General features: G+C 38.9%; 3 protein-coding genes across 8 annotated transcripts in view; all 3 read left to right on the top strand.

The window, feature by feature from the left end:
• The first annotated feature begins 23,073 nt into the window (after positions 1-23,073).
• snx4 (sorting nexin 4) lies at positions 23,074-30,899 on the top strand. 2 transcript variants are annotated; one of them, XM_085434237.1, is made up of 14 exons: positions 23,074-23,145; positions 23,882-24,006; positions 24,359-24,494; positions 24,663-24,812; positions 25,103-25,150; positions 25,833-25,888; positions 26,241-26,313; positions 26,696-26,757; positions 27,165-27,230; positions 27,328-27,417; positions 28,171-28,270; positions 28,449-28,594; positions 29,087-29,201; positions 29,363-30,899. In XM_085434237.1, the coding sequence occupies exons 1-14, from the start codon at positions 23,134-23,136 to the stop codon at positions 29,408-29,410; spliced, it is 1,227 nt and encodes a 408-aa protein (XP_085290363.1). In that variant the 5' UTR covers positions 23,074-23,133; the 3' UTR covers positions 29,411-30,899. The 2 variants fall into 2 exon arrangements, with proteins under 2 accessions (XP_085290363.1, XP_085290362.1); XM_085434236.1 differs by having other exon boundaries at positions 23,083-23,223.
• Positions 30,900-33,075: 2,176 nt separating this feature from the next.
• LOC146690987 (uncharacterized) lies at positions 33,076-56,919 on the top strand. 3 transcript variants are annotated; one of them, XM_085434233.1, is made up of 14 exons: positions 33,076-33,349; positions 38,898-39,004; positions 39,125-39,308; positions 39,795-39,895; positions 40,042-40,168; positions 42,065-42,115; positions 42,498-42,551; positions 43,069-43,125; positions 44,038-44,073; positions 44,927-44,956; positions 45,341-45,358; positions 48,033-48,149; positions 53,567-53,626; positions 53,754-56,919. In XM_085434233.1, the coding sequence occupies exons 1-14, from the start codon at positions 33,286-33,288 to the stop codon at positions 53,780-53,782; spliced, it is 1,035 nt and encodes a 344-aa protein (XP_085290359.1). In that variant the 5' UTR covers positions 33,076-33,285; the 3' UTR covers positions 53,783-56,919. The 3 variants fall into 3 exon arrangements, with proteins under 3 accessions (XP_085290359.1, XP_085290360.1, XP_085290361.1); XM_085434234.1 differs by lacking the exon at positions 43,069-43,125; XM_085434235.1 differs by lacking the exons at positions 43,069-43,125; positions 44,038-44,073.
• Positions 56,920-58,716: 1,797 nt separating this feature from the next.
• The window catches only part of arsh (arylsulfatase H), a 12,470-nt gene continuing 8,480 nt past the window's right edge, over positions 58,717-62,706 (top strand). Inside the window, exons 1-5 of one of the 3 annotated variants that reach the window (XM_085434232.1) lie at positions 58,717-58,773; positions 60,161-60,313; positions 62,062-62,183; positions 62,294-62,416; positions 62,694-62,706. The exon at positions 62,694-62,706 is cut by the window's right edge and continues 190 nt beyond it. In XM_085434232.1, the coding sequence (XP_085290358.1) occupies positions 60,255-60,313; positions 62,062-62,183; positions 62,294-62,416; positions 62,694-62,706 (317 nt within the window). In that variant the 5' untranslated portion in view covers positions 58,717-58,773; positions 60,161-60,254. Of the gene's footprint in view, positions 58,774-59,428; positions 59,506-60,134; positions 60,314-62,061; positions 62,184-62,293; positions 62,417-62,693 lie in introns of those variants that run through there. The other 2 variants (XM_085434231.1, XM_085434229.1) reach the window with 2 other exon arrangements.

The following is a 62,706-nucleotide window of genomic DNA, read 5'->3' as shown; positions in this document are numbered from 1 at the left end:
GTGTAAATTCATTAAACTTTTCCTGGTATGGAGCATGCAGACTAGTTCAAATAAATCAAAATTTGTCAGATAGAGGTGTCAGTGTTTTGCCAAATTTGGTTCTAGCTTCGCAAAGTGGAATAGCTCCCATAATGCAGTTTAATCTTATCGGGAACTTTTGCTACTCCAGGAATAAAAAGCTTTTTTGGGGCATGATCAGTGACTTTTCAAAGATATCACTGTTAAGAGTTTCTTTTAATGACTGTTCCTTAAATCGTAGCAGTGTTAACAAATAAAAGAAAGGTTTCACTATTTGGGCAGTAAACTTATTTACTTCCTCACAGCTAAGAAGATCATGAATGTATGGATGGTGTCTGTGAAATTATGATTGAATTAATATAAATGTGCAGTTCTTATATCTCTAGTTCATCCTCTGGATTGCTTACCCTATTAACAAAACATGAAGATGGCTTTCTAAGTGTTTGACATTTCCCCACTCTTCACGTAAAACAGCGTATTTCTTTCACCAGTTTAGCAACCTCATGAAGTCTTCACCAGTCAACTGCTGCCACATGCTGCTACCAGTCAACTTCACAGCCAAAAATCTGTGTCTACATGTGCATACCGCATGATCCAGTGTCATAATTATCAGAGATAATTCAGATAATTCAGGGATAGCCAAGCTAACTGTGCCTCACTGCTTTAAATATCACATTATTGGGAGTTTTTAGTTCCTTTGCTCTCCTAAGCAGCAAAAGACTGAACCCCGAAAATGCTATCATTCACCAAGTTAGCATCTTGCACATTTTTGTTCTTGCACCAGTTGCAGATGCTGATGCAGGTACTGAGATTTTTCAGTCACATGTCAGCTAACCATGCGAGGTTAACTTCTCTGCCATTTTGGATGTGTGGCGATGTAACATCCCAATCACACAGGCCTAGAATCTGAGCTGGCAACCACCATTAACCAGTAAAAATGTGTAGTCTATTCCCTGACTGGTTCTTGAGTGGTTGCTGAAGGTTGATGGAGGTCTCTGTGAAATTGGTTGCTAAAGCTGCAATCACATAGGCAGTCAGTGACCTCCCCTTCCTCCCAACCAACATTTACAAAGGAAAAACTTTCTTGATTTCTTGTGTATGTTGTAGGGTGTATTTCTTGACCTCCTTGGAATTTATTTGGTTTCACTGCTATCAGACTGTCACTGTGCTCTGTAGTTAGTGAATGTCTGTGCTTGCAAACACTCACCAACTCTCCAAGAAACTATAAAATATTTGCTTGAAAGTAAAAGTTGCACCTTTGAAATGTGTTTACTGCAGCGCTAAGGCACAACTTTTACACTGAAGGTGAACTTTCTCCATTTCCAGATTGGGGACTTTTTTATTCTTACTTATAATACACATTACACATTACAATACACATTTTCCCCAGTGGTTGTTTCATATATAATGTGGCGGACAACTTCACGTGTGAAACCTCTATAGGCATTGTAAAGACCTTTGCACCATTCTGACCATAAAGGTGCCATTTATAGCTAAACAGCAATGCACATTTCACTAAAACTGACCTGCTGTGACCACTTACATACACATTATCAGCGGTGGTACTTGTGCTGGCGCCATGTATGTAAGAATTGCTTTTCTTTGTTTATTATGTGTGAGAAGAAATCTATATGCAAATTTGCATGTGCCACACTTGCACAAGCATGTGTTTTCCTGTAACTATCAATAATTTGTGGATGTGCGTGAGCGTGTGTGTGTCATCCTTCCTTTGAAGATCATAAATACAGGCGTGGTTCCAGGCAGGCCCGCTGCCTATTCAGCGTGGCTGTCGACAATGCCTCAGAAGTGGTCACATTCTCCCATCCATCCATCCCTCCCTTCATCCATCCATCTCTCAGTTCTTCTTGGCCTCAAAAGACGACACTATGGCGTTTCAAGAAGACAACATTCTGATCAGATCAAACCAAAGTGGAGCCTGACACACCCCCACCCAAAATCTTGTCTCGCTGTTACTATTCATCAACCTGTCAGTTTCTCTGCTGTACACTATTCCTGTAAACTATTCCTGTCAGGCTCTTTCAGCAGAACTAAAATGGTTCACATAAAGTAAGGTATGAGCTCAAACACACAACCGTAAACGCAAAGACACACATATCTAGGCATGTGTACACAGTATACACACATATGCCAGGCCAGCCGACAAACCAACCAAGCATCAGGCCCTCATTCATTGATGTTTGTTAAAGTTATTAATTTTCTCTGCGAAATAAGAGACCATGGTGGCAGGACAGAAGGAGATGGGTGCCAGCCCCAGAATCTCCCTCTGCTTTCATCTGCTGACACTGAGGCTCAATGAGTCCACAGCCTTTGCATGGGCATCGGGGTTACCCACGCATACCCGGGGCCCTAACCAACAAAGGCTCTGAATCGGGCAAAAGGAGGAAGACACAGATGAAAGAAAATTCCAAAAGGAAGTGAAAAGAAAGGGATGGAAAAGATGTTAGAAATGATTATACAGAAAAACTTAATCATAATGAAAGACAGTGAGAAAATTTAACAAAGCGACTGTGACTATGTCAGGAAATTTGGATAGACAAATGAGAGAGCAAGATGTAAATTAAGAAGTTGATTTAAAAAAACAGAGTTTTTGAATGAGTGTTTGAATGAGTAAGAGACAGCAAATGGCTTGGCACATTAGCTAGTAAACAAGTGAGTTTGGGTTGTTTTTCAGTCAGTTGAAGCTAGCGTGTTTGTGGCTTGTGGTGGCTTGCTGTAATGGGGGTTAAAGGACGTTATGCTCAAGGTAACAACAGCTGGTGGCTAAAACCACCATCCCTCTTCCTCCTCCTCCTCCTCCTTCTTCTTCTGTCCCTCCACACACTCCAGCATCAAACCCCAGACCGCAATAAACACCTAAAACTATGCCTATATGTAGTCGGCTTCTAAGCAGCATAGTGGGAATATATGAAATCTTCTAAGCCTTAATCTTCCAAAACAAGGAGATAAAACAAAGTGGGCATGCTGAGCTTATCTGTAGCCTTTATATATTTTACCATACATTTTTTTTGGCAGTGAGTGCCACTTAGCCAGTGCCAGCAGTTAAGATGGTAAGTTGGAGCTAACATGTCAGCCAGTGAAAACCACACTGACCAAACCTGTCTGTCAATGGTTGAGAATGGCACCAATACTAGTCTTGCTAAAGTCCAGTTCAGTGCAGAGTGTTTGGTTTAAGAGCAGACAGAAGGAAAATAAAAGCAGGATGATATAAAAGTGGAGCCCAGGCTAAATGTGTCTTGGAGTTAGCGGGCTAGGCTAGCCACCGCATGGCTAAAGCAAACAAAGAGCTACCCAGGGGACTGAAGTAGGCTGTGCTGTGCTCTGACATTAAACACATAGCCACTGAGAGATGGAAACACACATGCATGGACTCAAATACATGCATACAGAAGTACCCAACTGCAGGTATAGACACAGCCAAAAGTTGTTAAATAGAGAGATCACATGCACGCACGCATGCATGTACATGAACACGTGCAACATTTAGATAAGCATTAATGCTTTTCTACAAGGTTGCACTTAGTAAAGTAAATATAGATATTGCATATTAAAATGCCAATAAAATCCACTCCATTGGGGGGGGGGGGGGGGTTGTATATGGTTATAGAACACGTGTTTTTTCATGTTACAGTGAAATGTTATATTAAAAATGGCCTGCTCCAAATTTGCCATTTCATTCATCGATCCATCCAGTTATCCAGCTGAGGGTTATGGGAGGTGGACTGCATTCCAACTGTCATAAGGTGATAGGTAAAGTATACCCTGGACAGGTTGGCAGTTTTGCTCCATTTGTGGTTTTTTTTTAATTTACTTATTTATTTATTGAAACTCTTTCCATCCATATTTTCAAACTCTTTGACATGTATGTGATGTCAGACAGAGGTGATATCATCTCAGGAACACTGCTCTGGCTAGCTAGCACAGAAGCCTCACCCCCTTGTTATACAAACCATTTGTTTTCAAGGTGCAGCAAATCAGAAGAAAGTTGGTGTAAAAGGAGCATGGCCCTTAAGAAAGAGGTGCAAAAATACTTTGTTTTATATAGTCAGTAATCTGAGAAGATGAACAATAAAAAAAGATTCTTCCTAACTATGAATCATACATAGCTACTCCGTTCCACTCCCAGAATAAAAATATGGGTCTGGAAATGAGTATTATTAAGTGTCCTAATAACACGTCTAGTACTTTGGTAATGTCAACAATAATGCAGCCTAATGCTGCTGCTGTATTCTCAATGTCAAATGAGGGATTTGTCCCTCCTCCCTCTCTACATCCCTCACTCTCTCTCCTGAGTATGTGCCACATCTGTGGGCTCTGTGGTGATGTTTCTCTGCTCAGAATGGATTCACCAGCTCAAAAACGTCCTTATTATATTTATATTTTACTACACCACTAGAAAACCATGCCAGCTGGCCTCCAGAACTTTGGGCAGAAAAAGGGAAAGAAAGTGAAGGGGGAGGAGAGCAAGTGAGAAAGAGAGGGAGGAACGAAAGATGGAGAAAAATGGTAAGACGCAAACAAGCACAAAGACAAAGAGAACAGAAAGATAAAACATAAAAAGTAAACATGTAAGGTGGAAAAGAGAACGAGAGAAATCCAGTGAGAGAGAAAGACAGAGAAAGAGAGGGCACCCTTAAATCAGCTGTGACAACATGATTACCATGCTTGCTCAAAGATAAACACAGAATGAATGCATGAGACAGACATGAAAACAGTAGTTCCATAGAAGTCAACTTTTCAAATAAGTGAAGTTACTGTCACACATAGGTTTTTGTACAGTCACTTGCCCTAATCAGGGATGTAGTGACCTCTGATGACTGGAGCTGGAAGAAGGACATAGAAACTTGGCTTTGAGAGAACACAGGGAAGAGTTGTGTGGCAAGGAGGATGGGAGAATCACAGAGGAACACAGAGAAAGTGAAGGGAAGGGAAGTGGGATGACCGAAAGATCTGTTTAAAAACAGGAAGAGAAAATGCAAACGGAAACACAAAAACAAGCAGCTGAAAACAATCCCTTAGGCTATTTTCACTTCATAGCATTACACTAATTTGTAAGATACCACATTTTTCTTCCCATTAATTTTATAGAAAGTGCATTCAGCTAGAACAAGATCTATAGGTTTTTCAACATGCTAGTGCATCATTCCAGAGACTGTAAGGGTCACTCACAGTTCTGCTCTAGGTCCAGCCTGGCAGTTTCAAATGATATGAAGCCCATTAGCCATTATCTCAGGCTGTGGATCTGTGTGTCAGTACAAGTGACGCACAAATGAAACCATGCAGACTCAAGAAATCAAGGCTGGGCTCTGAAGAGGAGATCTCGATCTTGTTCCTGATGTTGGTGATGCTCACCAGTGCCACAGCTGCAGTTTTGCCAGAGAAAACAAAGAAAACAGAGTCACACCAAGGTAGCTTGTGCTGTTGATTGAATCTTGAAAGCACACAGAGTAATTATGGACAGGTGTAGACATGCTAATCCCTTAAAAACCAAAATCTTATGCAAGCTGAGCTGGGTCCATTCACACAAACACAAAATGTCAAGGAGTGATCCAGACCTCAACCTGACAGTCATATGCAAGATTGCTGTCAATAACCCTAGTGAGATCACCAAAGCAGCAGAAACAAAGCCCTGTTATGGAAATGAAGGAAAGGAAGTGAAAGTATCAAGTGATGAGAAACTCATCATTTCACCTGCAGGAGTGATCCATCACAAAATGCACAATAGAGACCCGGAATATGCAGGGCTGTTTAAAGTGTCCAATGGATAACAGCCCCAGAGAAGTTTTAGGGCAAAATATCTCGACATCTGTTGCCATCAACAACTTATTCTGGGGAGAAGATTCATTTGCTGTGGGTTTCTTTGAAGTGAGATTAACATTTGTTCTGGATAATGTTTTGAATATATTCCAAAGCTTGTATAAAAGTTAATACATATGTGTAAATCCAATAGTAAATATAATTTTGGTTTGACACAGCCCAACTCATTTGGTCAAACATCAGAAAAAAAGGGATAATATTCTATCCAATTTTTGAAATTTTTACCAACACAACATAAGGATGTGTCACGAGTAACACAGATGATGTTGGAAAATACTGCCAAAGTTACTTCCACAACTATCATCTAGAGCTAAGCTCCACTTCTGGACAAAAGTCAAAAATGAATCTTATATAGGATTAGGATCAGCGCCTGTCTAATGGTGCAGTCACTTCTTTTGTTAAAAAAAACTGAACATTGGAAGTCCAGCTCTTCCAGAACACTTGTTGCACAGGGGGTATTTATAGAAATATACACTCAGATACTTTCCCATGAGGCTAATACTTACGAGAGTGGAACAGCTACTACGAAGGAAGGAAATTGGGACTCTGGAACAATTTTATTGAGCACAGTAGGACAAATCATGATTGTTATCAAAAGGAAGTGATACTGGCTACTCCCATTAGAACTGAAAGTACAATAGCCACTGTGAACACTAAAAGAAACTATTTTTTTTTTCATATTTTTAGAACGATGAAAAAAATGACACATTGTAACTAACACTTTTACTCCATCTGGTGGGAATCAAAGCATTTAAATCATAAGATTTTCCACCTAACAGGCTTTATGTATACATTTGCAGACATAAGATTCAAAACTAAGAAAGAATATAACAAACTGTTAACGGACATCTATAGACAGTACAGATGCCAACAATTTTAGGACAGTTGTTTCTAGATTTTTAGTAAGCAACAACTCCACTAAAAGATATTTACATTCATAACCAGAAACATACTCGAAGAGTTTTGTTACTATTTTTTGTGTAAATAAAAGTTTTTGAGGCAAGAATGGCCAGAATAAAAGGATAAAAAATTAAAGTTGAATCATGAAAAACAAGAAAGAAAGAATAAAAGGGATCATAAAGAGAAGAGAGCAAAGAAAGAGGGCAAGGAAAGAGCAAAAGAGAAAGATGGATGGCTATGAAGACTGGTACTGATCAGTAGCTCTTTTTGTGATGCGGCTTCCAGCTTCCAGCCCACCGATTGGTCAGCTGCCTAACTCGGAACATGCGTCCCCACAATCCCTCAGCACCACTTCAATCCCACCACACTGGTTTACCACTCTGCGGCTCAAAACAGTGCCTGCTGGCATGGGCAACATATCAATAAATTCATTACACATTTATACTTAAATATTTATACTGCAGCAGTGTGTTTTGCACAGAGATGGTATTTATAGTATATGTGTATGTGTTTGTGTGCGTCTGTGTGCACTCGTATTTATAGCACGGTGTCACACCGTGGCTCTGCGCTGCGGTGAGACAGATGTCTGGGTTGGGGGTGGGGGCTTCTGGGTAAGGTTGGGGGGTGTATAGTAACAGAGAACAAGTGGAAAGACTGGAGTCTTTAACATAGATATATAATAGAGGCAGAAAGGAAATCCAGCTATGACAAAAATACAAATGTTCAGCGAACACAAGGAAGTGGTGCACAGTAAGTAAAAGTAAATGTAACAACTGGCCAGTTTCAAATAAATAAAAAGCTGATAACCATTCAGTACTACTGCAACCACAAAACAACAGAAAAAAAGGGAATGAAAAAAGGGTCAAGCTGATCAAATTTAAAGAAATTAAATATTCTTGTATGGCCTCTGCCAGTCCCACCCATAGACTCATTTGTGCAAAGACAGAAATATTTATTCCGTGAACAAAAAGAAACTGGGGAAATTACATGGCGTTTTATTGTTCTTCTGTTTATTGAATGAAGACATTCACATTCAGAGGCCCTTTTGGATACTTCACTATTGTTTGTATGGTTACAATGGTTTTCATAAAGTCCATTGAAAACTCCAGTGTACCACTACGTGACATCCAGAACTCAGCAAATAGGGTGAAAAGGCCACAGAGACACCAGAGAACCCTCTTAGAAGCTGCTGGTTGGAAACCCAAAGCTGAAAAATAAGTTAATAAAGAAGGGGGAGTTTTAGCATGCACCATATGTTAAAAAATGAATTCCACATTAAACTGTTTTTGTGATGTTCACTTAATCTCACAGATTCCTGGTGAACAACACACATCAGGATGATTACAATAAAGCGGTAGCACTATCACAAATCGAGGTTTGAAGTTCTTGCTTTAGAAAGTTTCTTGTCCTTTGGTTTAATGAATTTGTTTAATCCATCTTCACAATATTAAACTGTACAGTTTTTCCAGAGATTCGTTTATAGTCTGTCTGAAATAGAAATTAGTGTACAGGATTCACAGGACAGTGTTTCATTCAAGGATACGGCATAAGTGTGCATTTGACCTGATCAAAGCACAAGTCATTATGCAGACCTAACATGTGACAGTACAGTTTATATAAGTTATACATACAATTTTTCATCAAGACCACAATTGCACATCAGGATACTTTATTAAGTTTGACCAAAAACTTCATCTATGTTAGAGGAGGCTCATTTATAGATGGTTTTGAGAATTAAGGTCCTCACATTCAAATGCCTGTTTCAAGACAAAGGCTACAGATGGGTTGAAGTATTTAACTGTTATGATTTACTACATTCTAAGCCCCTTAGGGTTCTAAATGATCTCTTACCTAAGCTACATAAGCAATACATATTTTAGTAGCTTCTACCTTCCCCCAGGCTTCTGTTAAAACATGTTGCACACATAGGCCTATGAAAACAAGACAGCAAACAACAGCTTCATACATGGCTTTGACTTCATACATGATCAACAACCTCATTACCCCATATCATAATTATACCTCCATTCCCCAAAACAATATCTGAACTCACTTTCCATGAAGCATATCAGCATCAATGAAAAAGATAGCCATATTGGAATTAGCACAACTACTGTATTTCATTCTGATTTTAAGAATCATATCTGAGTTCTTTGCAGTACAGTATGAAATCTTGGAAACCCAACTCTTCTTCAAATTTTTGCAAAAGTCACAGTGTTGTCATATGTGCATCCAAATATGGCAGTGGCCAACAAGGGAGAAGGAAATTAGCACCGCTACTCTTAATATTTCATCTAAAAAAGAAGAGGTGCCCTTGTTATGTAGGGCACAAAAATCTTTCATTTTTGATTAATTTGATCGTGTTTGGAATAAAGATTTTTCCATTGAAGTGTCTTCAGAAACATAACATATAAACCAATAATCTCTGGCCCCACTCAGCACTTTTGACTTGGAGAAGCGAGCAGCAGTTTTTAGATGTGAGAGAGAGCAGAGTGAGATGATGTGAGAGTAAGAGAGGTTAACAGGGAGCGACACAAACTCAGAGACAGCAACGGACAGACCGAAAAATTAGGGGCTCTACTGACCAGAAACTGCTGTGACTCAGACAAAGTCAACATCTTTTCTGACATCACTGACCATCAGCTCCATCATTTCAACTTTAAACGCTTTGATGGCTCAAACAACCTTCATTTGTCTCAACCCACAAGAGTTTTACGACTGGCAGTGAGACAGAGGTAGTCCTATAGCACTGTAAACTTTATGCTACATCCAAACACATTAAGAGGGTTTTTTCCTTTTTTTTTTAAGTCAAATGATTTCACTCAAATGCTAAATTCTAGTTTTGGGGTGAAAACGTGGTCAAACCTAAATGATGAGCTTGGCATCAGCAAAGGAGGATTTTTTTTTCACTGACTGCGTAGTTAGACAGGGGTGCTCTGAATAAAAGGTCTGTAGAGTGACATGAGAGAGGTAGACAACTGACCACAGGCGTCCTGCAGGCACCAGTCAAATATGCACAGACTTAATTAACACACTAAAAAAAACCTTTACAAGTGTAGCAATGTGATCCTTGATAATTTTTTATAGCGGGAGAGAAACACGGATGTATAGATCTTCTTTTTCTTCTTTCAGCTCCTCCTTTTAGGAATCACCACACTGGATGATTTCATTATATCTCACTCTATCCCTTGCGTCATTTTGTGTCACACGATCTGTGCTAAAGATTTATATATATTTTTGTTTGTTTGTTTTTTGCATAACAAAGTAGTGAAAAAGGCTGAATGAAACAGTCTGGAGTTATTTGTTAAGGTATGCCTAAAACTGAGGATAACAAGCCACAAAAGACTGAAACAGTACACCATGTACGTTGGAGACATTTTAATTAAAACTTTAAATGGCACCTACTGTAAAAAAAAAAAAAAAACTTTCACAAATAAATAAATAAACTGCACAATATCTAAAATTGATGAAATATTATAGTTATGAGACTTTAATGATCTCCGATCTAGTTCTAACACAAAAAGGGAAGAGGGATTTTAGGGTTTAAACTTGTGGTAATCAGCATGGGGGGCCAGGCAGGGAAGGAGGAGGGGGCTTCGGGGTCTCAAACTAGCAGCCTGTAATCCTGACACGCTGCCTGCACCAATTATAAGGGCTTCAAACACGACCGGTGGGAGGAAAAAACATGACCAGGGAGACCAGACTAGCGCCGGGGCGTATTTAGCAACATACAGGCAGACTGTAATTACATATATGGCCAACAGAGAGATTTAATGACTTTTTCCTCCTTCTACTGATTGACAAGGCAGAAGGATGAAGGGGGGTATGGTTGGATAAGGCAGCAAGAGAGAAAGAGCACAAGTCTTACTGTGTTATTTCGGGAGGGAAAAAATCTGGATGTTTGTTAACTGGGGATTATTATTATTATTATTGTCCCATCAGTGGACTTACTGTATTATGTGATCAGCTTGCCAGACAGATCGTGATAACACTTCATAATAACCATCCATCCATCCATATTCTTCCACTTATCAAATTTAGGGTCATGGAGGGGTAAGGGCCATTATAGCTATCATAGGAGAAGGTGGGGCACATCCTGTGACACATCACTGTCACAGGGCTAACACAGAGGGACAGACAAGCATTCACATTTACACCGGATTTCCATCCATTCATCCATTCATCCATCCATCCATCCACTTATCTGATTCACGGTTAAAGCTGGGCTGGAGCCTATCCTGTCATAGGGTGAGAGGCAAGGTACACACTGGATAGGTCGCCATTATATCACAGGACTAACAGAGAGACAGACAACCGTTCACATGCACATTCACACATGGATAATTTAGACTTACCAATTAACTTGCATGTCTTTTTACTGTAGGAGGAAACAGGAGTACATGTCATCATCCAAGTGAGTGTCTGCTCTTTTGGTGTTTTTCTGCATTGGCTCTGGTTTTCTTGTATCCGCCCATGGGGACACAGAGCCCTGTTTTCACACCTGCATAATCCACCTCCAGGAATGACAATTAGCAGGCCAGCATTATAAACCAGCCCCACTTTCCACTCAATGCCAGTTCGTCTACAACCCCACAATTTCTTCCTAGACCCAGACTTGACTCACCTGCACGATTTTCTCCTGAATGCCAGTCACATCGCATCAAACTCACTGTTTCAGTCTGTGTGCTCATTCCTCAGAGCCACCACTACTCAATCACTTTCACCTGCCTGCTATCCGGCTCACCGTGCTCTTCGGAATCCCTTGAAATAAAAGGTTGGAGCATCATACTCATTCAGGTGGACACTCCCTCGATTCACCCGCTCACGGAGAGTACAGTTGGGTAACAAATCAAAGGAGAAAAAAAAGTGGTACTGGCCCACCAAACAACCACAGATCAACTTCAATGAGTGAAACATATTTTCTAAAAGAGTTTCCTGTGATGATGGTGGTTGAGAGAACTATCTAAAATGTTGACCCCAAATCTCCAACAGGCACTGAACTGGATTATGATCTGGTGAGTGTGATCGCAAGTTGATACTCATCAAATCTTTAGTGACCCCTTATGCCCCGTGGATGTGGACGCTGTCATCCTCAATCATCAGCCTGGAAACCAGTCCTATACAAAAAAGGAATATTCCATCATAGGTTAAAGGCAATCACTGAGAACAATTTTTTGTTAATTTGAAGCAACGCTTAACTCTAAGGAGTGGACCCAAACCAACCTAGCCAAATTAAGCTGGGATGGTTTGGGTCCTCTGCTCTACACATGGACAGCTGGAGACACCAGCTAGTCATTCCTGTTATACGCCTTTGAAGTCTGCCTGAAGGTTTTTAACCACGTGCTATGTTTTACTAGTGGGCGTCTGTACCCCTACAGCAAGTAAAAAAGTAGCCCAAGGAAAGCAAAATACATTTATGGCATATTTATCAGGGTTGATAGAGATGACCAGACTTCAACTAACTTCAATTTGTGCCGCTCCTTATACAAAGAAGTAACTTGGAGTCCTGCTGGTAAGCTTTAGATTTGTAGCTGTACTGTGTTCAGATAAGCATCAGTCATGTTTAACAACCAAAGTGAATTTGTACTCAATTTGTTCTCATTTTTTTTTTACATATTTATCATTTATTTCTTAATCAGTTAAGACCCACAGAGACATGATGTTTTCATATGTTGCTTGTAGATAGCGTGCTGCTCTTGTTTACTCCCTTCGATCTTACATCATTACAACCACAGCAACATAATAACAGCATGCACTGCAGACACACACACACAAGCAGACATGCACACACACATCTCATCCCATCCTTTCATCGCACACCACATTCACACTTCCCGTAAAACCCTAGCTTCTTAACGATGGGTAGGAACCCAAGATGGGTCACAGCCCTATTTCCGGTGGGTTGCCACATGATAAGGAGTCCTCACATTGTTTAAAGAGTAAGCATCACACACTATATTTCTCATTTTGGTTTAAAGGAAAGAAAAAAAAAACAGTTAAAAACATCCTCTTTTATTGATGATAGAGCTTTCCAACCCCCATCTCTCATCTATCCCCAAAATGTTTTGGTCTCTAGCTTTAACTTCTCCCTTTGAATCTCCATAATCCTTCTCTCTCAAGATATACCACAACCATGGAAAAGACTGCATAATTGCTGATTATTACAGGAAGGGGTTACCATACACGGCTGTACAGAGCACAGTTGTTCAAAATGGACTTGCATGCACAAGCATATTGCCTAGGTTGAGGACAAAGTTTCAATTAGACAGTCAGGGTTTTGTTTGTCACTAATCTGTTTTTGGTGAACCAACATAAATAATATTTCAGCATTTTTTACCAAAAAGCATAACTTCTGAATCCCTGGTGAAAGATGAAATAGGTTATAATGGGCTTCAGTTGCTTCTGCTGTGAAAAAAGTAATAGACCGATTTGATCCTGAGAAATTAGTATTAGCAATCAGGAACAACACACAAGTTGCTGTAACTTGTTGAGGATGTGTGGGGTTGTCACAAATTCATTGACAGTTACACTGTATGGATAAAAGTATTAAACCACACTTTTGTGTAATTGTTGAATCCAAATGTTTCAATCAGTCGCATTGCCACAGGTGTGTAAAATCAAGCTCCTAGCCATGGCGTCTGCCTCGACAAACATTTGTGAAAAAATGGGCCTTTCTAAAGAGCCCACTGGTACTGTAATATAAAGTAATGTCAGTTTATGAAATTTCTTCCCTCCTAGATATTCTATGATAAACTCAACCTCAACAACTCATTGACAAAGTTGCAGAACATGTGAAGTCACAGAGCTGGGTTGCTTAGTGCTGATGCACGTAGCACATGTGTCACGGACCCGGTTCCGGGGACTCGAGGTCCGTGAACAGTGAGGACCATTATTGTTATTATTATTGTATTGGATGTATGTTTGCTGCACTGTGCTCTTGTGTTCCATGCTGGTGTGTGTACGTGTGGGTGTCTGCGGGTGTGGCTGAAGGATGAAGGACAGCCACCTGCAGACCTGATGGGCGTGGCCCTGCCGGCTGCCGGTCACGCCTAGGTTCTCACACACCTGCTTCTGATCAGGCTCGTCGGGGGAGCTACTTAACAGAGCGATGGAGCTTCCTCCGGCGCAGGATCGTTGAGTTAGACTCCATGTCAGTGTTTAAAGTACTGGTCAGTGTATGCCTGCTGGAGTTGGTGCCATAACGGCGGTGTCTGTTGTTTTTTCCTCAGGAGAGCGGAACACGGGACTGCAGGACGCACAGGGTGTGCGCAGGCACGGGAGCAGAGAGCACGGAATACCAGCACTTGGGAGAAGGCACAACACAGGAGTTGAGGGAGCACTCTGGAGACCTATTGCGTGGTGTACATTTACCCCCACTGTAAATAAATGCACTGTTCATTGCACTAAGTCCAGCGTTTGGGTCCTTTCTCCAACATTCCCCACGGTCTGCCAGCCAGACCGTGACAACATGAATGTCACTGCAGATTTCCAAACCTACTCTGGCTTTAACAGTGCAAAAACTGAGTTAGGAGCTTTGTGGTACAGGTCTTCATGGTCAACCCACTGCAAGCGGAGTGCAAATTTCTGATGTCCAAATAAATGTCTAAATGTCTGATGGAGTCGTGTAAAACATGTCACCACTGGACTCTAGAGCAGTGGAAATGTGCTTTCTGGAGTAACAACTTAATTTTCTCTATTTTTGTTGCATCCTGATAAATAAGTCTGGTTCTGGTGAATGCCAGCAGAATGTTGCCTACCTGACTGCAATGTGTTAGCTGTGAAGTTTGGTGCAGGTGGAACAATGCTATGTTTTTTGTTTGTTTGTTTTTTCTGGGGCTGGCCTGTGCCCCTTATCCCTTTTGTGGTAAAAGGGATGCATGGCTGGATGACTTATGCATGGAAGAAACTGACTCAAACAGCTCTGGAATGATGCAGAATGGAGATTGTGAGCCAAACCCCAAAGTCCAACATCAGAGTCTGACACAAATGCACTTTGGATGAACAAGCAAATATTCCCACAGACACACGCCGAATTCTTGTAGAAACCCTTTTCAGAAGAGTAAAAGCCAACTCCATATTGACGCCGATGGATTTAGAGTGGGATGTCATAAAAGCTCCAGTAGTGGATAAGTGGCTCATTACTTTTGCTTGTATAGTGTGTTTTGTGATTACCAGCCAGTCTTACAAAGGTAAGACTTAGTTAATTGCCCACAATTCAGAAAATGCACAGAGAAAAAAACACATAGCTAAATAAAATGTAAAGATATTGCTTGTATTTACAACAGTCACAGAGCAATGAGAGTATCCCTTTTTGAAAACAGCAAGGCCTTATGCAACCATTCTAATGAGACTGCTGAGTCAAATTTGACCAAATCTGATCCTTAGAATGTATTTCACAGTTGAAATGTAAGAGAGGATCTTTTAAAAGCAGCTCCATCTCTCATCATACTTAAAAACAGTCTGAATATTCATAAAGGTACAGATTTCCTTCAGTAAACTGTTCAGTGAACTGTACCTCAAAACTGTTCGTTATAACCTTTTTTACATGATTTTAGCAAACTGGAATAAATATCCCTTAAAGACCCCTCCAAATAATTAAAATAAAATAAAATACCTAGCGAAACTCCTGGAGATAATCCATACAGAAAGAGAGAGAACATGCAAACTCCAGAGAGGCCAGCTGGGACCTTTGTCTGCTCTGGGAGCATGGGGTACAGTGGTTAGCAGAGATGGTATTACAGTAATGTGTTACTTGTAACGTGTTACTTTAATCTGATTACTTTTTTCAAGTAATGAGTAAAGTAAGGAATTACTTTTGTAAAAAGGTAATTAGATTACTGTTACTTTCCTGTGAGCACGCTGCATCACTGTGTTACTTAACCGTGATTTTGTTTGTCTGAAAGTGACAAAAACATTAGTGTCCACTGTACACTAATGTTTTTGTCTTTCTGCAGCAAAAAAATTTAACTTCAAATCTGAGCAAGCATCTAGTACACTGCCACGGGAACATGAAATCACACAGAAACCCCCAGATCCCCCCCACTGACATGACCGCTGTAGCACTAGGAAAACCTCCATCCACCCCACTCCTGCTAAACAGGTGAAAATAGATTTAAGAGCATGTTTTTTTGCTGTGTTTTACTTGCATCTATTTGAAAGAGTCAGTGTAAACACAAAACATATTGTATTTTATATGATGAAATATGTAGAAAATAGCTTTAAATGTTAAACAAATTTCTTCAAGCCAAAGACTGTTGCATATAATTTATATTTTGCTTGATGCAATGTGCAAAAAGTTAAAAGATTAAAACTAATAAAACAAAGAGACTTTTTCATTTGATTTAATTTTATATGATGGATTATACAGAAAAAATAGAATTGGGCTGAAAGGTCTATTGCTTTATTAAGTATTCAGGTTGTGTATCGTGTTTTTGAAAAGTAACTAAGTAATAAAGTAACTAATTACTTTTGAAAATAAGTAATCGGTAAAGTAACAGGATCAGTAATTAGTAACTAACTACTATTTTCAAGTAACTTGACCAACACTGGTGGTTAGCACCGTCACCTCACACCAAAAATATCCATGGTTTGAATTCACTAGCCAGCTTTAACATTACCATAACAGTATAAATAAACTACTTCATTCTCAACTTCTATTTGTTAACAACTTTGATAATTTTGTTTAGTTTTAACATTTTGCACAAAGGTAACAATAAGAAAAAAGTACTGCTGTCTTAGTTTAAGCCATAGTTTCTGCTAAACCTAGGCCGAAAGACTTTGACGGATGGACCAGGAAGCAGGTATGCCAAAAGCATGGCAAGCTGTCATTGGTAGGCTTTCAGACTGCCCAAAATGATGGTCCCAAGTGCTAATGTCTGCTCTGCAGACAACAAAATAGATCATTTCTTCTGAGGTTTACCAAGCATAACTGCTTTCTTCTTTGCAGAAACATAGCTTAACAACAATATCCCAGATGCTAGCTATTTGCTAGCATCTGGGATGTCACAATGCAGACATAACCTCAGTAAAGCATGTTAAGACTCAAACTGGCAGTATGTGTTTAAGTGAGTGATGCTTGGTGTCATTTGATGAAGTTAATATTTTTACTTTTCCAGCTGAAACATTGTTACTGTCTTTGCTTTGGCATAGCACCTAAAACAAAGGTATTCGTTTTTTGATTTGTTTAATTTTGTTTTTACTCAACTATCAAAATCTTTCATTAGAATGAGATAAATAAATATTGTATTTTCCTACAGTTTTAGTCATTTAAAAAAACTATGAAGTAAAACTTATAGAATATTAATTGTTTTTTACTATGTCTTACTGTTTTGGTATCACTTAAAAGGATCCACAAACTCAAACATTATGCAAAGGCCATGTCCCTATATGCACGTACTCTCTTCTTCTTTCTCTCTCACACACATGTACACACACTTACATACATCTTGCTCCCAGCAGATGTTTCATTCACCGCTGCCTTCCCAGAAACCCACAAGTGAGCGTATTTTCCCGCCGCAGGGTCGGGGAGCAGAACCACTGAAGAAGACCGCTGCACCCCAACATAAAACAAAACACCAGAGGGAAAAAAATGTACAGAAAACCTTTCAAAAAGGAAAGGAAGGGAAAAAAGCAAAGGATTTTCTAATCCATCCTTTATTGAGGTGGCTGGTTTTCGGCAGCGCAACCTTTTTTATGTGTGAGAAGACTGGCCTGTAATTTGGGTAGCCACGGCAACCAGAGGGACTTGTAATAAAACGAGACTCTATTCTGGGATGCTCTGTAATAATGGACGCCACCATCCACTCCTCCTGTTAGAGATGGATGGATGGATGGATGGATGGATGGATGGATGGATGGATGGATGGATGGATGGATCACCTAGTCTATAGACTGAAAGCAAGATGGACTGTGGATATTTAACTACTTAATCATATTAGTCAGTCAGGCTCACACTAACTATATCATTCAGTACTGATCCTTATGCAATTCTAGTTTTGATCAATACCTGATAGAACTTCCTAACTTCTGAGTTCTACCAGGTACCAGGTATCTACCAGGTCATTATGCCCTTCAACACCGCACAAGTCAGTGTGGTTAAATTTCTGTATTCAGACACCTCTCTATAATCTCCACGCCATGTTAACAGTCACCCATTATGCCAAGGCCATAATTAGGAAATCACGTTGGCATATACATCCTGTCATTAGAAGTGTCTATTGCTATTGCATTGTAATTACATTTTAGTAGGTTGTTATTACACCATTTAGAAGCTGTCCGTCTTACCTCAATCTCCTCCTTAATTGGTTATGTTGGTCTGTCCCGCCCCCTGGGTCCGCCTACCTCTTTGACGGAACATTCCAGCGGTCTAAGCATTTTAAACTGGAGTATTACAACCAAGTCTAATATGCCACAGAATGAAAGAAATGAAGAAGAGGAAAAAATGTGGAAGAGAGAGGGAGAGAAATTAGAAAAAAGACTTGGAAAAGAGAAGTTTTTAAAAAAGGATCAAGAAGACATGAAAGAGGGAAAAGGGTGAAAAACACAGTTTTTGTGTTGCATGACAGATTCCCTCCCAGCCAACCAAGGCTTGTCCTTTAATACCCAGAAGCTTTAATGTGGCTTCTCAACGATTGCACATGGGGCAAAGCTGACCACATTTCTGCCATGCTGCTTATTATACTGCATTGCTCACACTCACACTGCATATATGTGTGTGTGTGTGTGTGTGTGTGTGTGTGTGTGTGTGTGTGTGTGTGTGTGTGTGTGTGTGAGAGAGAGAGAGAGAGAGAGAGAGAGAGAGAGAGAGTCTAAGGTAACAGCATACACATGCTTGCTGAAAAGCTGTGGCAGTCATGCAGAGAAGGCTGCACTGAGACTTGCTTGTCTTAATTTGTCAACACATTGGTGATGGATGAGAGAGAGGGAATCAGGAGGACAGCAGGAAAAAGAAAATAATATTTTTTGGATTTCATGCAAGCATCGTGAGTGTTTAAGGAGTGGTAAAGTTTGTAAAAGTCAGCATTATATATACATATATAAGACAGTAATATATATATATATAGATAGATAGATAGATAGATAGATAGATAGATAGATAGATAGATAGATAGATAGATAGATAGATAGATAGATAGATAGATAGATAGATAGATAGATAGATAGATAGATAGATAGATAGATAGATAGATAGATAGATAGATAGATAGATAGATAGATATGTATACATGCCATTTGACAACTCTGAACTAGAAGCTTCTAATGCTACTATAAGAGTATAATTATAATAAACTGTCAAATATTAGGTTTATGGGGGTCACTTAAAAAATAAAAACACGAAGACCTAATATAAATCGGAATAACACACAGGGGCATACTTTAATTGTAGGTAATCCCAAGTATACCGCATCATCATGTGTGTGCTATACAGACTCACCCACGCAAATAAACACACTGCATGAGTTTTCCACCACTCTCAAAGGCAAGAATAGAAGGATGAATGAGAGGAAAATGAAGGATGGAGACTATGACATGGAGCAAAACATGTGTTCCTTTCTAACTGACCACAAGGACTTCCTCTTTATGATCTTCGTGACCAGCCTTGTGCATACAGCATGTACACACATACACACTTAAGCATACACATAAAATGCAACTTCCTAAAACTTGTTATTGACCAGATCTGGTTTTTTAAAAATCCCATAAATGATTGTATCTAAGCCAATCGTGCAATTATTTCAAAACCATGAAAAACATTTTTTAAGGCAAACAAAAATACATATTCTGACAGGATTTTAGTTCATAAAGACAAAGTATGAATAAAAGATATGCAATCACAGATGTCACTCAAACCTTAACAATTATTGATAAATTATTTGTAAATCTTTTCCATCCATCTATCAATACATCCAATTTCTGCAACAGTCTAAGCAGAGATGCCCAGATCCCTCCAGTCACTTCCCCCAGCCCTTCCAGGGGGGACCTGAAGTTATTCCCAGCTAAGAAATGTTAGCTCTCCAGCATATCTTGAGTTTTCTAACAGGTTTCCTCCAGATTGGACATACATGAAACATGACATCTAAGATGAACCTGGTGGAATCCTATGCCCACTCCTCACACTATCTCTTAAGGTGACACCCTACGGAGGAAGCTCTGACTGACTTCTGTATCTGTGATCTTATTCTCTACTCAGAGTTTGTGGCCATAATTAAGAAACAACTGGATCAACTAGTAAATCAAAATTTTGCTTTCTTATTCAACTCCTTCTTCAACTTAACCTACCAATAGAACCTATCAATTGCTACTGACACTGCACCATTCCCTCTTTCCAGTCCACTCCTCCTCACTCCTGAACAAGACCCTAATATACTTGAATTCCTCTGCTTGGGGCTGAACTTCTCGCCAGTACCCAGAAATGTAGAAAGGTGGTCTAGAGGCAACCAAACATGAAACCCTCCACCGCTTGGCTGCGCCTAAAAATTCTGTCCTAAAAGTCAGATGTATAATTGGTGGCAAAGGGTAGCCCAGGCAGAATCTAACATCCACAGCAAACAGGTTTGACTTATAGCTAGTATTCCAAATCATGCTCTTAACTGTACAAGTATTGAACAGGCCATAACAACGGTGCAGATTGCCCCAACAGATCTCCCAAAAACACCTCTACAGTGAGATATTATATTACTGTCTTCAAATAGTCTATTTTGAAAATAAAAATACATACACATGTATATTTATGTTATGCAATATATATATTGATTGTCCGTGCATATGTATATTGCTGTACATCAGAGTGAATTGTGCAGAGATTTGTGCAGTGTGTAATGGCTGGTTGTGCAGGCCAACTACACAATACACGTTTCCTTGTAGTGTTTAGGATGTTGTGTTGCTAGATCTTTACATAATGTACTGTAAATATTACCAAAAACCCATTAATATTACAGTAATATGCTTTTTCATTGAAAGTATTCATTATGCAATAATAACACATCTGAAATTTGTAAATAGACAAATTATGTCAGGAAAAATTGCATTTAGTTGTTTCACTTTCAGAGTACAAATTCTAGTCTGTCATGATTTGACATTTACAGGCAATTAGCACCACTACAGTGTTTCTTCTGTGATTGGTCAAGAAACCAGTTATATTCATTCATATTGATGACTGTAGCCTGCTTTATTTGATTTTTGCTACCATCTGCTGTTCAAAAGTCAAAACACCAACAGAGAACAGTTTTCTCTACCAAATGAATTTACAAATTATCAGGCAGTACAGAGGTGGGTATACGGTAATATTCAGTTAGTAGATATGAAAGATGTTTCTCTGGTCAACAGAGCTGCATTAAAACTAGATTAAAACTGCAGTAGTTAATTGATTTTGGCATGCGCAATATTAATTTTATCAGTAGAATCAATATTCACTTCCCAAAACAATAATAGTTAGCAGTCATTGTGAAAGAGATAATGAGTCTCTATAAGTCTATATATCTATATTTACATCTATGATAAACCCAACAGATTTTGTTCAGAATCTCCAAATATCAACAGTCACGCGTACACACAGAAACTGTGCAAAGCTTATTGTAGCTCAGCATTCAAGAACATTGGTCAGCGAGCTCTAAAAAGTTGTCAAATGGCCAATTATAGACAGCCAAATAGGGCTGGAGGTGTGTGTGTCTATATATTTGTGTGCGTGCGGGTATATGTGGACAGGAAGTGGTGGTGGCTGGTTTGAGGTCAGTGGCAGGAAAGAATGGTAGCTATGCTGTTGCTCAGACAACGGCTGGTCACAGCTCAAGCTTTTGGTTTCCTGACACACTGCAGCCTGAAACCGCATCACACCATCACTCCTTCCATCCGCCCATACCTGGTGCATTTGTGCCATCGATAATTTTAAAAGTAATGATTATATTTTTCATTTTACCATCATAATGTTTCTCTATTTTTATGCCTTTTTTCTCACTCCATCCACCCCACATCCCATAACACTCCATCAAACCACTCTATGCCCAGTGGCATCTGCTTCCTTACTAAATCCTGCTCCACCCTTCTCTTTAAACATTAAACACTGAACAACAGCGTGACCACAGGAACTAAAAGGCCGTGTTTCTGTGCTGTTTACTAGCCTGAGGAATACCACATCCCTCTCATTCAGAACTGGGCCCACAACCATCTACAAAAAAAAATGAGGCACGAAAAGATATGACCACAGTGAGGAAACTCATCATGTATGACACCTTTTTCACATTTTTGTGACCATAAAAACAATGGCAAGAAGGCATTGTGTAAGACAAGGAATACTGTAAATGTATAGGGCAATGGCTGCTACTTTTTCATTTGCTAAAAGCACATTTTATATCATGTTTAACCAACAAACTAGTGTTCTAGCCATATAAGAAAGCAAGCATTTGTTTTAACTGCACAGTCCTTTTTTACGAAATAAAATGTTGAAAGATACTTTGCAATAGGCAATACACAGCATACAAAGCAAGAGCTAAATGTAACACAATTAAAGAAAAAAATTCAAAGCCTACATATATTTAAAAAAAAAAAACATAAAACCAAGAGAAAGAAAGCAGAATTGGATTCAAGACTAAATTAAAGGGAGAAATACTGAAATAAGACTAACGCAAAATAGGTAAAAGTTCCAAAAACACAATGCAAAAATTCAGATAACTGTCTACATATATCACACTCACTGCTTATTATCATTCAATGGACGTTTACACTTAGGAGAACATTTACACACTTGGGATTTTGCAATAAGACCAACCGTTTACAAAGTATAGGGTGGAAACGAATGAGTGCCACAATCCAACCAGCAGATGTCAGTATTGCCAAAAAAAGGTGTCGAATAAGCTATGCAAAGGGTAATGGGTTCAACAATGAGGAGTATTGCATGGAAAGCTGCTTTGCAACTTGTAGACACACCTTGTGCAACTATTTCACACGTGCAACCATGTTATGTTTTTTATGTTTTTGCATAATCACGAGGGAAATCCCCTTAATTCTGTAAGATCTGAACATTAACAATTATGCTAAAACTAAAAAAAATACCTATATATTCGGTGTCATTGATTGCAGAGTAATTTGCTATTGTATATATATATATATATATATATATATATATATACATATATATATATATAGTCTTTGCTTTAGTCTCGTGAGATCGAGTGTGGGATAATAACAGCTTAATACGTACGTATAATTTGCCTAGATGCAAATACTAAAACGCTCAAATGATCACCGAAACCAAAAGCACAGACCCAAAGCAAACCATTTTCCCAGCCGTGAACTGCGCGTGCGCAGAAAACAGGCACCAGTCCACTGCCAGCTCAGCTGACAGCAGCAGCGGCGGCGGCGGCAGTACTCTGGCAGCCTATAACCATGGCAGACTCTGTAAGTAGCGAAGAAGTAGCAGTGATTAGTAATACCGACATCACTTCCACGGAATCTGAGAACAACATCATAAATACGGTCGTACCCTTTGTTGTTCTTCATAATAACCATACTTGAGGTTTAAAAATCTTTTTTGTTTTTACTGCTGAAAACCTTTCAAATAGGGCCTAATTTAATGTTAGCCAGTTGGAGCGTCGAAGACTTTTCCACTGTTTCTACAAAAAGCCTGCGGAGTTTTATGAAACGTTCACTGGCTTCCCCCGCTAGATTTAGCTTACTCCCTTCTGCGGCTTAGCGTTAAATTAATTAAATGACTTAAAGTTGCTTCTGCGAAGACTGTGTCAAACTTTAGTCCTAAACTTTAGTCTTCCTGACGTTAGCTTGCTAGCTATTAAGTCTGAACGCTAAACCTAAGTTTATGTTAGCCATGTTGCCCATTCTGCTCTTTGAGTGCTAACCTGTTAGAAAGATTGAATTCCGAATACTAAAGCAACTTTCCCCCCCAGTATTTCGGTGATTATGGTCTTGTCTTGTGACCTGCACACGCCTGCCATAACTCTGTGTGCTGTACTATTGTTATAGTATCTCCAGCTAACCAAAACAGATGACCCTTATTTTATACTCAAGTTTAATGCATATTTCTGTTCTTTTAGCCCCTGTCCGTTGCCGCTAACACTCTTCCATATGTTTACCTTTTTTTGACTTCCATACTCATAATTTATTCTGGTGTGTGCAGATGGTGGAAAGAGGGACGGCTCTGTTGAGGAAACTGGAGATAAATGTGGCAGAGGCAGAGAAGAGAACAGGGAAGAACACTGTTAACATGCAGGAAACATACACTGTGTACCTGATTGAAATACGGTAGGTTGTAAAGTGAAGCATTCACTTTTCTGTCCGCATCATAGGTGCATCATATGCAAATATTTAGTGCTTATAAAAAAGTAGAGAGAGGTGGAGTACGAACACTTGCATTCTTTTGCGTGTTTTTTTATTTATTTATTTTTTACCTCAGATATATTACAGTTTGCACAACAAATTTGCCTTTTTGTCTTGATTTTTATAGTATTGAACTGGGAAAATATAGTCACATCATGTACAGTACAGTTGTGTCAACTGGCAAGTTGCTATGAATGAAAGTGTAGTAGCTCAAGCATCTACCACTTTTTTTGACACACCTGAAATACAATTTTTTTTCTCATTGGTCTTTGTCCAGGCCTGCTGAAACAGAGGGAGGGACACCAGCGGCACCTGACACTTTGTGGAGACGCTACAGTGAGTTTGAGCTTCTCCGAACTTACCTGCTGGTCACCTATCCCTACATTATCATCCCCCCGCTACCAGAGAAAAGGGTGAGTAATGCGTAGGTGGTGGGAAAGGACTAATCAATAATTTTAAAAAAAGAATTAAATGGAAATTATTAAGTGACTATTACTAATACAGCTTACCTTCAACTTCATAGTAAATAATATTCAGCCATTTACCTTTTTTGTTTCCACCCTTGTTTGTGTCTCTTACAGGCCGAGTTTGTGTGGCACAAGCTTTCAGCAGACAACTTAGATCCAGACTTTGTTGAGCGGCGGCGAGTTGGCCTGGAAAATTTCCTGTTGCGTGTTGCATCACATCCGGTCCTCTCCAATGACAAAATTTTCTTCCTCTTTCTTACAGAGGTTAGCAGCCTAACATAAGTTGCATAATGTCCGTGTAGATCTTTTGCCATTCATGTAGTATATTCACGCCTTCCACATTCACAGTATAACAGATTTCAAACTGACGTTAAAGATGAACCCTGAACTGTAAAGAATTTAAGAGCTATTTATGCACCCATAGTTGGTAGATTTGTCTCTTCATTGCAGCCGCTTTTGTAGCTGGAATACCCCGTTTTTTGTTTTTTGGAGAGGGGTTATACAATCTGGCTGACTTTCGAGTCTGTCATGTATTTTTTCTGTCATTTCTTTAGGAAAAGGGATGGAGAGATGCGGTTTTGGAAACGGGCTTCCAAGACAAGGTACAACCAGATGGAGTGTGAAAGACACAAGTTCAGGTCACATGTGTAAACGATGCAAGTAGTTTCCAGGTCTGACAAGGAAAGCTGATGTTGGAAGTGCCAGAAACTGGCATTCTTTCTAATGGCCAGCAGGGGGCATCTAAAGTTATGGTTTCATGGAAGACCATGGGAAAACCACTGCCCACTCTTTTGATCAATGCCTCCTGTAAATACTTTCCTGATGAGCTTATGGGCTGAATCACTACTTTCAGTATGATTATCCCTTTTTAAATTATTGGTCCCACCAGTGTCCAGAAGGACAATAAACCAGGGTAAGCTTTTTTGCCTGTATAAACTGTTCTTGCCACAAACTAATGGCCAAGTGGCAAACATGACAGAAATACATGTCTGCTTAATACTGTGTGATTTATTTTGAACTAATTTCCAGTTCAAAAGTAAGTTGCATATGAGCATGCAGGTGACAATGACATGACGGTGGCAAATCTCAGCTCAGAGCTTTAAAACCAAACCAGCCTGTGGCTCCTTCCATCTTTTATACACTGTAAATGATTCTGTTGATGTTTTCATCATTTTAATCTGAATTTCATATCTGCATTTTTTGTGTGTTTTACAAATTCAAACTGAGTTATGTTTAAAGCACTTCTTCGTATATTTTGCTGTGTGTAATTCTTTTCCCTAACAGGCTGATTCCAGACTCAAGTCTCTGAGTGCCATGTTCAGAGTCAAGAATCCTGACAAGTAGGTGTAAAAACAGCCAAACCTAACCTAATTTTTCCATTTTCTAGGATTTATGCAAGTTACACAACTTAGACAGATTTAAGACTATTGTGAAATACTTTCTCAGGAATTTTTAATAACTAAAATAAATGAAATATTCATTATAAAATCAGGCAGCAAAAACAGGGTGTAAGATGTGTGATAATCACTTGGATATATTTATGAGCACAAATATGAAAATTCTATTTTTACCACCATATTAAGTAATAATTTATTCTGTTCCAAGGCAAACTGAAAGAACAAATTTCTAGAGTGAATAATGTAAAAGAAAATACTGTTCAATCAGTTACTTTTCTTCTTGTTTTGCCTCTAGGCGGTTTACAGCACTGAAACAGTACAGTGATGAACTGAACAGCGTCATCTCTCAGTTACTCAGAATTCGAGCGGTAAGTTTTGGCACGTTTGTTTAGAGAGACTGAGGTTTATCTTAAGTTGATGCTTTGTGCAAGCCGTGGGCATCCGTTGGTGGTTGCTTGTGGAACTTCAAATTCCAACATTTTTGTCTCTGAAATACAAAAATCTGTATCTACTTTCCTAGAATTTTGACTTTCTTTTCCAGGGCACTCACCATTTTATCTTGGACGTCTACTCCATAGCATGCCAACGTTTATTATTTAAAAGTGATTTAAAAGCTGGCTGCATCCAAGACATTGAGAATAATAGAAAGTTATTGAATTGCACTCTAATGCCAAATGTATCTCTTCAAGGTTTTTAAAGCAGACGGTCTAAGGTCTGTTTCTAATGATTAGTTTTGTTTTTTTCTTCTAGCGAGTAGCAGACAGGCTATATGGAGTTTACAAAGTCCATGGTAACTATGGCAGAGTTTTCAGGTGAGGAACACCTGTTCTACTCTGTTTTCTACTGTATCAAATTATAGTTACAAGCATAAATTACTGTATCCATTTATATAAGCAGAATAAAAACACATTTTAGGCAGATGATATTTTACCTTATATTGAATTAGGTCACTTAAAAAGTTTCCCTGCAGCAATAATGCATTTAGTATTAAAGGATTGTTGTGGGTCATTAGGGAATTCCTTTTTTCATAGATATGCCTCAATTGCCTTCTTTGTTTCTGTATGCCCACACAATCTCCTTTTGTTTGGGTAATCATGATATAATAGATACTTAACTACTTAAAAACAATCATTATTTCAGACAGCCATTTTTCTGTTTAGTGAACAAAGAGAGCTGCTGCATTCAAGTCAAGTATACATGAACATTTTTCTGTCTTTAGTGAGTGGAGCGCAATAGAGAAAGAGATGGGAGATGGACTGCAGAGTGCTGGACACCACATGGACACGTAAGTAAAGGTGTTACCTGAATTGGTGATGGACACAAACACATAATGTTTGTTTGGTATTGCTTCAATTGTACAGTGACTTTGCGTGTTATCTCAGTTATGCTGCATCAATTGACGACATTCTGGAGGAGGAAGAGCACTTTGCAGACCAGCTCAAAGAATACCTCTTCTACACTGACGCCGTCAGGTATTATATTGTGTTACAAGATGGTTTTGTTAACACACTTATCAGGGTAGACAGATGCTCTGAATATGCTGTCATTTTATTACATTTTGCATAAAAGTTGCATACATGAATCTCACCATATGTAAAAACATGGAATTAGATGTTAGGCATAATACAATAATCACTGTGCTGAAGCAGGTATTCTAGCTCAGTTACCGATGCAGCAGTGATTTATAGCAGGAACAGGAAGCCATCATTATCTTTGTTAATATCTGGAAAGGTTAATGTCTTCCATAGCACAGTCATGTAAACAGTAAAAGGAGACTTCATACCAACAAGGCTTCTGCTTGCATAACTTGGAAAGCCTGGACATTTTGTTTTTCATGCTTTACCTTCCACCTCATCTATTCCTTATTTTGTTTTGTTTTTCCTCTTTCACAAACACACAAGGGTTGCTTTGGTCAGTGTGTAACTTCATGCTTTATTCCTCTTAATTGGTCTGTAGTGATGCAGCACACATTTCTGACACTATATCTCTTATTTTATGTTTGCTAAAAATCTATTCTTCTGAATGAATTGAATTTTATTGTAAGCATTAAAACATCATTCAGCAGAGAAAAGAGTGTCAGTTTTGTAGATCAGACGCAGCCCACATCTTTATTTACAGTAAATGTAAATACATTCTGTTGACTGTTATAGCCTTTGTAGCAGAATGCATTCATGTTTTGGGACTGTCAGGGTTTAAAATATGTCTGAATTTGTGTGTGCGTTAAGGTCAGTGTGCAGAAAACATGAGCTGATTCAGTATGAATTGGAGATGGCAGCTCAGGACCTTGCCCAAAAGAAACAACAGAAAGAAGAGCTGGCAACCGGGGTAACACACTTTCACACACTCTGGCTTATAATCTGTCTTTCTCCTCGCACGATATGTGCAAATTAAGAACCAGAAGTGGGCGTGTGTTCAAAAACACCGTTGTGATCCAAATTGTCGTGAACATAATTTAATGCGTGCATTTGTTTTTCCGTGTGTGTCTGTTTGTGTGTGAGTGCAGACGGTGCGAATCTTTTCTTTGAAGGGAATGACCAGTAAATTATTTGGCCAAGAGAGCCCGGAGCAAAAAGAGAGCAGGTTAGCAGCCCTGGAGCAGAGTATTCAGGAAGGAGAGGAAACGGTCAAGGAGAAGAACACCGAGTGCCAGTAAGCACAACACTATCTTATCAACCACTTACCTATTTTGAAATTATCCCTATTTTAAATTTCTCTTCCTCACTGTTCTTCCTCTGTGTGAAAAATATAGCACATAATCTGACTCTGTTTTCTGACTGAACTGTTGCAACTGAACAACATAAATGCAAAGAATAATAACAGGAGACTAGATAATTTTTTCCCCAGCACAAACTGGTGAACTGAGGTATTTGCTGAAAGTGTTGAGAGACAAATTGAGGTTCTGTGTGTAATTAAAAAGTAGTTCTATTCAATTTCTTTTTGTTTTTTTCAACGGAAAAACAAAAGCCAGTGGTATCAGTAGAAAATACAGGAACTAGAACCTAATAAGAATAAGGAACAAAGCAAATGCTGCATTGTTTTTCTTTTCTTCTTCCTCTACCTCTTCCTTTGTTCTTCTCCCTGTGCTTCTTCTCCACGCAAACAGACTAACAGTATCATGCGTCTTTGTGATTGTGCCACCAGGGAGTTTGTGCGAGCAGCATGGGATGACATCGAACATTTTAAAGAGCAGAAAGACAAAGATTTGCGTGAGGCGCTGATAAGCTACGCCATTATGCAGATCAGTATGTGTAAGAAGGTGTGGACATTTATTCTTGTGTGTATTTTGTGTATTTATATAAATTCCTAGCATGTGGTCTTTTGTTCAGCAGTACCACTCCTTAACTGTTTAGTATTTCTGTCTTGTCTTTCAATGTCTCTAAGTCACTCCTTTTCTCTGGTACTTGTGTACTGTTACAGGGAATCCAGGTGTGGTCCAATGCCAAGGAGTGTTTCAGCAAAATGTGAGCCGAACTTTCCAAAGCGATCGTACTTTGCACCAAAACTATACTCTGATTGTACAGACTAGGACCAACAGCCAGTGATTATACTGTAGTCCTGTGGAGAAAAGATGGGAACCCAAATGCTGCCTTTAATTTGTTTTGCTATACTCAGTTGAAGCACACACACATTAAAAAAGTGAAAGTGGAACAATGCCTCTTTAACGTCAAGTGTCTTAATAGAACCTTTTCCTTGATTTTCTGACCTTCGTACTTCAGACAGTCCAAATTTACACACTCATCCTTAGTTGCGCTTTCATTAACATGTCCAAGAAGAAAATGTGGCATTATCATTGCACAATGGATCCATGGGATTATCCATGCAGTATATTTCAGTTGTTAGCTCTCTCAATCAGTCACAATGAATAACACAGAGCAATATACTAGTTTGAGTTGACACAGGCTGCACTTTGCAAACAGTGGTTCATGTGACTCCTTTTAGAGTTGCCTGCCTTGATGGAAGGATCTTTACGTGTTACCTTTCAACCCTCTCCAGAATCTCCTTACATAAAGGTTTTCATACTATTTGATTTTAGGTGATTAATGGCAATAGTGATGAGTTAAAGAATGGGGAACTTGTTTCTGATAGAACTTCTAATGTTATGCTTACGTTTGTGTTTAAATTTCACATTTGCAACAGCAAGTCGAACCAAACAAAAGCAGAAGAGTGCACTGGTGAATGTTCAATTTGAAATAAACTGCAAGAAATATGACTGTAAACATGGACCGAGCTTTAGAAAGCCACTACACTTTTTACATTTCCATTTTTCTTTTTCTTTATTTTTTTTAAAAGTCATTTTATGTTCGTCACACAGAAGTAATCTTTGTTATTGTTAATCTGTTGCTGACCAAAGTATTGACGACCAAGTGCTTTTATACTACAAATTTATAGTAGAAAATACAGAAGAAGGGTTGAAAAACTTCGGTTATGTGATTTTTGTTTTGTTTTTTGGCTGAGGAAAGAAATCGCTCTCACAATTTGAGTTTCATAGTTTAATTGTTTACACAAAATTTAACCGTAAATGCGAAAAATCAGATCCTTTATTTGCTGTCAAGCATTGTAGCTTTAATGCAACAGAAAAAAAACCCATATAGAACTCAGCCCACTGTCAATGTGCTCACCACTTATTCTGATATGACCTGAGTGCAGCTACACACAGATACAGACTGTTTTTTGGTTGAGATCCTCACATTAGGCTTACATAAACATACACGCATACTTGTGCTTCTTCGATGACATCAATCTGAAGGGGAGAAAAATTGGTGCATAATGGATCTGACGTCTGAATGTTGTGCTGAGATCAGCAAAAATTTTTCCCCAGAATAAACAATTGTTTTACTGAAAGAATCTCAAATTGAAGCTTTATGTATGTTTGTTTTGTTTTTTTTTCTAAATGACAAATGTGTCAGATGTAATCATTGTGTTATGACACTAATAAACATTTCCCTTTTTTGAACTTACTGTTGTGTTTTTATACCGACTGGCAGAGGAACCAAAGAGAACGGGGAAGCGGGATGAAATGTGACTGCTGGTTTTGCTTAGCATGTAAAGGTGGCTGTGGGTGTTTTGATTCTTCACGTAGACATGTTTGCTTTTCCTGTTTACATTTATTTGCCGTTAAAAGATAAGAGAAACAGGCTTTTTATTACCAAAGTCTAAAGGTCAAACCTCAGTGATTCATCTCTGCCAAGATAACTCAAAACCATCCCCTCAGGTTTTTTTTTAATTTTTCCATGACACTTGTTGGTGCTCATATTAGTGTCTTCAGTGGGTACATGGGTCAAATGCATGCAAATGTACTACACAGCACACAAAATGTAGTGTAAAATTCATTAAAAATGTCAACAAACGGCCCTAGATGGTGGAATGTTGTCTTCTGTGTTTTTATATCTGAACACAGCCCTGAACATTTGGAGTTTATTAAGATTTGAATTAATGGCGCCACCTGTGGATTAATAAAAGCACACGCATTTCACTTTGGCAGAGAGGAAAGGGTTTTTTTGGGGGTTTTTTTTAATGGTGAGGAAAGGAAAATGTTCCCCTTTCAGATCCACCTTCTGGTCGGTTGGTTGGTGTGCATGAGGTCATGTGTGGTTTTCTCAAATGGAAACCTAACATTAATTTAACATCAAAAACAGACCTAAGGCTTACATCAGTGATTTTCTGTCCTCTTCAGAAAATGATATTTTTAATAAATTGAAGCAAATTACAGACTTAATCTTAAATCTTAGCATAAGTTTATAAATGTAGAATACACAATCGAAATCATGATTAAACTTATGTGGAAATCATTAAGTCATGAAGGGATAAGCTGCTGTAAGAAAACAAAACAGACAAAAAAAAATCCCTTTAGGTGTCTCAGCCAAGGCCATGGGAAGCAGGGGTACTGAGGATCCTGCAGCACATCCTGGATTCTCTGTTATTTTTATTTACTTTCCATTTAAATTCTATTAGTTTAAGAAAGTTTTAGTAGTGTATGGTGTGTGTGTATCTTGCATAGGTTAAGTTGTGTCCCTGACCACAGATTAGTGACTGCACATGAAAATGGCTATGCAAAACTGAATTTCCCATGAAACATCGTTAGAATCAGCATGCTGCTCCTACAGTACTCACGAAGACAGCCCAAGGAGGTTGGCTATTTCTTTGCTTCAAGGGAGCAGAAAACCAACCTAGAAACTAGACATGATGAAAAGTATGTGGCTGGAAACATACTTTTGGGGTTTGGGTAATATTTGAAATTATTGAGAATATTTGAGGCCTTCCGTGCTCTGCCACAATAAATTAACCAAACATCACCTGTTATTAAGTGTTAGTTGGATCCGATGCGTTTCCTTGGCCTGTAAATTGAGCATGGCCGGATCGACAAGATATTTATGTGGCTTTCATAAGAGCCAGCTCAGAGCTGCTATTGGCTGTTACTATTCTGTGGGTAAATCATGGCGTGCTTGTTATCTGGTTACCACTGGTTTTGAAAGGAAATGAGTGTTTGAGGCAGTTGTGATAAAGAGTGAGGCTTAGGTGCAGTGTTGTCTTTGCTGTCTGGATGGTTACAGGTTTATTAATGTTTTCTGTATAAATCTGGCTTTCATCTCGCAGCCGTTCTGTATGATTTTTGTTGGGTTTTTTTTACTTTATTTTAAAGGCAATCGTCATATTAGGTAACATGGTAACCAAAGTACATTTTACAACATATATAATTTAACTAGCTCTTATCTAACTGCTGATGATACTACCCTACCCAACTCATAGTACCATCCCCACAGCTATGACCTCAGCACATAAGAGATAGATCCTTTCGAGGTCTTGCTGGACCCTTTATCAAAATTTGGGAAATACTTAATGAATGACACGATTATACTCATTAGTGGCACTTTCGAGTTAAAATAGTGCATGGCGGCTGCTATCATGAATGACACAAGTCCTAATCGGCACTAATCGCGCTTGATAACGAAGAGCATGCACCCGAAATGTTCGCAATACTTAACAGAGAGATACAGACAAAAAGCCCACTAATTAGCGCGGAAAGTCATGTGAATGCCAGCACAGCAACGTACCTAGCAGTCAGTCCGCCTCCCTTCATTTGAGAGAAGAGACCGCCTACCAATAAAAACCGAACCTTCTCTCCCAATCCAGACAAAGGGGACGACGGATCCGCGGCGGCGCGCACTGAGCCTGAGCATCTCAGCACCTTGGATTGATCCGACGCGCAAGAACGCACCGGCACACACGCGAGCACGCTCTCCAGATCTACCTGAAACCTCCACGCCAGTTAATTGTCATTGTTGAAGGGCGAGAAAAGGGAGATTGAACCCCGATTTTATTCGCAGCCTCGCCGTGTTCCCATGATGTCATACCTGTGGATTCTGCTATTAGGAAGCCTGCTGGCTACGCACGCCAAGGCACAAGGTAATAATTTGTTTCCAGTTAATTCAGCGCATTCTTCAGCAGAGCATTTCATGTGTTAGTGTGCATGGTGGCTTCTATCTATCTTTTTATCTGTGCATCTATCTGTCTATCTATTTATCCATCTATGTCTGTCTCTCCCCCCGTCTGTCTGTCTGTATGTCTGACTAACTGACTGTGCTGGTCATTATCTCACTGCCTCCATTTCTCCCCCCACCTTTACTCCCCTCTGGCTCTCACCTGTCTTTCTCCTTTTCTGTCTTTTTCTCTCCTCTTGCCTTTGCTTGTGTGAGTACAATTACCACTGTGCCTTTTGCCCGAATCCCTGTCATGTTTCAATTCAATTAACCTTTAGCTGATTAAAAAAAAATCTATGTTATTATTGTTATTATCAGTTCTGGCTAAGCGAATGAAAAGCCCTCCATCTTTATTACTATATTGGGGTTCCAGCTTTGTTTCCCAGACATCATCATTAAAAAAAGGTGTGTCTTGTCATGTGGCCATTTCTTTTTGGACTGGAGTTTGGGTCCATAGGGGTGTGGTGGTTCCATTGTTGTTACATAAATAATTATAATTGATTCCCGTTTCCCTGTTTCTATTTCAATGTGTTATTGAGCCACATCTATTCTTTTCCTCTGCATCTCTCGTTCTTCGTGTTTTCTCTCTCCTCTTCCTTTCCCTTCTCCTTCAGCTGGCCCATGGGCCTCTGCCCTTCCCTGCGGCACATGCAATGATTCCAGATTGTTTAAATGTGCAGTAAAACTCACAGGAATAGAAAGAAGCATTGAGAAAAACACATAAAGTGAGGAAAAACTAAAGAGAAAAGTGGACAGCTGTTGGCAAAAGATAAAGGAACAATGTAGCTGATTGAGAGGGAAAACAAGGATACACAAGCATGGAAAAAGTGAGACAAATTCGTTTTATTATCCTTATGCAAAAAAATTCAGTTGGACGTTGGTGCGCATGGATGCAATCTGGCAAAATCTCACTCTACCGGTTATCACCAGATAAACCATCAGAGAGGAACCACCTTCACACACACGCACACTCTCTCTCTCTCACCCACACACACACACACACACACACACACACACACACACACACACACACACACACACAAACAGACAGACAGAGAAAGAGAGCGCTTTTTTCCCTTCTCTTTTCACACACATTGCCCATAATTGCAGAAGTTTAATGTGATTTTAAACTCAGTAAATGTTGGACTACTCAATCACAGAAAATCTCAATGGGTGTGTTTGCTGACTTGCATATGTGTGCACACCAATTCTTAGTCACACCAAAAAAGATGGGGCGCTAGCTCAGCTGTATATGTGCACATCAGTTATAGTGCGATTTATAGAGTTGAATGATAGGGAGTGTCAGTAACTAGATCCAGCACCAGCTGTAGACAACACCCATCTACAGAACTAGTCTCAGCGCCTTACGCTTCCCGGGGGCCCTTAGCATCTGTGTGCGTATGTGTAGGTGGGAGTGGGGTAGAAGTTTAATGTACAGAACATGTGGGAGTATGGGTGTGCTTTATTTATCGGTGTGCACAATTCAGCTAGGGAACATGTGTTTGCCTTAGAAACAAATAAAAGAAAAAAGAGCTGTGATGTGAGCCAGGTGTGTGTGTGTGTGTGTGTGTGTGTGTGTGTGTGTGTGTGTGTGTGTGTGTGTGTGCAGACTTGTCTGTGTTTACACCTTCAACTGCTAGCACATAAATCATTCTTTCGGTGGATAAGGGAAACCCACACCCATGCACACAAACACTCCACACATGCATTATCTCTATGGGGGCATTGTTAAGACACATGATTGGGGTAAACACAGCACTTTCTATCCCATAGAAACACAACAGAACCATACCTGTGTCACCTGGCACACATGCACAAATGAGTTCATGTGTATTTTTACAAGGCAGGGCATGCACACGCATTATTACTCATTCAGCTACACACAGGAAATCGCACAAAATCTCATGGTAGGAACCAGAAAAGCTCGAGAGTAATGTTCTTTTTTACTTCATGGTGCTGGTAACGTGTTTCAGATTCCAATTTATGTAATGCACTGTCCTGTGTGTTACATAACTAAAACTCCATTAAAAACACCTTTACTCTTCTTCAGTTTCCAAAACAAACAAAAAGAGAACGTAATAGGAATTAAAACAAATTCAGCTTTTTATTGTCAGGCTTGCTAGGGCGTAATATAAAATGCCAAGATAAGGAGTTCCATCACTGGACATATCCACATACTAGTATAATTCCCAACTGTCCATGTTATTTATCTTTCTACGATAAGATAAGATAAGATAACATAAGATAAGTTTATTAGTCATTTCTTTACAAGGGGCTTTTCACAGTATATAGATTGCTATCTTTGATGTGGCAAATGTTTATACTAGTCCCCTTTCCTGAAAACATTGAAACTAGTTAACATGCTGTAAACTACAGAAACATCATTATTTAACACAGTATATTAATTGTTCATAAGAACCACACCTCTTTGTGGCATTCTTTGCAATCACATATATTTAAGTGGAATTTCCTTTTAATTAAAGTTCTTACCTTATTTCCCAAGAACCACTTTTCCTGGTTCCTTGTCATGACAGTTCTGTCTCTCTCTTTTTTTTTTAAAGCATGTTGATTTATGCCAGAGTGCCACCATGACAAAGCTGATGCCCATATCAGTTTGCTATCCTAAGTGCTATATTACAATTTCATCTTGGTTGAATTATATAGGCGAGGTACAGCATACTTCAGGATGAACTCTTACATTTTGGCATAGATCCAGAAGGCTGTTATCAATCACTCTTCTTTCTAGATACATGTCATATAAAAAAGTAGTAAAGCAAACTGCCGGTTATGTAACACGGAAAGGTGAAGATGGACTCGAAATGAGCTGTGTGGAAAGATGCTTATAAAATTTCTCTCACGGAGCTAGAAGTTGCCAGGAGTTATAGGCAGAAATATGTCTTTTCCAAGAGTCGTCCTTTTCAGGAGAGCAGCTAGAAATAATCAATTAACTGCCTGCTCATTGCCAGTATATTATTTGATATAAATGTAGTTGGCAGTTGAATGATTAAGTAATAATTCACTTATATCTAAAATGTTGAATACTTGCCATTTGTAGCTGCACAGATATTCAAAACAAGACATTTGATCATGTCACTCGGGCTGTATGAAATTATATCAGGCATTTCCCACATCTGCTTTCATTCTACCCAATTAAATTAGTCAGTATTTGAAAAAAATCAATCAGCAGTCTAATCAATAATAATAATAAAATTAATAGTGGCGGCATTCATTTCCAGCGACGGCATAAACCCAACAAGACAAGTTCTCTTTATTACACTTTAATTTTTGTTAATTAATGAGCTTCTAGGTGCTGTTAGAGAGATTTTTCCGCCAGTCTAATTGATAGTAAGATACGTTCCCACATGGGTGAACTGGTTTAACTTAGGAACTTCTTTCTCAGGGAATATTTTTGCAGTTTAGCACAGTTGTTTTGCGCCACACAATAGCGTGCGGCCATGTCAGAGACACAGATGACTCATCAGCCTCAAGGGAAAGTAGCGACAATGAAAGAGAGAGAGAGTCAAGACTTGGTGAAATGGAAGGGGCGATAGGGAAGGCAAGGAGTGAGAGCGCTTGGGATGTGCAACAGTTGGCTTCACTGCTGTGCTAACACAAAACAGGGCTCCCCTTACTCAGAGAGGGTGAATGGGAACATGTGTGCACATGAACTTCACACGTGTGTGAACATGTAGCTGTTTGTATGATAGGGGACAGGAGGGGAGGAGGGAACATTACATGAGTTTGTATGTATGCATGTAAGTGTTGCTGGACTGGGCAATGCTTATGGGAGAGGTAGTTAAACGAGGAAGTGGCAAACTAATAGATGGGAACAGAATGTTCTATGAAGAAGGAGTTTGCATAGAGGGGTAGCCTCTACACACTCATAAACACAAACACACATGCACAAGAACTGGGGGAATTATATTTTATCCTCATGTCTCATGCACACTGCGTTCTCACACAAATAGAGACTCATTATTAGAGTTAATGGTTTGAGAGATTATTAATAAGATTGTGGCAGAAGGTTACTGACAGCTGTCTAAGGAACAGTTTGATGAATGTAGTGTTTTTTCTGTGCCTCACCATAGGTGTTCTGGTGAGACTCATCAACTTCAATCTTAACTGTGTTCCACCCCATTAGCCTGAAGTGGCATGCTACAGCACATCTTTGCTGAAGACAGTAATTTCCAAAGAACTGATTAAGATAGTGAAATTGATACATACCACACATATCCATGCGCACAATGTATGGAAACTGATTAATGTTTGTTAAACTGGTGCAGTGATATTCAGTGGAACAAAGAGATTTTTTTCTATGATGGTTTCAGGAGCCATGCAGTGGTGCATGAGAGTTTGCATGTCAAATATTCATGCTGCAGTGTGTGTGTGCACTTGCTTTTGTTTGTGTGTGTGATTTTTTTTTTCCTGCAATATGAATGTATATTTGTGTGGATGAATGGATTCAGGGTGTAGCCAGTACTTGTTACCACTAAAAGATTTTCACCCCGATGGAAATACTTTAGATGTGTTGCTGCTCTCCCATTGTGATACAATCTCACTTGGCAAGCCCCGTGATTCTTTATTGAAAATCCACCCTGCAATGAATAGCTCTTAAAAAAGTGGTAGAGGTATTTGATTACATTTTTTAATCAGTCCTGCCTTAATATTGGGTGTTTTGTGAAAGAAGATCTGCTCAGATAAACCAGCATCAGGGTGCTGCTGACGTCAGCAAGCAAAGAACAATCAAGCCAGAGCTCACTTTACTGCTTGAGCTTGTCACATGCGACGGGGGAATGTCACAGGCGTACACGCACACATTGCTTGTCACACACAGACTGACAAAGAGCACATCTCTGTCATTTTCTCATTAGCACAGAGTTGCAATGCCAGTGCTGAGGTTAAGACTGCATTTGATGTGGAAGCAGGTCACAAGTGATCGATGTGTATGTGAAGCAGGTTTTTTTCGTTTGTTTTTGGCTGGATCGGTAGCATCAGGCACCAATCAGGCCAGGGTGTGGTTCTAAGTTTATGTATGTGTCATCTTAAACACCACTCAGATGACTTTAATGACTTAGAGGAGCAACAGATGGAAGGCGATTAAGGCGTGCTGCTTTTTAATAATCAGCGGTTACACAAATCATGCCAAAATTTTAGTAGAAACTTTATTATCTATATTATTATATTAGAAACCAATGCGATATTCCTTGCATTGGTTTTCAAACAGAAAAGGTACAAAATAGGGAATTGTATCATCGGGAAGTTCTATGGGTTCAAAAGCATGGAAAAATATTCTTTGAGACACTGAGGTGGACTTTGAGTCGCCATGTCTGCCTTTTTTGTTTGATTGTTGTACAGGTTCTGCCAGCTGTGGCACCATGAATTGGCTTTTTCCCATCTGTTTCCAACTGATTGTCAGTATGTAATCCCACACTGTATTATTCTCTGACTTGCGTCTTTCACTTAACTTTGTGCAGATGATATAATCCCAACAGTAGAGCCATCTATTGAAACTCCCACATCTAAAGCAGATGTAGAGGTCATCGACCAGCATAACCTTGGGGAGGTGGTCACTGCAACTGAGGTGAGAAGTTGAGATATTTTGTTTGAACTGTTCAGTCCTGGGTCCCTGTCAGCCGTTTGAAAATCTCACCTAGTGTTACATAGACCGTTGCTTATTTAAATAAAATGTTGTGCCAAACAGGAAGTATTGCAGCCTGAGCCCACTGCTGACCCTGAGGCTGAATTAATCCAAGAAGCAAATGCTGCAGATGTAAGCACAGAGCCAGTGCCTACAGATGCTCCTGCAGGGGAGGAGGGTCAATCAGCGAGTCCTACGACTGGAGAAACAGAACCAGTTATTTCTGACGCGCCTACAACTACACAAGGTGATTAATAGAATTGCATATATGCACATTTAAAGCAATAATGAAACATGGTGCTTTTGTTTCTCTTTTTTTGTTAGATAAATAAACTGCTGTCAGTTTCCTCACTTTTTAATACTTGGCATTCATACTACACTGTTGTTTTTATTCTTTCTTCTTTTTTTTTTACCTCTCTGCTGTAAAATGTTTCAGGTAGTTAATATCTCACAGCAAAGCTGCAGTTTATTAAAAATAAAAATCTTCATTCTTCATTGCAGCAAAAAGCAGGTTCAACTTTTGCACTATTACATCAAAAAAAATGATGTAACTTTGAAGGAATGGCTATTATAATGTAAAATGTTTCTTACATGTCTTTCTTGTATTGTTTTTAACTGTGCAGCAAAACAAGCCCTAAAAGCCCATGCCACAGAATGTGGTAATTGGGCTATAAAAGGAAAAATCAGTGAACTAATGCTTCGCTACTTCTGTTTCACTTCTATCCATGGCCAGCTGCTGATTCTGAGGATGACACTCCAGAAGCTACGCAAACAGCAGTTAATGAGGAGGCGCAACCCACCACAAATGCGAATACAACACCTGCTCAAGACGAGGTTAATACCATTTTTTAAAAAGTAAAACTTCTTATTCACACCTATTAAGGTTTGTATTTTACAGATGTCATTAATAGGTTGCTATGATAGTGAGTAAATGTGTCCTGTACTATGGGTTCATATGTGTTATAATATTTTTTTAATAGAGTGGACTTCATGACATCATAACAACAGTAGGTCTAGAAGCCAATGAGGAGGCACCAACTGATCCATCTGCTAATGAAGAGTCATCCACAGATGATTTCACAACCACAGATGAAACTGTCACTATAAGTAAGTAAAGATATTCAAGTACATATTTTGCACACTCTTATACATGCATTCATGAATATGGAAAATGCACCTGAGTTTTGAAAATGAGTATGTGCTAAGACCACAGAGAAAAAGTTGTAAACAGAGCCAAGCACATGTATTCTGTAGATGAGGCCATCTCTTGAGTGTCTTTTATGATGGGATATTACACAAACTTCTTAGTAAAACATCACCTGCTGTCCCTTGTTTCCAGTATAAGCATGTATTTTGTGTGACAGTAGAACTGCAAGTCATAACAAGTAGTATAAAGAGACCTTTATATGCCTCATATATACACAAATAATAGCATACAGACAATAAACATACCTGTATTTTCCCTTTGCAAATGCAGGTCGGTTATTATTTGGCATTATGACTCCTTCTTCTTTTGATCATATAACCTCTAAACAAGACCTAAAAACATTTTATTTTCCTTAAATTCAGTTATATGAAATACACAGAAGCTTGCAAGTTAAGCTGATGTTCAGAAATGTTCATTTACAGCATTTTAAATAATTACAGAAACGACAGATGAGGATCTGCATAGCTTGAAAATCATTTGAGCAGAAACATTTTTTAGAGCTTTCTTAAGATGATCAGTTGAATCTTGGGGTTTTCCCATAATCTCTGAATATACGGCAGCGCTGCCTGTCCCTGAGCAAAGACTTCAAATCAAACAGATCTGAAGAATGCCTTTCATTCTTGCAGTTTTGTTTTCTAGATTTTGGCCATAACTACATATTTTAAATTTGAGATTCGATCTCAACTGAGAGATTCTTTGATTCTGGGACTAATAAAATTACTCCTGACAGAACTTTTGCATTGTCACTCATTAAAAAATATGTACATGCTGTAATGCTTTTTTGAGGTGTAATGTACTCTATATTTTTTTCTGCAACTCCCTGTTTTCTGAACAAAATAATCCATCTGTGCCTTTCTATCAGGAAATACAATTCCCTTAGGAAGGTTCTAAGGTGGGATTTTGGCTTGGCTGATTTTATCTTCCAAATTATGAATGTCATGAGCCTGCCAAATGACCCGAGTAAAGGTTTATGAAAATAGAAGTGTCTCCCTTAATTTATTTCTATTTATCTTATAACACCCTCTTTCTCAAACTGGAGTTTGTGCTCTTTCATACTAAATGTTATGCTGACCTCATGTCAGTATGTCCTATTCTAAGGTTATGTTTGGCTTTACCTTTTTTTAGACAGAGACATTGTGCTTTAGCTTAGCTTGTCCCTAGAAGTGCAAGCACTGAGATGGGAAAGGAAGTTAGTAATTTGGACCAATTACCCTGGAAGAACTATTCAGACAAGAAGAAAAGATGTGGGGGTCAGAATGAGAGTAATGTAGGTTTGCTATTTAACATCCATCCTATCAATAAATTATGTTGGTATTTTAATTGCATTTGTTTTCATGATGTTATTAACAGAAAGAATAGGTCCCTAGAAAATAGGTCACTGAGGTTTCTATCAGTGATAAATTAATGCGGTGATCACACCCCACCCTGCCCTGGCCAGCCTAACACTATACACTGAGTCCCACATGTTATTTAAGTCAATTGGGTTTTCCCCAATAAATATATAGTAGGGTAAGGTTTTGTTCGTGACAGACAATATCCCTTAATCTAAGTCAACATTGGTTCACAAGATCACAGTTACACCCTTGGAGCTGGCTGTGTTTCAGTATTTCAGTACTGAGAAAACCTCTGCAGGGCATTCACGAGGGTCATGAGGGACTGAGAACAGAGTGTTACAGTGTGTTACATGTGTTTCAATATGTTTTGGCATTATCTAGATAAAATTCCTGTACAGTGATTGATTTTGTGTTTCTGTTTATGTATGTATGTATTTATTTATTTGTTTGTTTATTTACCAGATCCAGGGTTTAACATTGAGAAGACGTCAATTGCAGAGCAGGAAACACATGGTCAGTAATTGCTCATAATAATTGCTGTTGAGTTTATTGTTGCTATTGATAAAAAAAAATGGAGATGCACAGAAGTACCTGTCCAATACAGCACGAACAGATACTGATGGAGATTTAGCCTAAAGTGTAGTTTTGACTGAAAACTTCAAATCAGTACAATCTATGCGATGCAAAGAGAGTAGCATTGTTTACCACAGTGACTGTAGATTTTAAGGATCAGCTGTTATGGCCCCATCGACATGGAGGGCTACATGCTTTTTATTTCAGTGTTTTCACAAACACATTGGCAAGATTGATTGACTGACAAACAGGCTTATTGATTGATTGATTGATTGATTGATTCATTCATTCATTTATTTATTCATTGTTTTATTGTATACAGTGTTAAACCAGGAAACTCCCGTGAAGAGCAGGATGGGACCACGGCAGAATTCAGGTAATAATAATAATAATAATAATAATGGATTGGATTTATATAGCGCTTTTCAAGGCACCCAAAGCGCTTTACAATGCTACTATTCATTCACTCTCACATTCACACACTGGTGGAAGCAGCTACGGTTGTAGCCACAGCTGCCCTGGGGCCGACTGACGGAAGCGAGGCTGCCATATTGCGCCATCGGCCCCTCTGCCCAACACCCGGGGATCGAACCGGCGACCTTCCGGTTACAGATGCGCTTCCCATCTGTAACCGGAAGTTGGGAAGTTGGGAAGTTATTGCTCATAATAATTTCAATTCAGTTTAGTGTCGTAACCAATAACCATCTCTTAGGGATCAACTGTCATGGCCCCATCGACATGGAGGGCTACATGCTTTTTGCTTCAATGTTTTTAAAAACACATTGGCAAGATTGATTGACTAACAGGCTTATTGATTGTCTAATTTATTTATTGATTGATTGATTAATTCATTCATTTATTCATCCATTTATTGACTATTTTACTATATACAGGGTTAAACCAGGAAAGTCCCGTGGAGAAGAGGGTGGTAGCACACCAGGAGTTAGGTGGTTAGTAATTGCTCATAACAATTAAAATTCAGTTTATTCTTGTAACCAATAACCGAAAATGTCCAGAATAAATAAAGATATGAAACAACACAACCAGTGCAATGAGATTAGCCCTGTTTACGACAGCGACTAGATCTTAGGGATCAACTATGAATAGTTGTATTTGTATATCCAGTTGAGGCTTTTGCCTTAGCTGCCATCATCTAATTATCTATTATTTTTAAGTGGTGAAATTAGAGTCTTAAAGCCATTAAGATGTAAAATATTAGTGAAATACAGTGACAAGACTGTTGTCATCTTCATAAAGGTTTAAAAAAAAATAACAAAGTTATTCCTCTACCAAAAATTTTTTAGCACTTGATCACTTGAAAACTGCATCACAGACTGGGGTTTGAGATGGTCCTCTGGTAGCTCTAGAGCCTGGTACAACAGGGCTAATGCACCATATTCACAGTAGGTCTTGAGCAAGGGTTAAATTGGGATTTGAAACTTCTTAGAGTACTTATTATTTGTGAATAGTGGTCAATATTTTAGTGGGTGTTTAGCCTACTGTATAGTACATCTACCACTGAATGTATTCATATTAACACTAATGCATTTCAGTGCAAAATTAGTTCATACTGTTAGCACCTGTACAACATAACCAGCAAGAAGTGTATAAACTATGCATGATATTGTTTAAGACAAACCAAATGCTAATCGTTACTGTGTAGTTAAATGTGACTGAGCTCAAGACGCTGGCAGCTCCCATTTAAATCCAATGAAAGGGGGACAGAAACACCATGTTATAGTGTGTTAGATTTGTGATATGTATTCATAAACATCTGATAAGAAATTCCCATTCCGAGAATAATTTTGCATTTCTTTATTGATCCACGGTATTTGTTAATTTTATTTCATTTATTTTTTTAGCACCTCTGTCAAACGACGAAAATAAAAGCGAAGATGGTTGGTATTCATTCATAACTATTATGGTTGAATTTATTGTTGTATCCAAACTAAAAATGTCCTGTGTATGTACAAAGTTAGCATTGCAATCAGGGGCTAGTAAGGTGTAGTTTGGTTTTCATAAAACATTCTTCTCATTCCTCTTGTCTCTCTATTGGAAGAAGGCTGTCGGTTCAGTGCCTTGCTCCCATGACAAGGTGCTGAACTGACTTGTTTTACAAAAGCTTAATCACTAACCTTGCGGCAATATGACAGAAATGTGGGAACAGCAGATTTTCCTGAAGCAGCTTCTCAGTTCCCTCCTGAAATGTGAAAACTCAAAAGTAGTATAATCATTTATATACTTGCGAAGGGTGAAAGACTCCTCTTTAGTACTCTGTTATTAGCAGCTTCTTCAAGTCGAAGCAAGTAAAGGGCAAGGATGATGTCACAGACATATACAGACAGGCAGCGCAGAAGGAGATAACAGGGTTGTTTGAGTGTGGATAAAATCAAAGATCAGGTTGTGAAAGAGCTGGAGAAAGTGTTTGTCTCTCTCTCGCTCTCTCTCTGTGAGATATTTTATCGCTCTGATGCTATAAAAGTATCTTTGCCATCTTTGTAACTGTACATAAGGGATGTTTCATACAATCTTGTGTATGCATGAGCGTGTGTGTGTGTTTGTACAGTCTAGTTAGGACAGAAACTTTAGAACTCTTAATGCCCCTGAGGTTACAAGTCACTGTAAAGAGAATAATCTCACCTTTCTTCTTTTTTTCCACTTTGTCATTTCAGCAACAATGTTTTACATGCATCATTAGAGCATTTAAATAATACCTTCTCTCTCCTTTCTTGTCCTTCTGTCTCTCTTTAGTGCCTGCTTTGGGTGCCTCAGGGAGTGATGGTAAGGATTTAATTTTTTCTGTTTGTCTTTGAGATCAAAAATACGCATGATAGCAAAATATTACAGTGCAAATCCTAGTCAAATACCGTACATAGGATCGTAGCCGCAGCAGCACAAATAGGCCCAATGTGGTTCTGAAACAGACAGGATATTACTGGCATGCCTTTGTCAATGCAAACAGGATACAAGAGTCACAGAGAAATGCCTCTCTCTCGTGTTTGAAGCAGGTCTTTAGGGGTGTGTCACATCGAATTTTATTGGAAATAACAGTAGAATTAAATGTTCATATCAAAGCAGATGAAAGGATACAAACAGTTTACCATGAACAACTGAATGTGATGTTGTTGTGTTGCTAACTTTTTGTGTGTTCTCTCTTCTTTACAGCAGATCAACAGCCCCAAAGTGAGTTCTCTCCTCTGTTTTCCTATTTTAAAGTAACAATCCACGTGTGCCACAAACCTACATGTAACTTAGTTGGCTAAGACTCTCAACCTTTCACCATAATCTCTTTCCATATTCACTGATCAAAAATCTATTCAGTTCCCAACCTGCACACATACACATGAGCATTACTCATTTGTAGCATTGCTAAATATTCACTGACTTCTGGGGCTCACAGCGTCCTGAGCACCACTTCTGAAGTCTGTGTGCACAAGACACAGACTTCAGAAGTGAATCGCTGCTGGGCCAACTATGACTTCACTGTGATGATTATTACCAGAATGTTTTGGTAGCAAATAATTCAAGCCCCACAGCAACACCCTAATTACAACCCCATTATTGATCGGGTCATCTCAGTCACTTTTAATTATAGTCTGTTTACATTGTCTTTCTAACACTACAGTTAAATTTTGGAGTTTTGCCTCTATGCACTGCTCAGTGGATTTTAAATTAAAGAGTCAGACTTTTAATTTTGAATTAGAAACATTTTTATACATAGGTCCTATTTTTAGAGGCTCACAAAGACTGTTTTTATTACTTGGGCGATAATCCTTTGAAGTTAGTGACTGCCTAAAGCCCCGAATCCATGGACATCACCAAATGTCACATTACTTGAGATGCTGTGCTTGGTCTTTACTGAAGCTACTCTCAGTTGCTGCTTTTTTGTGGGTATTTCTGCATTTAGTTCTGTCTTCAGTAACTGAAAATCATGCTCTACTGGGTTGATATCAGGTGACTGACTTGGCCCTATCGAATTTCTTGCCTTGAGAAACTCTTGGGTAGCTTTGCAGTATGCTTTGTGTTTTTATCTATTTGCACTGTGACGGGCTATCTCATCAGTCACATCATCAGTAAATACCAGTGGATCCGTTCCCCTTGGTAGCCATACATGCCTTTGGATCATGAGCTGTTTCTCTTTTACTCCATGCTTTCATAGTACTAGTTCAGCTTTATTTAATCTGTTCCATGTTTGTCAGAACTCTGCAGGCAGTTTTAGATGTTTTCCAGCAAAGCTAATCTGGCATTCTTGTTCTTGAGAATAACCAGGGCTTCACACCTTGTTGTAAATGCTGTGTTCGTGAAGGCATTTCTTGATTGTAGACCTTGAGAAAGGCGCACCTACTTCCTTGAGAGTGTTCTTGACTTGGCTAGATGTTGTAAAGTGTTTTCATTAACCAAGTATAGTGGCTTCGATTGACTGTAACAGGTTGTAATTCCGAAACAGTTAATGCTTTGAAGTCAGCATTTCAATCGCATATTGATTGTTCAATTTAGAATCCATTGTAGTGGTAAAGGGAGGTAAAACTTTAATTATTATGTGTAGTCAAGTAGCTTTGGTAGGTTTGATGGTTAAACCTTCCTTTCAAGTTTAAAAAACATCTAAGAATAATTTTATAAAAGAAGCAAAAGCTGTAGAATCTACCAAATGGATTCAAGGTTTAACTCACAAGTGCCCAAATGTTTAATTACAGGAGCGACTCTAAAACATATTTCGATGATAGTCAGTGTCATTTAGTATTATTTCATGTCAATGCCTCTGTTCAAGAAACAGTTGTGTCCCAGCTGTATGTGATGCGTTTATGCGCATTCATGCTCATACACGTCAGTTTCCACCCACCTTTACTTCCTTTTTCTGACTCACTATACTCTCCGGTTTCATTCCACTTAATTTAACTGACTAATTCCCACTTTTTATTCGTCTCACTTTTCTGACTCATGCCACTCCCTTGCTTTTCTCGCCGTGAGCTCTGGATCTCCTGTCCTCTTTTATTCTTTTTTTTTTCCGAACTTGTCTTTTATGCCTCAACATCAATTTCACCCCTGTAGCGCTGAAAGTCTCGCTGTCGACTCAGGCCACAACAAGACAATAAAAGCCTCGCCTTTAAGTTGGAAACACAACAGCATGAAATCATGTGCCAGATATATGTAGAGTTAGTGTAGCGACCTATTACAATGAGTTTGATGGGGTTACTTAAACCTTTTTGTTTGTTAAAAACATTATTTAGATGCACAATTAATTACATTTACTCACAATTTAGCCAATTTAGTGATGTATGTGCCAGTACCTATACTTGGCGGTGTGCTGTCACACAGCATGAAAACTATTCATTTTGGTGTTGTCATAGTAACTGGGTTACAGGTGCAGACAGATTTCTGTGAATGCTCACTGTGAATGCTGTGGGAAGTTTAAATGACAGACGAATGAAAAGGAATCAGAAAATTCTGGAACGAGATGATGCAGCCTCGCTCTCTCGCTTACACACACACACACACACACACACACACACACACACACACACACGCACACACACACTGTTGCTTGCTCTTCATCTCTCCTTCCCTTCCCCCTGTCTGTCTCACACATACACACATAATTCACACATTATGTCATGTCAGTGAGCTTCTTTACTAAATTGATATTCATTCTTTCAACTGCAAAATGGCACCCAGTGCTGACACTCAGTGTTACAGTTACAGTTGTTATAGATGGATTTTCACAGATCACATTAATGCTCAGACCAATAGGTTTACAGTTCCAGTGGCATGTTCATAGGATACTGCTGAACTTGACTGCACATTCTCTGCTGTTATGACTTATCTTTATTTGTCTCTTTGTTTGTTTGTTGTGCTACAGAGGCCAGCTCAAGCTCTTTAGCAGCAATCCTTAGTGCGATTGTTGTGTCTGCAGTGGGAGCAATCGCTGGATACTTCACCTATCAACAGAAGAAGCTGTGCTTCAAAAATAGACAGGGTAATTATCTGATCCTTTTGTTGCTGGTGGAAAACTAATTAATAATAATAAATCAAAGGGAAAACTCAATTTATACAGTAGCTACCTTAACTGCTGTACGCAAGGTTTGGTATTTGACCAGACAAGAAATTCTTCTTGACCCTCATCAACAATGAATGAAGTGTATGCCAAAATTGTGTTTGTTGTTCAGTTTGGTGCCCACATTAGCAACAGAAGAACTGCTTATGTCCAAGCTCTTTGAAATGAATGCCAACCCCCATCAGAGCTTCAGATCTGTTAAGCTTTAATGACGCTACAAAAGAAAATTATTCATCTTTTATCTGAATCTCCGCTTTAAATCAAGTTTCATCCTAACTGTGTCCAGTGGGCAAGGTGTGTGTTTGTTACTTGTAGTCCTAAAAGCACGGGTTTTCAAGTTTACCAGTTCTTTTAAATTCAGCTTTTGGCTCCCTTTCATGAACTGTTGTCAGTGACATACGACTCACACCATTCTCGCATCCTGCATCCTATTACTGCCAGTTCAGCAAAGTTTTCATTTGCAGTCAACATGAGTAATAGGGCATCCACTTATAGCAGTGCAGGCCAGTAGTCAGATTCAAAGTAACTCTTATAATTTGAGCATTTAGAGTAATAGACAATATGTGTTTTTAATTTGATTAAACATATTTAGACATGCAGTTTTCCTCTGTAAAGAGCAGAGGTAGTAATTGCAGCTAGTTTCTGCTTCACTAACAATAATTTAAAAGACTTCACGAATAGGTATAAGTTTTCCTCTGTGACACAAAAAATAAGAAACTAATTTTCATGGTTTGGATAATATGCAATTACCCCAAGAAATCAAGATCCTTAGAAATTCACACTTCTGTACAGCTGGTGAAGCAGTTTCACACTGAAGGAAGATGAACGCTTTTCCTCATATTTGAGAGAAGGGACGCAATAACTTGATGCTAATTAGTAGAAACATTATTAAGCTAAATCATAGACTGTATACAAAGGATGGGCATATCCACCATGATGTCACAGATTCACAGATTGCGAATCTTAATTTTGAAACCTCAACTTTAATAGTATAGCTGTATAGCTGTATAGGAGTTCTGCATTTTGATCTTGATTAACTTGGGTCCAGTTCAGTTGTTTGAGTCAGCGAAAGTGAAGCCTAGCAGACAGGCGGTAATACAGTAGTGCTCACAAAGCTGTCCTTTTTCATGCAAACTATAAGCCTTGTGGGGATCTATGAGCATATATTCACTTTTAATTGTAGCCTTAAGGAATTGCAATTTGTTAGGTATTTTAGTACCATGGTAGCATTTACTGGATATTGTTTTATAGTGACATTATGCAGGAAAACTCTGTCATTCAATAAGGCCCCTTTGTTTTAGTTATTTTTCTCTTTGACCCAAGAATTGATGTGTGAGAATCACAGGCTGGTACAAGGTTGAAATACCACAGAGATCACTCCCTCAGCTACATTAGTTTCTTAATCTTTTAGACGCCTGTTGAAGGCCAAATGGTTTGTTTCAGATTTCACTAATGTAAGAACTCTTCGTTTTGTGCCTTGAAAATATGTCGCTGAGATAATCACAATTGTAGCTGAACTAATAAACTACACAAAGGATGCTTCTTCACCCAAGGGCAGGAAGACGCTGCCTTATCTTGGTCTGTACTGGTTTAAACTGATAATCTGCTGTCTCATGAATTTTACCCTCTATATAAACTGTTGGACTTGTGAATAAAGTTGAGTCACTTTGGGAAGACAATCTAAAGCAGTCTCTGTTTTCTTGTTCTCCCAAGCTGCTCCCGAGCTCGTACTAACACGCTGAATGGCATGCTTGAATATTACTTGAGAATATATTTGACTGTGTTACAGACTAAGGGACATTCTCTGCTGATAGGTGAAGGTACATTCTCTGCTGATAGACGTCCACGCCTCGAAGGAAGTCGATCCACGGATTAGGCCCTGGAAACAGTTTCCTTCAATTTTGGTGTCAGAAGTGGGATCCTGACGAAGGTAGGCACTCGTCTTTTATTTTACAAGACTGTGTTATGCCTTTCTCAGTGATCCACATAGAAACGGGATACGCTGACGAGGCCTTCTTCAGTGGCCCACATAGTAACAAGTGGGATACACTGAGGAGCCTTCTTTAGTGGCCCACATAGAAACACAGGAAGTTGCCTGTTGTTTTGTAAATAAAAGCAGAAAGGACACAGGAAGTTGCCTGCTGTCATAAACTAAGAAGTTGCTCACCAGCAGAAAGGACACAGGAAGTTGCCTGGGGTCATAAACTAAGAAGTTGCTCACCAGCAGAAAGGACACAGGAAGTTGCCTGCTGTCATAAACTAAGAAGTTGCTCACCAGCAGAAAGGACACAGGAAGTTGCCTGGGGTCATAAAACGAGAAGTTGCTCGTTAAAAAGTGAGAAGTTGCTCACTAAAAAGATAAAATTGCTAGCAAAAAATCAAGTAACCTCAGGTATAACGGCTGTGTGTCTTCATGAGAAAAAGGAGCGGAGCATAAATCCACCACGGTAAAGTGTGTATGCAATGCATGTCAATATGCTGTGAACATCTGAAACGAGAGGTGGCAGAGGAATGTTGACTGCATTAATTTGCCTTAAGTCTTGTATGAAACGCCATACGCCAGGTTTGTTAGGCTTTGGCACAGGATTGACAGGAGTGTGGGCTTTATTACTCCTGTAGTCAATAAATCTCCTATGATGACATCTAGGGCTGCGGCTTTTTCCGTGGAAATGGGATGCTGCTTGACATATACTGGCTTGTTGTGTTTTAATAGGTGTACGTGATAAAGTGTACAGTCAATAAATCCTATATCATTCTCACTTCTTGACCACAATGTCATATTCTGGTATTCAGCTGGCAATGTAAGTGCAGAAATAGTACAGTCGATAGGGTAGGTTAGATCTATGTGACGACATGGTGTAGTTATATCATAACCTATGTCTGAGTTATGTAACAAAATCACTGTTTGACCTTCACTTGTGTGAGCAGTTATCATGTTGTTGAACAGTGTGAGAGAAACAAAAGTGTGGCTCCCAGTCATGGGATTACCTGGTAGTGGCGTCTGTACACGTTTTTTTGGCACAGTGTGTGACATAGAGTACCGGACAAAAAGGATGTTGAGTTCATTCTCTGCTGAGGGTCCAGCTGACACAGAGTCTGTTCCTTCTCCATCATGTCGGTACATAGGGCAGAGAAAACATAAGCTGTTATCAGTGTCAGCAAACATTTCACCCTTTATGTTAAATGAAATACACAAATTCATTTTTGCTCTGGGTGTCTGCGGCTGCTGGAAAACTGAGCCACAATAAAAACACATATCTCTACTTTTATCCTTCCGTCCTCTGAAACTTCCTTGCTGTGCTGGAGCGGGTAATCCTGCATACATTAGTTTCTCACTTTCCTCTGAGCCTTCTACATCAAAATTCAACTTTATCTTAACACTTTTAGCCTTCGTGCTGTTGGGGAAAAGATCTGCACCAGCTTTTGTTTTGACAAGTGTGATAAAGTTCTTTATTTTCATGTCATAGAGATTATCAGTGGCAGTCAGCTTCAATAGTTGTGAACATTCTGGATGAATATTGTTTAAGAATGTTGTTATGAAAATCTGATCATTTCCACCTTCAGGCATGCATGCCTCATTAGTCCAGCAGTGCGTGAAACGTTTCATAAACACTAGAATGGATTCATCTGGCTTTTGCTTACACATGGTTACTGCATTTAAATCAATTTTATCTCTAGACATTGTGAGCAGAAATTTCTTTAGATTTTGAAAAAAGGCTGTGATTTTGTCATCGTTTATCCACAAAAACGAGGTGGTGTTGGCTGCTTGGTCATTTTTAGGGTCTAGTTCCTCTACTTCTTCAATAAGCTGAGATTCAGTCACACCTGGAATTCGTTGACATAATATATATCTATAATCAGGCCCACCCAAGTGGTGGTCCGCTATTTGTGATTTTATATTTTATTTTTTTTCGGTTTTACAGTTAATTTTGATTTTTTATCTGACCCGTCTAAGGTCTTTGAATTATTCTGACCCATGGTCAGTGATTTCCAGAGGGGTTTACACGCTAGGAGGATTTAGGTTAGTATTTATTTTTGCTGTGGCACACCTGAGGTTACTTGATTTTTTGCTAGCAATTTTATCTTTTTAGTGAGCAACTTCTCACTTTTTAACGAGCAACTTCTCGTTTTATGACCCCAGGCAACTTCCTGTGTCCTTTCTGCTGGTGAGCAACTTCTTAGTTTATGACAGCAGGCAACTTCCTGTGTCCTTTCTGCTTTTATTTACAAAACAACAGGCAACTTCCTGTGTCCTTTCTGCTTTTATTTACAAAACAACAGGCAACTTCCTGTGTTTCTATGTGGGCCACTAAAGAAGGCTCCTCAGTGTATCCCACTTGTTACTATGTGGGCCACTGAAGAAGGCCTCGTCAGCGTATCCCGTTTCTATGTGGATCACTGAGAAAGGCATAACACAGTCTTATAAAATAAAAAGACAAGTGCCTACCTTCGTCAGGATCCCACTTCTGACACCAAAATTGAAGGAAACTGTTTCCAGGGCCTAATCCGTGGATCGACTTCCTTCGAGGCGTGGACGTCTATCAGCAGAGAATGTACCTTCACCTATCAGCAGAGAATGTCCCTTAGTCTGTAACACAGTCAAATATATTCTCAAGTAATATTCAAGCATGCCATTCAGCGTGTTAGTACGAGCTCGGGAGCAGCTTGGGAGAACAAGAAAACAGAGACTGCTTTAGATTGTCTTCCCAAAGTGACTCAACTTTATTCACAAGTCCAACAGTTTATATAGAGGGTAAAATTCATGAGACAGCAGATTATCAGTTTAAACCAGTACAGACCAAGATAAGGCAGCGTCTTCCTGCCCTTGGGTGAAGAAGCATCCTTTGTGTAGTTTATTAGTTCAGCTACAATTGTGATTATCTCAGCGACATATTTTCAAGGCACAAAACGAAGAGTTCTTACATTAGTGAAATCTGAAACAAACCATTTGGCCTTCAACAGGCGTCTAAAAGATTAAGAAACTAATGTAGCTGAGGGAGTGATCTCTGTGGTATTTCAACCTTGTACCAGCCTGTGATTCTCACACATCAATTCTTGGGTCAAAGAGAAAAATAACTAAAACAAAGGGGCCTTATTGAATGACAGAGTTTTCCTGCATAATGTCACTATAAAACAATATCCAGTAAATGCTACCATGGTACTAAAATACCTAACACAATTTTTTTGGGCAATTGCATGTTGGCTTCATTTTTTCTGCTCTGGAGGTTGTTGCTTAAATACTTGCGAAATTCAACTTGGCAGTACAACCTTGCAATTGAGCAATGAGTTCCCACGTTTGTTTTATTCGCTTTTCTCTGACTGTCAATCTTTGTGACTAGAAGCAGACCCTGAGGCTCCACACAAAGCTGATGCAGCAGAGGCTCGGTCAGATCCCCAGGGTATGACAAACACACACACACACACAACGAAAACGCAAAGAACACATTTTTGATATAAATATTCACATGTAATACTTTAAACGTGTTAACCATTAATCTATTTTTTTCCTCCTTTCTTTATTTACAGTTCTTAGCAACCTTCTGAACTCCTCCTAGACCTGAAACGATCACCTTACCGCCCGGGCCAACTACAGTCTAACAAAGTGGCAATCTCACTGTTCGGCTCTGTCCTCTGTAGAGCTAAATTACTGTGAGGCCCCAGAGTAGGGCTGCGTGTTTCAGTCTGAATTTCTATGTCTGTATGTTGCTCTACACGAGCTTGCGTGGATGTGTCTCAGTGTGCGTGTGAATAATATCCGTTCATTCTTGTGTGTGCATAAATGTGGAAAGAAGGAGCTAGAAAAAGATCATGTGATCTTTAGGGCTTTCATTATTGTTAAAAAAATGTATTAAAATAATTGGTCAAACACTCTACTTTAAACCAAATTATTATAATTTTTTTCAGAGTGGCCATTAAAGAGATTTAATCTCAATTTACGTATAACCATAAAATGGATTAATTATATACCTACCTTTTAATTTTATTTATATGGCTACTATTAATTCAATGTAAATACAAAACAGTAACTGAAATCGATGTTGTAGGTGTTTAACTTGTAATTGTTTCTTTGGAATTTTATACAATTTTGCCATTGTTGAACTGCCCGTATGATTTTAAATCATTTAGATAAGACATTTCTTTTTCAATTATCTATAGTACAGATGCAGGTTAACTGGATAACAGGGGGACACAGTAGCAAGCATTTTGTGGAGTCTGGTTAGGAGCTGTGGTAAAGGATTTAAAGACGAGTATTCTTGGGATGCGTGGTCAAATGTGTTTAGATGACCACCGATGTCACTGAATGTGTGTGCTTGTTTTCTGATAGGTGAAGGGGCTTGATTTAAAATCCTGTTAAGTGACCGTTTCTCCTCGGTCGGTTGAATACATTAAAAGATGACACAAATCAAATACAGCCTAAGATTCAAGTCATATTAATTTAGGAAATACCAAAAACAAACCAACAAAAATATATTGTGTAAACTTACTAAAGTACGATGAAGTAAAGTCTAATCCAGTGTTGTTTCTGTAAATGGATGAATGGTCACCTGACATGGACAAATTCAATGGAGGTCATGTAGTAATGTATTAGACTTTGTTCTGATGTAGTATGTGTGTAGTTGTGAAGCAGTCTTTTTTTTTTCTCTATAGTGCCTTTCACTGACACAGCCTGGCTTGAGCAATCTACAGACACACAGAGAAGATATACAGGGTGACAAATTAAAGGATGGTTTATGCTGCAGGGAGATTTTTTTGTTGCTGTTTCAAATTTCAAATTTCTGAGCTATTCTAAATTTAAAACATTTCACTTTGATGCCTGAAGTCTCTTACAAGATGAAAATACACCCATCCAAATTGCCTGTTTAATTGCTTGGTAAGAATGAAAATAATGGGATCCATAAACTATGGACTTATCAGTCTGAGATCTCCCCCCAGGTCTCCAACAACGTTATCAAAATACATAATGAGGGAATATTTTTTCAGAAGAATATTGTTTTATTCCTCCAATAGTTCCAGAGACATGAACTGGCTTAACACTTTAAACACCCTTAATGCTGGGTCAACCTTTAACTTTTTACCCATCTGTTACTGAGAAGACAAGCAAACCAGTAGGAGGCTATAACAATGAAAGAGTGTTCTGTATTCATTCTTAATCTGTCATTTACGCAATTACATTTTTTAAAATTAAACTGCTCATGCATGTAAAATAATAACACAAACATAACAGCTGCTGTATGTGTGTCCACAGTCGGGCCGTTTGCAGTCTTAGTTATTTTAGCTAATCTTGCAATCTAAACTCTTTCAACCACCTCCGCTGGTGGCAGATGTAAAACTCTTCTCATTGTGTGTCTCTTTATTTGAGCAAGCCAGCTGCTGTAACAGTGTATTTTTATTGTTCATGTATCCACATTACAAACGCCATTCACTTGTGATTTTTTTATAGGAATCCTTTACATTTAGCAGCCGTGCCTCGGAGCCGACAGATTGTCTTTAGTCAACTTGTTTGCTGTGCTATTTTGTTAATATTATTGTAAAATGCAAAGAATGCAGCGCTACGGCTTTTTTCCAAATGTAGCACACACACAAAAAAATCGTAACTTCTGAATGTCTTTTTTGTTGCCTTGAAGTTTTGTACTTGCCCTGCTCCCTTTAAACTTTGATATATGGCTATAGAGGCTGCATAGTGCTGCAGGTCATGTAATGTGTGTTACTTGTAAAGCACCATATAGCTGCAATACAGGACAGAGACTGTTGCTAACAGCCTAGCCTCAAGCTGAGAAATGTTAATAATCTGTGATCAATTCCACTCTACAAACTGTGGGTCAGACGCAGTGTCAGCGATCTGCCTTCTTAACCTGTAATCTGTGACAGACAAAAGCTGTTTTCTCTTGTAACACTGAACTACGTAGATAGTGTATCAGGAGTGACAATGCACAAAAAATACCCACTCAATAATAATAATACAAATAGGACTAGCCACCGATGCCTTCAAAATACAAATTTTTTCTTTAAATGCAGTACTGCCCTGCAGTGAACAAAAGCACTGAAATGTCCTGCGATGCTCTTTTAGATAACTTCCTGTAATGGAGACTCGTACAATAATCCAGAAAAATTCGATATGCGTTGCTTGCACTGAGGACATCATGGTCAACAATACATTTTGCCGAAACACTCTCGGTCAATAATTCAGTCTTATTTATATTATATCAATTCACAACTACAGTCACCTCATGGTGCTTGATCCCAGCAATACAAAGTATCAGAACACAGCATTCAAACCAGAATGTAAACCTTGAGTGTTGTAAACTCATTGGGTCCTGAAGTGCACTTGCCACATAACACTAGGGCATCAATCATGGCACTGACCAGTCCTGCCTTATTCCTTATATGCTCTTGAATATTCCTGATAGGAAAACAAACAATAATGTCATCATAAAAAAACGACACAGCGACACAAGCAGAGATTTTTTTTGTAATCTCAATGGGAGAAGCACGTTCCTATCCTGTATACATCTTGATTTACTACACATATATAGACAATTCATTTGTTCTTCTTCTGACTTCCTGTTTATTTAAATATTCTGTGTGGTTTTTGTGTAGGAACTGTCCTTTTTATTTTTGTCATCTGGCACTTGTGTTCTTCTGGAGTTGTGTAAATAATGTTTGAGGAATCAATTAAACAGTTTTTGTGGGATTTCTTTTTCTTTCATTTTTAGCCACTGTTGATAGACCAGTTCATCACTTTGGTATACATCAAAAACTCTTCAGTGATGTAATGGATTATTGTAGAACGGACATTCAAGGTCACCAGAAGATTAATTGAATTAGCACCATCTAAAGTTATTGTAGTTTGACAATTACTTTGGTTTATGCCAAAATACATTAGTATTTAGATTTCCCATTAGTCAAAGCAGTGTTTGTTTTTATTGCTAATTCTAAAATGTATGTTTTGTTTGTTAATGTGCTCAAATCTAATGGCAAACATGTAGACTGGCCACTTCATCTGGTACACCTGTTAACACAAATTTCTAATCAGCCAACCACATGCTGGAAACTTAATTTATTTAGGAATATAGACATGGTCAACATGACATGCTAAAATTCAGAGTGTCAGAATGTAAAAGAAAGGTGATTTAAGATACCCTTTTGGTGTCAGACAGTCTTGTCTGAGCATTTCAGAAACTCAGAAACACCGCAACCATCTCTAGGGTTTACAGAGAATGGTCCAAAAAAAGAGAAAAGTTCCAATCAGCAGCAGTTCTCTGAGTGAAGATGCATTATTGATGTCAGAGATCATAGGAGAATTGCCAGATTGCTTTGAGGTAATAGGAAGGCAACAGTAACTCAGATAACCACTTGTTACAACCAAGCCACACAGAAGAGCATCTCCAAAAGTGCAATTTATCTGCAATTTAACAGCAGAAAAACACACTAGGCGTTGCTGCTGTCAGCTAACAACAGTAAAGTGAAGCTAGGATTCATGTAAGCTCACCAAAACTGGACAATGAAAACTGAAACTGAAAACATGGATCTATCCTGTCTTCTAACAACTGTTCAGGCCAAATGGTGGTGTTATAACGAATATAATATTTCCTTGGCACAGTTTCAGCCCTTAATACCTACTGAGAATCACTGAAATCCCACAGCCTGCCGCAGTATTGTTGCTGACCATGTCCATCCCTTTATAACTAGTGTATACATCTTCTGATGGCTGCTTCCTGCAAGGTAACAAATCATTTCACAAAGTTCAGATCATCAGAAACTAGTTTCTTGAACATGACAATAAGTTCAATGTACTCAAATGGCCTCCACAGTCACCAGATCGCAATCCAATACAGCACATTTGGCATGTGGTGGAACGGCAGATTGTTGTCATGGATGTGCACCCAACAAATCTGCAGCAACGGCATGATTTTATCATATCAGTACGGACAAAAATCTCTGAGGAATGTTTCCAGCATTTTGTTGAATTGATACCACAAAGAATTAAGGCAGCTATGAAGGCAAAAGGGGGTCCAACTAGTAGTAGGGTGTACCTAATGAAGTGGGCAGGGAGTGCAATTCTGTATGGTAAACACCAATGCCCTATGGGTCTTATGAGCATGTGGTTGTGACCAATGAGTAAGCTTCAATTACTGTTATTTTACCATACATACGATATAAATACAGTAAAAGTTATTCTATTTTGTGTTTGTGGCTTTTTGTGTATGTGATCTGTCGAAAAGTTAATAAAGTTCAGTGAGAAAAAAAATCTAAGATATGTAAGGTATTTATAGAAGGACAGCCACACAATAATAATTCTCCCGTTGCAACTGATTTATTGTGACAGGTCTATAAAGACACACCTGATCAGTTTCTCAGAGATAGAATGTGGGAAGTAAGCCAAACACACCTATCTTCATGAGCACATTTGGTACCCCCCCCCCCCCCCTCCCCCCAAGGCATTACGCCCACACCAACCGTAAGCCGTCCAATTAAACAAAGCAGTGAAGGTGACTATGGAGACGAGGTAGTGACTAATAGAGTTTGCGCCCAACAAGTTAATCAGGTAGAATGATTTCTCATGAAAGGTCTTGTTTTGGTATCGAGATAAAATGAGTCATGAAAAATACAAGAGAATAATTTAGTGTAAAAAATATCCCTCACAAATAGATGTTCTGAGGTATAACAAATGCCCTATAAGTCCATGAGTTTATTATATACTATAAAAGAGCTATAGTTGTGTTTTTGACATCTATTTCCCATTATAGTTTGCAACATGTTGCATTTCCATAACACTTAAACCACTTAATTCTTTAAACTGGACTGAATAACTATTCATTGATCATAACTTTGAAAAAATAATAGTAGATAACAGGAGATAAGATGTACCACAACGTAAGGAGTGCTCTGACACGTTGATAAATATGTTTTTTTCCTTTCTCGCAGTAAAAAGTACGGAGCCCCGCAGGGGACATGGCAGAAAAAAAAATTAAGACGGACTTTTGCGAGATCCCGAGTTTGTTTTGCGAGATCTCGCAAAAGTTCATCGTAATTTTTTTTCTCCCATGTCCCTAAAAAAGTGCACCTTTAAAGTATGAGACAAAAACAAGGGGTGTCGACCAGTAACTTGCAGGCCACAGCAGTTTTTTTGTGCCTTTATGTCCTACATTACGGTACAAATAAAGGTTCTGCGCTCATACTGTACTGTACTGTACAGTCAGCGAGGCGGGGCCAACGAATTTAGCTAAGAAGGAACTCCTGTGTTTATGGATTCATGAATGTGAAAGCCCATTATGAGGTGAGTTCGGATGGGAAAAAAATTCTGCTTATCGAGACAACTGCAAATGCAATTGCTCTCACACGAGCTACGGTAAGAGCCCGTTGAAAGAGCTCAAATTAAAACAAAAGATAAAAGGCACCTATCTGATTTCACTTTTGCTCTCCCGACAGTTCGAGCTTCAGAGCAGCAGCACCTATGTGTCACTTTTTTTTTTTTTACACATTTGCCACTGTTGCAAAACACGTATCACAGCAGTAGACGCGTCATATTCTGGATTCGTTTTATAACCAAAACTAAGAATCGTTATCACGTTGATACATTAAGAAAAAAAGGTTTGGTATATAAAATGTAAGACATGTGATCCAAAAAACAAAAAAGAGTTGCACGTCACAAGTGAAATCGCAAGAGAGTCCAAAGTGAAATCGTAAGTTTTATTTGCTCGAAGTCCAAAACCTAATACGGAGTCCAGAAATCTGATGAATTCATATAGGTTTTATTTAAATATCGAATAATCGACGTCTTAATCACCAATGATGATAAAAAATACTAACCTTGGGTTCGGAAAATATGTCAGTGTTTCTTTGACCCCTGATTGTCAAGATATGGGGGGGGGGGGGCGTCTAAAATCACATATAAGAGAACTTCAGATGTATAACCAGTGTTTTGCTCTCAGGTCTGTCCTGTTGGTTCCTTTTCTCTTCCTGCTCCTGACAACAGGACGTGATGTCACAGGGAAGGGATTTGACCAGAAGCCCAACTTTGTTCTAATGGTTGTTGATGACTTAGGAATTGGTGATATAGGGTGCTACGGTAATGACACCATTAGGTAAGTCTGAAATGTGTGTAGCTGTGTGTTTCGCTCCACTATTCTTTGTTAAGTTTATTTTTTCACCTTTCTAGAATTTCATTACTGGCTAAATAAATTTTAAAGGACATATGCATTTTTAAAAAACCTTCTGTAGTAATTATACACTTTGAAACACTAGCTGATAGTGAGGAACTACAATTGAGGAATTACTTCAGATCCTTTAGTAAACGTTGCAAAGCCACACCATGAGAATGGCCCATAACCCAAGCAAGTAAAGAAGTCAGGCATTTAATAAAATTACAAGTGTCTGAGCACTATTGGGCATTTTACAGTTGTTCTTGATCTCTTTGATGCACTTCAGTCATTTCCCCACCCATGCTAGCCTTTCTCATTGTGTTCGTGCACACTGCTATTGTCTGCACGTGCACTTCACTTCTATTTTGTTATTGTGTTCATGCATTTCTCCTCTGGCTCTGACAGGTCATCAAAGCAGTTTGTCCTTATGTCACTCAGGACTATAGATCTCACACTGACCTTAATGCCGTCCAGCATTGCATTAATGTTTTCAATCCAATGTTTTTCAAATATGTGTGAAAGCACACAGCCAGTCACACACTGTCAGTGGTAATAGTGAAATTGGCCTTCAGTTGAAAGCAAATATAAACATTTTCCTGTTCTCAGTCTTGTATCACAGGTGAATGTCATGGCACTGCTAATTACACACAAGCAAGAACTGTTCTTTGTGTATAGTAATAATGAAACTGAAACAACCAACAAACTTGCAGATGTTCTCTTAAATGTTTCCATATGGCTGAATTAGTCTTGTTTTCAGTTAGTGTGTTTGCTTTTCACCAAGTTGTACAATCTAATGTTTACATATCTGGAGGAAAAAACTGCGGGTTGTAGGCTGTCATAAATATTTGGGAATTGTATTAAACTCTAAACTCTCTTTTAAGTCCGTAATAAAAACGGCATGTAATGTAGTTAAAGTTAATTTTAATCTTCATACCAAATAATATGTCTGTTCATTCAATTTTAAAGCCATTCCAGACTTTATGTAATGTAGCATTAAAAAAAAATATTAATAGGCATATTGTTATCACCACTGTTTAATTTTACAGAAATACAGCTTTCTTAGTTTTGAAAATGTTGTTAAATACACGAATATTTGTGTGTCTCTAGTTTCTTAAAACTGGGGTACATGGAAACCAAAATAATATAATATTATTATAATATTACGTATGACAGATCCTGGTGGTGTAACTTGCAAAAGCATTCGCTGAAGTTAGCACAACCTGTTAACTAAGTGACTTCTCACGTGTGATCGTTTGAAAGTTCAGTCCCCGCGCCATCATATAAACCCTCTCTTTCAAGTCTTTCCTTGTTAAAGTGCTAAAGGAGTTAATGAGATACTCCTTCACACTACATCCTAAATCCTCATCATCACACATCTTCACAATGGTGATTAGCAGGAAGAAAATCCTGTAGAGGTGATACACACAGTGTGATCTGCTCATTTACTTGCTACTACAATGTGCTAAATGTGTATAATAATATAATACGTGCCATATTGTAACTGATTTCAAAACAGTGCAATCTGCAGCAGGGACAGGCTAAACTAGCACACTTGTCTGTGGCTGATCTCCCATTCCTTTTCAGTCTGAAGAGCAGAATTACCAATAATCTGAATGTGGATCCAGCCAAAAAAAATGTGTCTCTGTTTAAACTTGATAAGACCCTTCATCATATCTGTTCAATGTCTTTAGAACTCCAAATATCGACAGACTTGCTTCTGACGGGGTGAAGCTTACTCAGCACATTGCAGCTGCTCCACTCTGCACCCCAAGTCGTACTGCTTTTATGACGGGCCGTTATGCAATCCGCTCAGGTAACAGACATATTTACGCTCAGTCAGCAAGTGGCAACCTGGACAAACTCCATGTTCCATATTTGATTAACCTTTTTTGTTTTTTGTGCATGTGTGCATCTATTGACTAGGAATGGTCAGCACAGGGCGTGTCCAGGTGCTGCTGTTCCTCGGAGGTTCAGGAGGGCTTGCACCCAGTGAGACCACCTTTGCTAAGAGACTGCAGCAGCAAGGATACACTACTGGTCTAGTGGGTGAGATGACATAATGTGCTATGGCCCTTTGGAAAATTGCACTTAAAGGTCTGCACACCGGGGATGTTTTATTGAGCACAAGAAGGCAATTTGTGATGACATCAGCATTTCCTCACTTTACCAGTGAAAGTGAGAAAAGGTTGATGGCACTCGCAGCACTTGAAATTCATATGGTTTGCATTTGGTATGCACCGTAACTCATCTGAAGAAACATACCCAGGATTTATGGTTCTGGTATCTCATCTCTCTATATCTCATTTTCATTGTATATCTACAGGTAAATGGCACTT

This window comes from Copadichromis virginalis, linkage group LG16 (assembly GCF_057382275.1).
Source record: "Copadichromis virginalis isolate Kocher_CV1m ecotype Utaka linkage group LG16, C_Virginalis_male_GT1.1, whole genome shotgun sequence".
NCBI classification, from domain to species: domain Eukaryota; kingdom Metazoa; phylum Chordata; class Actinopteri; order Cichliformes; family Cichlidae; genus Copadichromis; species Copadichromis virginalis.
Note: the sequence above shows the minus strand (reverse complement) of the source record. Positions and strands in the feature narration are given on the sequence as shown.

Excerpts from the sequence above, each read along its gene's own strand:
- snx4 (XM_085434236.1), top strand. The coding sequence starts at position 23,134 with ATGGCAGACTCTGTAAGTAGCGAAGAAGTAGCAGTGATTAGTAATACC. Across the intron at positions 27,231-27,327 it reads GCTGGACACCACATGGACAC|TTATGCTGCATCAATTGACG; the intron begins GTAAGTAAAGGT and ends GTGTTATCTCAG. Across the intron at positions 28,271-28,448 it reads AAGAAGAGCTGGCAACCGGG|ACGGTGCGAATCTTTTCTTT; the intron begins GTAACACACTTT and ends GTGTGAGTGCAG.
- LOC146690987 (XM_085434233.1), top strand. The coding sequence starts at position 33,286 with ATGATGTCATACCTGTGGATTCTGCTATTAGGAAGCCTGCTGGCTACG. Across the intron at positions 33,350-38,897 it reads TACGCACGCCAAGGCACAAG|ATGATATAATCCCAACAGTA; the intron begins GTAATAATTTGT and ends AACTTTGTGCAG. Across the intron at positions 39,005-39,124 it reads AGGTGGTCACTGCAACTGAG|GAAGTATTGCAGCCTGAGCC; the intron begins GTGAGAAGTTGA and ends TGTGCCAAACAG.